Consider the following 72,089-nt stretch of genomic DNA (forward strand, 5'->3'; position numbering starts at 1 on the left):
AATGTGGTGTGCATCACTATGCACAGTACTTTTTCCTTTTTATTAATTTTAATTTCTTCTTATTTTTTAAAAAGTATTTTATTTTTTCATCAATTACATGTCAAGACAATTTTTAGCATTCATTTTTACAAATTTTGAGTTCCAATTTTCTCGCCCTCCTTCTTTCCTTTTCCCTTTTCCTAAAATGTTAGGAAATTTGATATAGTTTATACATATGCTATCATGTAAAATTTATTTCCATATTAGTTCTAGTTGTGAAAAAAGAAACAGATCAACAGAAAAAAAAGAAACATGAAACAGAATAAACTAAGTGAAAAAAAATCTGCTACAATCTGCATTCAGAGTCCATGAGCTATCTGGATGTGGATAGCGTTCTTGTTGGGGGTGTAAGCTCAGTTCCATGTGGACAGTCTCGGGCAGGTAAAGGTGAGAACTTCTAAACCTTAGAGTTCTCATGAGGCCCCCCAGGGAACAGCAGGGAATTGAGGTGTGAGACCGAGCTATCTCGTGCATTTCCGCCTCTTCCCGTGAGAAAAGTGCTGGGAGAGAGCATCCCCACCCTCAAGATTGGCCCAGATCTGAGCACACCTATTGTAATCTAACAGGCACAGTATTCAGGTGCAAACTATGCGGCAGAAGAGCTTAAGTAGGGTCAGGAAAGCCCGAAGGCGCTCTTAGCTCTGAGGGGCCCTTTCAGGACAGAAGGCCCCTTTTCCTCTCTTCGCTCTTCCCTCTCCCCTCTCTCCCCACTTCCACTTCTGCTTTCATTCTCTTACTGTAAGATCTTTGCCTCCTTGGGAGATTTCTCTCTCTCTCCTAAGGAAGAGTTCCCCCTGCACATGTAACCAGGACCCTGAATAAAGCCGAACCCTTGTTCGACTCCGGAAAGTCTCTTCTGTCATACGTTTATCCGGTTTGGCCAGCCGAAGACCTGCGATAGGTAAGGTAAGACTCGGGTAGCCCTCAGGCCTCTAGGCCTGGCACGTTCTCCTTCATGACTCTTTTGTACTTGTTGAATCATTGCGTTGCTAAGAGCTGAGTCATTCATAGTTGACCATTCCACAATGTTGCGGATACTGTCCCCAACATTTTCCCAATTCTGCTCATTTCACTTTGCATCACTTCATACAAGTCTTTCCAGGTTTTCCTGAGACCTGCTTGTTCATCATTTCTTATTGCACATAATATTCCATTACATTTATATATCACAGCTTGTTCAGTCATTTCCTAATTGATGCTGCTGGTTATATGCTGTTTGTTAGTCATATAAAGAAATGCTGATGAGTTATGTGGGTTAATGTTACATTCTACAACTTTGCTTAAGTTGTTCATTGTTTCAGATAGTTTTTAGTTGATTCACTAGGGTCCTCTAGGTATACCATCAAATAATCTGCAAAAAGGGATAGTTTGTTTCCTCATTATCTATTCTAATTCCTTCCATTTCTTTTTCTTCTTTTATTTCTGTAGCTAACATTTCTAGTACAATATTGAATAATGGTAGTGATAATGGGCAGGCATCCTTGCTTCTCTTCTGATCTCATTGGGAAAGCTTCTACCTTATCACCATTATAGATAATGTTTCCTGATAGTTTTAGATAGATATTGCTTATCATTTTAAGAAATAGTCCTATTATTCCTATGTTCTCTAGTTTTTTAATAGGAATGGATACTGTATTTTGTCATAAACTTTTTCAACATCTGTTGAGATAATCATATGATTTCTGTCTGTTTTGTTATTGATATGATCAATTAGCTGATAGTTTTCCTAATTTTGAACCAACCCTGTATCCCTGGTATGAATCCTATCTGGTCATAGTGTATAATCCTTGTGATATATTGCTGTAATAGCCTTGATAGCGTTATGTGCAAAATTTTTGCATCAGTGTTGACTAGGGAAATTGGTCAATAATTTTCTTTCTCTGTTTTGGCTCTCCCTGATTTAGGTATCAATACCATATTTGTGTCATAAAAGGAGTTTGGTAGAATTCCTTGTTTGCCTATTTTCCCAAATATTGTATTGGAATTAATTATTCTTTAAACATTTGGTAAAAATCATTTGTGAACCCATCTGGCCATGCAGATTTTTTCTTAAGGAGCTCATTAAGGGCTTGTTCAGTATCTTTTCCTAAGATGGGGTTATGTAAGTATTCTTTCCAGATCTGTTAATCTAGGTAATTTATATTTTCCTAAATATTCATCATTTTCACTCAGATTGTCAGATTGATTGGAATTTAATTAAGTAAAATATTTCCTAATTATTTCTTTAATTTATTCTTCATTGATGATGATTTCCCCTTTTCATTTTTATTCTAGATATTTAGTTTTCTTATTTCTTTTTTTAAATGAAATAACCAATGGCTAATCTATCTTATTGGTCTTTTCATAAAACCAGCTCCTGGTTTTATTTATTAGTTCAATAGTTTTTTTTTTCAGTAATTTCTCCTGTGATTTTCAGGATTTCCAATTTGGTGCTCCATTTTGGATTCTTAATTTGTTCTTTTCCTAGTTTTTTTAGTTGCATGCCCAATTCATTGATCTGCTCTTTCTCTGTTTTGTTGATGTAAGAATTTAGAGAAATAAACTTTCCCCTAAGTACTGCTTTGGCTGCATCCCATAAATTTTGGTGTGTTGTCTCATTGTTGTCATTTTCTGTAATGAAATTATTGATTGTTTCTGTTATTTGTTCTTTGACCCACTTGTTCTTTAAAATTAGATTATTTAGTTTCCAATTAATTTTTAATCTGTCTTTCCACTGCCCTTTGTTAATTATAGATTTTATTGTATTATGATCCAAAACAGAACACATTTAATAATATGCTTTTCTACATTTGATTTTCAGGTTTTTATGTCCTAAGGCATGGTCAATTTTTGTGTAGGTACCATGTGCTGCTGAGAAGGTATATTCCTTTCTGTTCCCATTCTGTTTTCTCCAAAGATCTGTCATATCTAACTTTTATAATATTCTATTCACCTCATTAGTTTCTTTCTTGTTTCTTTTCTGTTTGAATTTATCAAGTTCTGAGAGGGAATAGTTAAGGTCCCTCACTAATATAGTTTTGTTATCTATTTCTTCCTGTAACTCACTTAACTTCTTCGTTAAGAATGTGGATGCTATACCACTTGGTTCATATATGTTTAGTATTGATATTGCTTTGTTACCTTTGGCACATTTTAGCAAGATTCCCTTCCTTGTCTCTTAATTAGGTATATTTTTGTTTTTACTTTGTCTGAGATCAGGATTGCTACCCTTGCTTTCTTTTACTTATCTGAAGCATAATAGATTCTGCTCCAGTCCCTTACCTTTATCTGTGTGTGTCTTTCTGCTTCAAATGTATTTCTTGTAAACTATACATTGTGGGATTCTGGTTTTTGATCCACTGTGCTATCTATTTCCATTTTATGGAAAAGTTCATCCCATTTACATTCATAGCTATGATTGCCAACTGTGTATCTCCCTTCATCCTATTTTTCCTCTCTCTCCTTGAACCCTGCCCCTCCTCTACAATGTTTTGCTTCTGTCTACCACCTCCCCTAGTCTGTATTTTTCTCTCAGTCCTCCCCCCTGAACCTTTTATTCAATCTTCTCCCCTCCTACTTTCCTGTCTGGTAAGACAGATTTCTATATTCAACTGACTGTGTATATTATTAGCAATTTGAGCTGGAATTGATGAGAGTAAGGCTCAAGCAATGTCCATTACCCTCCCTCTCATCTTCCCCTCCACTGTAATAGGTCTTTCATGCCTCTTCATATGAAATAATTTACCCCATTCTATCTCTCCCTTCCTTGGGCCTGGAGTCAGGAAAGCTAAAATTCAAATCCTGCTTCAGACACTTACTAACTATGTGCTCTTAGGAAGTAACTTAACTCTCAGCTTCAGTATCCTCATAAGTAAAACAGGACACACCTCACAGAGTTGTTGTGAAGATCAAATGAAATAGCCTGTGTAAAGTGTTTTGCAAACCTTAAAGCTCTATATAAATGCTAGATATTATTATAGCTATTACTCATTTGACTAGTTATGGTCCATTTCTCTAACCTGTCTATAATCTTTGGATCCCCATTCTGTAGTCCAAAATGTTAACTATCCCACCGATTTTGTGTCATGAAAATTTTATAAACATGCCACCGAGGCTTCCATTGAAGTCATTGACTTAAAGAAAAAAAGTCCTACAGAATAAGAACAAGAACAAGTCCCTGGGTGCACTATTAGGAACTTACCTCTAAGCTCATATTTATCAACCAGGTAGACATTATCAATCACCACTGTAGCAGGTTGTTAGGGAGAGTCATGCTGCCGCATGTTGCCACTTCAAATAATGAGGTTGACCACATTCACTTGTCTGACTCTTTTCATCCTATGGTTTGACAGCTTCCCTTATCCTTCCTTTTATCCTTTTATCCTTCAGAGTTCTAAAGAGATCCAAGATTGTGTTTTGGATAACAAATGTCATGGATAAAATTACAAACTTCTCATTAACTAATTAACTCAAGACCCTGAGTTCTTTCCAAATAGTACTCATTTTATGTATAAGAAAAAATAAATACCTACATTTCATTAAATAATGAATAATGAATAATAAACAATTACAATATTTTAAGTATGTGAAAGTTCAGAGTTACTTCCATACCTTAATATATAGTAATATATAGTAATAGTTTTCTCTTCCTTTGTTATCAAATACCATCTCACATCATTCAGTTCATTGCAGATACTGATCAAGTTCTTTTAGTAATTATTTTTTCATATTTTCCCTTAATATGAAAGTTAAATCCAAGCTTTTAGGAAATAAACAAAATTAATTTTTCTTTCCTTTGTCTTCTCTTCAATAATCACAGAAAATAGGCTCTCTAGACAACCTGTACTTGCCAGTTTCTCACAAATTCTTCATAGAATTGTCTCTATAAGAATTCTTTATAATACATCACTTATGACAGTTCAGTGAGGAACAAGGTTCACGTCACCTTCCTTCTCTCTGTCCTTTCCACAGAATCCTCATAAATCCTTGTATCACCAATAAAAACATTCACTATCTCACTGACTCTATAGGGAGATGAACATTCACTTCAAGATATTTCTCAACTGTCACTTCAGAACTTTCAGCACAAACTACTTCTCTCAGAATTCCTTTTGGTTCTCAGTAGTCTCCATATATTCTCTATAAGAAAGGTATTCAAATCTACAGTTATGCTACTTTTATAGTTCAGTCATTCAAATATTTTCCAGTCTATATCTCTTTATCATGTTTACAAGGGTGTCATGGCAGGCTTTTTAAAATACTTCCAAAGAGCTGTACTATAGTTTCAGTAATATCTTGATACACCAGGTTAGTAGCCCTATCAAAAAAGGAAATGAGATCAGTCTGGCTTGATTTTTTTTTTTGATGTCATACTGGATCTTAATGATTACTCTTTTATCTTCATAAAGCATGCCTTTAAGAATATATATTCTAAAATTTTGCAAGAATAAAAGTCAAACTCACTGACCTATAGTCTACATTATTCTCCTCCTTAAAGACTAGAACTTTGTCTCCAATCCTATGACACTTCTTCTGTTTACTACAACTTTTCACAGTTCACTGTCAGCCCCTCAACATTCATAGAAGTATTACTTGGTGAGTTCCTCTTCCAGGCCTGGTAATTTGAATTTGTTAAGGGCAGCTAAGTATTCTCATAATATCTCTGTGATTCCTCTCAAATGTAAAATTCTATTCTAATTATCTCCTACACCATCGAGTTCCACTAAAACCTGACTATAATATCTACTTTTCAGGTCTGACTTGAACTATGAGATGAAGAGGCATTTCAGTGTGCAAATTCCTAACAAGAATACTGGAAATGAAATGAAGTAATAGAAGGGATACTATCTTCTGGATTCGATTCTTTCAAGTTATAGATATGGGGTATAGTTATACCAAGAGACATGATTCTCTCCCAGAAGTCCTTCCAAAAGAAAGGCATGGCTATGAGAGTTAAAAGTCCATCGAGTAAGGCTTTGAACCAGACTTTTTGCTCATGATCCACTTGTTGGAAAATCTGTCATGAATATTAAGGACTTTCTCAGTGGCAGGATGGGGCCTACTGAACATATATTTGTCAATATTTTGTTTTACTAGAAATCCAACTCTTCATCTCACCCTTTTATCAGTCACATGAGGATTAAATCTCCAGTGAGGATTAAAGGGCATTAAATTTCTACTCAAATTGTTTTTCAAGGCATGGAGATCACCCTGGATTCTCCAGTAGCTGTGCCAGCCAAATACAGGTTCTGACAAGCCCTGTAACTATGGAAAGGTTCTGAGCATGTGACTAATACCTTCTATTGTTTAAGGGCAGTCCAGATAAATTGGAAGAGGTTTATTACCAGAAAGCTGGCCACTGAGTAATGAATTTCATTGACTATAGCAACTCATAGTTCTTATGTGTGTCCAAGTCTTGTGTCTGATGCTTATCAACTGGGTGGCTTTGGGTAAGTCACTTAACTGCCTGGGCTTCAGTTTCCCCTAATATGAAATGAAGGGTTTAGATTAGATGGCTCTGAGCTCCTTTCTGGCTCTAAATATATGATTGTATCCTCCCATGATCATGAAGCCATCTCCTAAGGCATAGAAATGATGGGATCTTCATCACTGAAGGGACTTGTCATATGATCAAATCATGGATTTTTTTGGCTATAAAAATAAAAGCTTAATATAATCTACAAATGCTTGGATGGAGTACTGTGTAATAATTCAAAGTAATATGGATATGCCAGACAAAATCATAGCTTAAATTTAGAATAAAACTAGGCTCTTTTAATAAAATTCTTAGGGGATATGCTTGCCATTTATCTTGGATTTGCTACCTTATTCTGTGGCAATGATGAATAATAACACCAATCCAGATTCTCAGCCTTGGTAGTGACCTTGAATGGAACATGAGTGGAGGAAGAAAAGATCAGCTCTTAATTCATAAGAAATCTCTGCCCTGATAAAAGACATTTTGACTGTGTGACAAATATAACTTTTAATTAGATTACTAGATGCTGTCATCACAGGAATATTTTATACTCAAACGTAGATATTCAGACTTATTTTGGGTTTAGATAAAACCAGTACTATTAACTTATCTCAGTCACTGTTGCTGATTTTTTTTTAAATTCAGAGTCTAAGATAGACCCAATATTTCAAACTCATTACTATTGGCACCACTTGCAACCCCTCTTTAGTATTCTCCAGTAAGAGTTTTTACGCTAATTGTATGAGAATTTGGGTGAACTTCATAAGATATAGAGTTAGAGACCTTAGAAGCTATCAAGTCCACCCTTCCCTCTCTGCCCCCCCCCCAAATCTACTCCCCACATACTCCTGGCCATGTTTTACAGATAAGAAAACTGAGGCTGAGAAGAGTTAAGTGATTTACCTGGGGTCATACAACTATTAAGAGTCTGAGTTAGGATTTGAACTCAGCAGTTCTGATTCCATGCCCTGCACATTATCCACTGCTCTACCTAGTTGCCTGCTTTCCTTGGAAGCTAAGACTTTTTTCTGTTATTTCTGAAGCAATGTGAAAGTGACTAACTTGATGACCTGGGAAATTTTTTTAGTTTTGAGAAGCAATGTAATTTAACTCCAACATTTCTATGTCTCAAACACCTTCATTTTTTTCTGTGTATATCCTCTGAAGTTATCATGTCCATATCCTTGTATCTTCTCTGGATTCCTGAGTCATTTGAGAGTCACTATTGGGGATACAGAGTAGCTAGATGGTGAAGTGGATAGAGTGCTAGACTTGGAGTCATTAACACTTATCTTTCTGAGTTCAACTTTGGTTTCAGACACTAGCTGTATGACCCTGGGCAAGTCAATTCACCCTGGTTACTCCAGTTTCTTCATCTGTAAAATGAGCTGGGGAAGGAAATAACAAACCACTGCAGGATCTTTGCCAAGAAAACCCCCAAATGGGGTCACAAAGAGTCAGACATGACTGTAAACGACTGAATGTAATTGAGGGAATGCCTCCTTTGCTGAACCTTCGTGATATCGAGCTTAGCACTTAGCACTCAGTGCAACACCAGAATCTCCATTTAGGATCCCATGGTCCCAAAATGATGACTGTGCTTATGGACCCTGGTTGGGACCTGGGATTCTCTTCTTGTTTCCCTATTTAAGCCAAGAGTCTAAGAAGAGCTGCAGAGAAAAACTTTTCTCCCCATGGTGACTTCATAAAACCTACCTTTGTTTCTGTGGAATCAGAAAAAAAAAATGCCTGAAGAGAACATGTTTTTGCTAACATTACAGCATTGTTACCCTAAGCTGTTCTCTTTAAAAATCTGAATTCTCAATGTGTGAGAAGAACAGACTGTGTAACTGACACAAAAAATAGTGGCTTTAGTAACAGGGGAGCTGGGTTCAAATTTTGCCTCTATCACTTGCTTTTCTGGACTTCAGTTTTTTCAACAGTAAAATAAGAGAATTGGATTAGATGGCATCTGAGGTCCCTTATAGATATTAATCTCTACTGAAATCCTATCATCTGATGCATTTACCTGACCTGTCCTGAGATTTTTACTTTTTAGAAGGGGCAGCTAGGTGGTACACTGCATAGAGCAACAGTGCAGGAGTCAGGAGGACCTGAGTTCAAATCTCACCTCAGACACTTGACATTCACAAGCTGTGTGACCTTGGGCAAGTCACTTAACCCCAGTTGCTTCATCCTGGGTCATCTCCAGTCATCCTGATGAATATTTGGTCACTGGATTCAGGTGACTCTGAAGGAGAAGTGAGGCTGGTGACCTGCACAATCCTCCCTCCCTCAAAACAAAATCAAGTGCAAATCATGTCATTATTTCTCTGATGGCATGGTCTTCTTCAGCAAGGAAGGACAAACATACTTTTTAGAATCATTCCTTGGGTTTAGATACAAATCTAATTTAATATAGTGGCTACTATGTGCATTGCACTATACTAGGCAAGGTGGGGGATATCATCTCCCAAAGGCCACTATTTGAATGTGTAGGTGTTTCCCAGAAAGGTAGAAAGTACTTCCACCAAAAAGAGAGCAGAGAATGGAGTCTGGAACAAATAAATACTGCTAAGAGTGCTGGTAGTGGAGACAGACCTTAGGAGGGCAGGCTTAGGAGGGGATTTGCTTTGGGAAGCCAGGAAACCTATCAAGGACTGGGCTGCTTGATGGGATCAAGGTGGGAAGCAACCAGATCCCAGAAGGAAGGGTTCAAAATATCATCTTTGTCTACTTCACCAAACTGCCCAGACTAGCCTCTAGCCTTGTTTATTTGAGACTGTCTGCTTTCAATTAGCTTTCTTTTTAAAATTTTTTTAAACCCACTAACATGTTGTTTCATGTGGTTTATATGATCTCAGCAGAGCTTTTTAAGCACTTGGATAGTTCTTTGATGCCATTTTATTATAAACAGCAAATCCTATTTCATTTACAATGAATGTGGTTTAAATGCGAATTGATTTGACATTTCTTTTCAGAGCTCAGAACCCTAAAGTTTCAGGATGGGGTTTTTAGCTTCATGAAACAGAGCTATGGATATACATGCACACACACACACACACACACACACACACACACACACAGACGTGCTCACGCTTTCCATTTTCTTTGTCATGGACTGGTTTCAACCACTTTGACAGAAGGTGAATGAATGTGGCATTTTTCTACCAGCCTCCTCTGCCAGACTAAGGCATATGGATCTTCAGGCCCATCTCCAGAATACAGTGATTTGGGAGGAGCAATAGCCTCTTGTTAAGACAGAGGACTTTGTATTTGAAGCTAGCAAATTTAGCAGAAACAGGAAGCGGCAAGAATATTAATGTGATTCTATTTCTTTTGACTAGAGATATGAGCAGAATTCTTAATTTGTCATTGTTCCAGAGCCAATCTAGCTAGATGTGTGTATTACCAACGGCTGGAGCCTCACTCTAAATCCTTAATGAAGCCTGACTCCGAATCTTTAAACCACTAGGCTTCTGTGCAGTGCTCATTTTGAATAAAATTGACCTTCTTTCTAAAGCTTGTCTTTGGGCCAAGGCTATGATAATGGGAGGTCAACTCTCTGACATTTGCTAGAAAGAAACATTGACTCCAACAAGGCAGAGGGCCGCTGCCACAGCGGCCATCAACGATCTCTCCAGGATGCTAGATAATCATTGGTTCCTCTGGAGATGCACGGGAAGGCTTGTGTAGATTGGGGATCAGGAGGGTTTACATATTTGGTGTTTCCACATTTAGGGTGACCTGTGTCTTGCAGGTACTTTGAAGCTGGAGTCTGGCATTTCTATGGCTATTTTAGAGGTATCATGATGTAGTTCATTAAGATTTGGCTCAGAATTAAAGAAAACCTGGGTTCAAATTCCTTCCCTAGCATGACCCAAGATCTCAGGAAACTCTCTAAACCTATAGAGTAATTGCTGATGTGGTGAAGGAGTTTTGTCACTAGGAGTTTCTTGAACAAATGAAATCACAAGCCCTGACCACTCAAAAAATTAGGGAAAATATAACCCCAAACTTCCTATTGCAGATGAAAAGACCCATTATACCTGGATATCATTGTAGACAATTCCCATTCATTTAATAATTCATTTCATTTTGGTTGAGGTTATACAGAATATAAATATACTTCTAAATATACTTCTCCCCCATCATTCAAAAAGTCTACTCCCTACATGTTTTGATGACTGGATCTGCTACCTTGATATTCTCTTCTCTCTAGATTTTTGTGACATTTCTCTCTCACCTGTCTTGACTATCCATTCTCAGTCCTCTTTGTTAGATCTTAGTTACACCCTCTAACCATGATTGTCCCCTACGGCACTATCCCGGGCCATCTTCTCTTATCCCTCCCTACTATTTCACCTGGGGATTTCACCAGCACTTATTGGTTCTGATTATGATTTCTATACAGATGACTCTCAGATCTGCTTATCTAGCTTTCACCTCTCTCCCATTTTCCAGTCTTACATCTCTAACTGCCTTTTAGACATTAAATGGATGTCCTGCAGACATCTTAAACTCAACATGTACAAAATGGAAAAGACCATTATCTTTTCTCCTCAAAATGCTCCTCTCTTCTAAACAGGGGACCACCCTCCCTTGTCACCTAGGCTCACAAACTTTTGTCATCTTTGTCTATTCCCCCTCACCCTGTTTCCCACCCTTGCCATATTCAATTAGTGGTCAGGTAAATGCTGTCATTCCCACCTTTACAATGACTCCTGTAAATGCCCCCATCTCTCCTCTGACAATACCCCCACCATGGTACAGTTCTGCATTATCTCATACCTGGACTGTTGCAATCATCTTCTGGTTGCTCTCCCCACCTCAAGTTTTTCTCCATGCCAATTCATCTTCCACTAAGCTATCAAACTGATTTCCTAAAACCTGACCACATCATTATCCTATCCAATAATAAGCTCCAGTGGTTTTCTCCAGGATCAGATATAAAATGTTTCATTTGACTTTTCAAATCCTTCATACCCTGGACTCTTCCTACTTTTCCAGTCTTCTTATAACTTATTCCCCTCCAAATACTATGTGTAATACAGTGACTCTGACTTCTCGCTATTCCATGAGCAAAACAAGGCATCTCCTGCTTCCATACTTTTTCACTGTCTGTACCCCATACTTAGAACACTCTCCCTCCTAATCTCTACTTCCTATCTTCTCTGGCTTCCTTTAAATCTCAGCTGAATTCCCACTTTCTCCAAGGAGCATTTCCTGGTCCTCCTAAAATGTAGCACCTTCCCTCTGAGCTTACCCCCAGTTTCTCTCTCTCTCTCTCTTTCTCTGCGTCTCTCTCTCTGTGTCTCTGTCTCTGTCTCCATCTCTGTCTCCATCTCTCTCTCTCTCTCTCTCTCTCTCTCTCTCTCTCTCTCTCTCTCTCTCTCTCTCTCTCTCTCTCACACACACACACACACACACACACACACACACACACACACACACACACACACATCTTGCTTGTGAGTAGTTATTTGCATATTTTTCCCCCAGGAGACTGAGCTCCTTGAGACAGAGACACTGGGTTTTGTTTTGGTTTTTGTTTTCCTTTGATTTCCCATTACTTAGTACAGTGCCTGACACATAGTAGGCAGTTAACAAATGCTAGTTGACCGACCGCTTCTTTGTTCCTGTTGTCCCTCTCCTAGTCCTAGAGACCCCATCTTTCTCTTTTATAGTGACTCTTTAACCCTAAAGTAGATTCTCTGTTCCCTTCTTCCCTCATAGGGGGTCTTTATTTCACCGATGCCTTTCCTGTTACCAAGATCTACTTTTGAAGCCTTCGTTGACAGTTCTCTTTACCTAGTAGAATTGGTAATACATCAGAATGACTAGTAGAGTCACAGAATCTTCAAGCTGGAAAGGTCTTCTGAGGCTCCCTAATTTAACCACATCCTCAGTGAAAGTATTCTTTCTTCTTCTGCTTACCCACTTTCGGTAACGAAGAGTTCACTACCTAATGAGTAAATCTGAATTATTGACAGTTACTCGTACCGGTGACATAAAGAGCTGTTTAAAATGAATGAAAAATCGTTTATTAAGTACTTATTGTGTGCAGAGTACTATGCTAAACTCCTTGAAACTTCAGATTTACAGAAGTCCCTGACCTAGCCACTCGTGTGAGCGTAGTTGTTAGAGATAATTTGTTAACTCATTAAAAATAGTCAGCATTTTCCAAGTGCATTTGCAGACTCCACCAAATGATACAGCATGTTTTCTCGACAGTGGTTCAGCCATATTTAATTTAGCTGAGTTTTAGGCTCTGGTGACTTTCTAATGTTTATGATTTGTATATTTATTTTGTCGCTGTTTCTTTGTTGCTGTCCTGATATTGAGAACCCAGGTCTTAATTGGATCTGAAAAAGTGCAAGCGGTTTCTGGAGGTAGCCACACGTCGCTGTGATATATTCCTGAAGGCCTGCGGCGGTGCTTGGGAATACATCAATCTTTGTGGTTTGGGATAGGAGCTCCTGGTACAAATCACTGCACTATATCAGGTAGCACTTGAAGGTTTTTCTCTCTCTATTCACTGTATGGTTATTGGGAGGGCAGCAGAACAGCACGTTCCTAATTGTCTCATAAGCCAACATGCTTCTTTTATGTGTCTTCCAGGCCTTATAGTCATATCGTCCTGCCTAAACATTGCATGAAGCTTTTTGAAACTGCCTTTTTTTCTACTGAAGTCCCAAGCAGTTTCCAAGAAACATTGCTTTGATATATGCCAAAGACAGAAATGTTGGGAACTAGAGTGTCTAGCAGTAGGCAGGACTTCTTGATGATCTCTTAATATAATCACTAGCACTCAGGCTTGTGACTCAATAAGGGCCCCTATCCTAATGAAACCATGTACTTGTTGGCAGACAGCACTTCCTTTAGGTTACAGCAATCCCTACCCATTTACATGTGTTTTCTTGTTATGAGGAAGGGAAAGCAGTGGCAGACCATGTGTCTTTTGCTCTTGTCACACCCTTTCCAAAATCTACCTGAAAATAATGACACCTAATATTCTTCCCAGAATGCTGTCTCTCCTTGTCTCCCTCTGCCTCTGACCATTCATAGTCCTAATGAATATTCCATCTCTTTCTCTAGTCTCAGAGATCCCACTTAGGACTTGATTTTGGTTGCTTGTTTTAGATGGGAAAATTGTTTCTAAGACTGAGGTCGTGTGTTTTAGATGGCTGATACTAAGACCGAGGATTTATTGCTATCTTTGATGTTTACAATTGGGGAACAATAGTTGTTTGTCCAAGGTCATGTTCTTAAAAGAACCCACATGGAACTTAGATTGTGAATGATCAGCCTACTGGATAGAGCACTGGGCTTGGAGTCAGGAAGATGTTAATTCAAATTGACCTAAACCATTAACTAGCATGTGACCCTGTGAAAGTTACTTATTTCTATTTGCCTCAGTTTCTTCAAATGCAAAGTAGGAATCAAAATAGCACTACTTCCCAGGATTGTTGAGAAGATCCAATGAGACCAGATTCGTAAAGTTCTTACCATAGTATCTAGTACAAGTAGATGCTTAATAAATGTGTGTTCCTTTCCCCTTTCCCATTTGAACATTTCTGGGAACATTGCTCTCATCCTCCAGGTTGACAAATTTGAGGCACAGAATATTGAAACCCATGTTTACACTGTAGCCATGTCTCCCCATTAAAAAGCAAAAAAAGACAACAATTCCTAGAAATGTACAGCGTCAGCTCCTTGAGGACAGGAAATATTTCATTTTTTACTTTGTATTCTCATCATTTAGCCTGAGTCGCTTATTGATGCAAAATTTCCTGGACATGTTGGTGATATGCTTTTATGTCTATGCCTGGTCATGTCATTAGGTCAATCTCCAAGCTTCCTTCTCCCTGCCCTGACCACCAAACAAGAAGTTATCTTTATACGTATTCACATGGCACAACTTCTTGGCTGTTCCTCCCTTAGGACCAGAAAACATTTGAAAACTCTGTTTACTCTCTGAGCCATCATGGCTGTCCAGATTCCAGTTCAAGATGGTCACCCATTGATAATTTCATGTTTGTGCAACCTGTATGTGCCAGACCAGACCTAAGAAACTGGTAATTTCTTTTACATAGTGTTAAGTAAAGTCATAAAGTATTGGAGCTGTAAGGACACTTAGAGATTATTTACTCCAACCTTCCCATTTTCTGGTTGAAGAGATTGAGGTCAAGGGTAGAAGTTACTTGGGCAAGTAGTGGGAGAATTGGGATTGCTGTTATGGTTTTTCTGTCAATTCTGTACTATTTCTCTTATTCCATACTCACATTCTTATTCTTAGAATCTCTTCTTTCTTTCCTATGCTGTCTGCAGGCAGCTCTAGTATGGGAGAGAATCTAATTCCTCATTAAGGCTATTGGCCGTAAATGCCGCCTTTCTGTCCTCATGGTTTCACTGCTTTGCCACTTCATCATGTTATCATTTTGTTTTCTATTGGCCATTGCACATTTTTACACTTTTAAGTAATCCATACTGATGCCTTGGGAAAACTAATTGCCTTATTTTAGATGAATTTATTTATTCTTTTCCTTGTTTTATCCTGTAATTATCATCAGAAATCTCATGCTGGAAGCTTAAGTAATACAATATGTTTTTAAAACTAACATTTTTATGGGGCACAGAAAGAAGCCGTGAAGTTTTTAGCTTTATTGGTTACCTTTTGTCATGGTCTGTTTTTAATTACTATTAATATGGTATGTGTACCTGCGGGGTATTTGTCAATTTTATTTATTTCCCCCATCATCTGTCACCCAAGTAACTAGGTGCTAGGGACCACTGATTAATCTAGTATAGAAAATCAGGTCTTTGGAGAATCCTAGTTATGAAATTAATTTGGTGAGTGCTCCTAGCCTTGAGACAGTGTCTGCCCCTTTGTGGTTTACATGCACAAGCATGAGGGAAAGATCACTGATCAAATATAGATAAAATTTTTGAAGCTTTTTCTCACCCTCCCTCCCCATGTGATAGAAAAACTGACATTCTGCAGAGGAACTTATATCTCTGATTGTCTTGAGGGTAAATGTTCCTTTTTCTGATGTGAAGCTACAGGTTTCCCTGGGTACCTTAGGTTCCAAATCTTATGGTTTTTTAAGAACTAAGATTTCATGTTTAGCCCTGTGAGAGCAAGTCCAGATGCCTCTAGGAACCTGTAGAAAAACTGTGACATTTAGTTCATTGTTAGTGTGATCTGTCCATCTCCTAAACAGGACGGCTGCTGTAGCAAGCAGGAGTCACATGTTAATCACACATGATTAGCATTCTAAGAAAAGCCATTCAATGGTGACACAAACATATAGAAACAAAGGAAATCCAAGATTCTTCTTCTCTTCCCAGGTCACTGCAGAGAGCGTTTAAGTCCTATTTCCTCCATCTCCCTCTCCAGAGCACCCATGGGTGGGGCCACAGGAACAAACTCTGGACACCTCTCCTGTTGATTTTCTTTGCAGTCTCAGTACTCTCTAAAGTCACTGTTTCACTTTAAGTAGCACTTTTTTTGATTAAATTAAATTGAATTCATCAAACCTTCATTAAAATAATAAAAGGTGGGGAGGAAGATTGGTGTGCGGGAAGCCTACCCAGCTGTATAGAAAGGGACTGGAGCCTGTACGATGTTTTATGTTGGTTAATGAGGTTATTTTAAGACATTATATAAGAACAGAATTTAATCATGTGAATTTAATCATGTCTTCTACACACCCTGCCATCTTTTAGATTTTAGGGTCTGATTTTCAAAAATTATTTTTTAAAAAATCATAGGACGATAGCTGAGAAGAATGTTAGAAGCCGTATAGTCAGATGAAGAACCAGTCAAATTTGCTCACTTGATAAATGTCACACAGGTGGTAAACTGCAAAGTCAGCATTCAAACCAAGGCCCTCTGATTCCAAATCATGTCTTCTTTGCCTGTGTGATACCGCTCCCACATTCCCCTCATCCCTTAGGAGGGAAAACTTTTTATTTTAAATATCAATCTAAATTACTGTTGAATGAATTCCACAAACACTTGTTTTTAGAATGAGTTATTTTAATAGTCAACTTTGATCAAAAATGATCACGCATTTAAAGGTTCTCATCTATTTAAAAGCATAAATTCATAAATTTCATATTTTTAACAATTAACACTGACCTTTCCTAGTATGTAGAGTTTAGTGGCAAGCTAATATTGCTCATTTTCTACTCATTTTTTTTCCTGAATGGAACAGAGGAGCTTGTCAGTTCATAAGGATGATGACATCATAGTCAACTTTGTATGCATGGGAATATCCGTTTGTACAGAGAATCACATCTTGGTGGAAGGCACTCCTTTCTTATCAGAGGAGCCTAAACCTCTGTAGTCTGAGTTACCGTCCAGTAGATAAATCTGTAACCGAGTGTCCCCTTTTGTGCTAAACTATTAAGAGGATCAATCAGTAGGGGGAGTTATATTCTAGAATAAGAGAATTTTGAGCATATTTCCATAATGTTGTTCCTCACACATTGTTTTAAGAGTACATTAAACGAAAGCATCCCAGCAGGGGTTGAATAAAAGGGTTTCTTTATCCTGTGCTTCATAGGTTTGCTAACCATTTTAAAGACGATGTTGTGAATGTTAAGTAGGGAAGGGAAAGAGGGCAAGCTGTTGTGTAGTTACAGAAATCTGTTAACAGCCTTGCACTACTACATATATGATATCTCTAAGATGACAGTTTTGATTTTGGAAAATAGACAAATTCATTAATAATTGCTGAGCTTTATACACACATAAGGGAGATTACAACTATTGTAGACCTGTGAGGGCTTCCTTTTCTCTTGGGGATAAGTGCTAGCCTCCAAGTCTGAAGCAGCCCTGTTGCTGCTGAATTACACTAAAGATGCTGGTGTTGCCCATAACAACAGTTGCTAGGCGACCTTTGCCAGCATGTGGAGGGATTGAAATCACTGCAGATCATGGTACTATTTATCATCATATACCAACAGTCTTGTTTAGGAAAGGCCCGACACATGTATTGAATGTGCACATGATAGAAATGTCATGCATACATTGAAAAAGGAAAGCATTTGGAGAAGGCATGGTAAATCCTAAATTGATGTCATGCTACATGTTATTTCATTGATGCTTTTGTGATTTCTAGTTAAAACTTCTACTAGAATATTGCAGGTGTAAGACAGCATTAGATTAACTGTTTTGACAATCCTACTTCTAATGGGGAAATCCTTGTAGGGGAAGAAAAGATGGGCAAGAGTGGGCAAGAAATAAGGAAGATGTCATTGTTACATTAGTATCACGGTGATGATTACTTGGAACTGAAAATTTCATGTGTTATATTTACATTGTAATATATTTACATGTAACATATTTACAATAAACAATTTAAGTGAAGACTTAATTTAGGGACATTTTCAAGAGAGACAGCAGAGTATGATGGGGTAGAAAACCAGAATCAAGAAGGCAGGTTCAAGTACTGCCTTTGATAGATACTAGGTGTGAGACTCTAGGCAAGTCACTTAAATCCCCAGAGCTCTAGGAAACTGTCTAAGGCTATAAATCTAAGAGACATTGCCAACCAGTGTTGGTTGAAGAGGTTTCTTCATTTGAGAATTCTTTTAACTAATGAAATCACAGGTCCAGAATTTATTCTAATCCCTTTTCTAAATCAAGAGATGGTTTGAGTCAGATATCACCAAACAACTGGTGATGCCATTAATTTATTTCAGATTAATTTATTTCAAAAAAGACTTTTTCCAGTCCTAGTTTGTATGCTAATTACTTTGCTACACATTCTATCATAAACTTCATTGCTGTTAATTGAGCAGATTATCTAGATGTAATTAGAACCCAAAATAAGTGTCTCCACATAGGAACAACCAGTTTGAGCTCAGCAGATGCTGGAATAGGAATCTTCCCTTTCCCGTTATCCTTTCTAGCTGTCTAATCAATAGTGTCTCAGTGGCTGGGTTGAGATTCATGTGGTGTTGTAGAGTGATTGAAGAGATGATCAATAGATATGTGATTGACCCCACCCAACCACCTTTTTTTTTTTTTAACAAAAAAGTCTTAACAAGCTTTATCCACTTAAAATAACATTGATAATAATCAAGGAAGATCTCACAGCTTTCATGACCACAAGAGACCTTCCACTTTAGAACTTCCAAATAGCAAGGTCCGTGTCAGATGTTCCAAACAAATGGGAAGAAAATTAAAATTAATTCCGTGTCATTTTTGTATGGAGAGATTTGATCATTCAGATGGCTGTAGATGTTCCAGGTAAAATGTCATACTTACCTTTCTGTTCCATTAATGTCCGGGTTGTGCTTAGGCAACATTTTATAGGTTATAGGTGAAGTTGAAAATAGATTTAAATCAATGAAAATACTATTGAATCTTTCTTATGAAAAAAGTAATGATAATAAATACATTCAAAAAGATCTTCCTGGGAAGTGATGGGGATTGGCATGGTAGCATGTGTAAAAGCTGGAGTGAATGTTGTTTCTCTGGGAAGGACCACCCTTTACAATGGCCTCAAAGAAAAGCAGCCCTGTTCTGGGCCATAGTGTCAGTAAGGTAAGATAGGCAGAGGAGGAAACAAATGCATTCCAAGTCAGCCCAAAATGGGGACTGAAAGAGTTGTGTCTCTACTCTACTATGAGGTGAATAAATCATAATCTTATCTCCCAATTGCCCCCCTGGTAACCTAGTTTCTGATGTTCATAGAACAAGTCCTGGAAAGGGTCTTGTTAGGCTTTCTAGCCTGTTGCCAGGAAGGTGCTAGAGCCTGTTCCTAACAGTCCAGGAAAGCCAATTGTTAAATTTTACTTTAGGGACAACTAGGCAGCACAGTGGAAAGAGCACCAGCCTGGAGGACCTGAGTTCAAATGTGGCCTCAGTACTTGATATGAGCAGGGTGACCATGGGCAAGTCAAGTAACCCTTATTGCCTTGCCAAGAAAAAAAATTATTGTAAACATTTATAATTCAAATCAGCATATACTACAAATCACTGATTTAGGGTTTGGTTGATTTTCTAGATAAAAGAAATGATGGAGAAATTTTTAATGATGCAGATTAAGCTTCAAAGCATATTGTGGATAATTTTTGAGAGTTGATTGTTAAATATCTATTAGCATTTCCCTACTCTTTACAGGGGACCATTTTCAAACTAATTTCAAAAGATGAAAATTGACTCAACTTTGGGAAAAAACACACATAAAACTCTTCAAAGAATGATCTAGAATCCTTATTGCTTCCGTAACTAGGGAGGACACGGCATTCTATTATCAAAGAAGTGCTATTATTTATATTCAGTAGTATTAAATTTTTGTTTTATTGCTTGTGTTCTTATTGGGGGGAAGGGAGGGGAGAATTTGAAACTCAAAACTTTTTAAAGAATAAATATTAAAAATTGTTTTTACATGTAATTAGAAGAAATGTTTTTAAAAAATATTTTTTTTGCTTTGTAAAATGGATATCAATGTAATGGACAATCAAATAAAGAAGCTATTTACTATGGGGATCCTTAAATGTTGGAATATGTGGCCAGAGGTGCAGCAGGACAGTCTTCATGGGAAGTCATTAAAAGGTTTTCAGAGAAGAATACCCTAGAATGGCAAGTTTTTATTAGGTGCCATTCTTCTTTCCTCATTCTTCATCTGTGGGCTTAAGTCTAGAACTATAGGTCTAGAACTGATAAGACTTTCCAAGTCATCTTGTCCAACCTTACTTTACAAATGAAGGAACTGAGACTGAGAGGGGTTGAATGACGTCGATAGTCAGATAGGTAGGTAAGTGACAAGGGCAGGACTTAGATCAAGTCTGGGAGTTGGTCTGGGGTCCTCTGGGTTCAAATCTAGCATCTCTTTCTTTGAAATACCCTACCTCCTCTCGTGATAATTCTGTCAGGCTTTTCTCCCTGGAGCAATGTCCCTTTGATGCCTTCACACAGAAGCTTAAAAGGCAAATTGTTGGCTTTATCTCACATCTACCATTAATATTCAAATCACAAAAATAAGTCAATGGGTATTGTTAAGTACTTCTTATATACCTGGCATTGAGCTAGGTGAAAAAGGAAGCAGTGCCTATGTACTACATATAAATCAGCAGACCCTACAAATAATTGATTTATGGTTTTATCAACTGTCTAGATTTAAAGTGATAGGGAAAATTTGATGCAGATTAAATTTGAGTGTTGAGTGTAATCTTTTTTTTAATAGAGCTGGTTGTTAAACATTTCCTAGCGCTTCCCTGCTTTTATGAGGTCTCTTTTTCCAAAAGAGATGAAAATTGATCCAACTTTGGAAAAAACAAAACTCTTCAAAGAAGGATCTAGAATCTTAGTGAACCTGAATTCTATAGGGAGTAGGGGGGAATATCAATCATTGCCTGTCTTGCCACAGTCTGTGGTGGTAGCACCTGAGATACCTGTGAAGGCCTTTATCTGAATTAGGCTGAAGCCATTATTTGACTTTTTTTCATTTAGTACAGTATTAGCATTACTTTTTTTTCTTCTTTTTTTGGTGTGGCAATTGGAGCTAACTGACTGTCTGAGGCTGGATTAGAACTCAGGTCTTCTGGATTCCGGGGTTGGTGTTATATCTGACATGGTGCCACCTAGCTGCTCCAGCATTACCTTTTAATGGGAGTGGGAGGGGTCTCTGGACCAGTAACTCCCCATCTTTGCCATTCAGTGAATAGCCATATGCTCTTATTTAAATCATTCTGTAGGGTTCTAAGACACAATCAAAGGGATACAAACTCATAGCTATAGATCTGAAAGGATCATAGAGGTCATATAGTCCAACCTCCTCATTTTATAGATGAGGAAAATGAGACTTAAAAAGGATAAATGACTTGCCCAAAGTAATAACATAGGTAGGAAGGGATAGAGCTGAGATTCTAATTTGGGTCTTGTTATTCCAAGTTCAGCATGCTTTCCACTGATCCATGTTGACTGATGTGAGTCATTTTAGCTTCTGGTAATGAAATATCCCATTTCCTGATGTGCTGGATGAACCAATACTTAGGTGGGATATTTTGGAAGATTATGTTTTACGTGTAGGCATTGTCATTTTTTGCATTCCAGCTTTTTAGTCAGAAAAACAAATTGGCTCTTAATCGAGATGGCATCTGTTCACACTGCTTTATCATTTTTGCTTGATTTAATTAGGTCATTCTACTCTATTGCGTAAATATCACTTATTAAAAATATGTATATATGTAAAACAAATGTCATCGGTTAGGACAATTCATTCTATCCCTTTTATTGGGTAATAAATAACATTTTATATAGTTTCCCACTGTATCTCCTTTCACTAAAATAAGGGTTGTTCTTGATTTCAAAGCATAATAGGCATTTGGAAAATGAAAGCTACTTAGCCATTGAAAGGTCCAATGGGTAAACAATATGTGTCTTATAAGCTTGCTTAAAGTTAGTGTCAAAAATTATTACTATGTTGTACTTGACTTCTTGATCTTTTTATAGGTTTTTCTCCAGAGTAATCCACGCTCAGTGAATTTATAGTCTAATAACAAATCTCTATATTAATCTAATACATGTCTTTCTTGTAGTTTATAACATGTATAACATAATAATGTATGAATATCACTAATGGCTCAATGGTAGTTATTGATTTCTCCTGTAGTATTGAGTAATGCTGTATATGGAAGGCATGATGCCAATTTTTGATGATAGCGATGTCAAAGTGTGATCAATGGGTATCACAAGCATGACTTCTGAAGGCTTGTAAGAGAAAGAAATCCTAAATCTGGCTTAATGGAAGCAGGTTTCTCTCAAGAAAGTTCATTTCCAGTCATGTGGGTCAACATATTCAGTAGATCAGTAAGACATGATAGTTGGTAAAGACATATCTAATATTATATATGCATTATTTTACATACATGTATACATATTTACACATACTTATGTACAGCTATGTAAAATTTGTATGTATATATAAGATAGGTAACTAAAGAGGTAAGTAGATAGGTAGATAGATGATAGATAGATAGATAGATAGATAGATAGATAGATAGATAGATAGATAGATCTGGATCTATGATTTCAATGGTATACAGATCTTCTAGTATGGAAACTTTCTTCATCAAGACAGATCAGCAACTGCTTTCTTAGTTACCTTGACCTTTAGGAGATTGTAAATTACCTAGGGTCATATGGTCAACATATGCCACAGATGGGACTTTAAATAAGGTAAGTCTTCCTAATCCTGAGTCCAAATTTCTATTCACCATATCTTCCTATCTAGGAGTACTTAAAAATATTTCTTGTTCATTAATCCTGATAATGGGAAATACCAGAAAGAAAATAGTTAAGGAAATGTAATCCTTCCATCCTCCACTCCTGGGTGAGAAAAAGTAAGCATAAAACTTTTTAAACTTTGTGGTGCTTTCTCAGTTCCTCTACCAAGAGCATCTCCAATAGACTGTGAGCATGCTGCCCCTGTAGGTAGCAGAGGAGTTTGTAATACCATTGCCTCATGGTCCCATGCTGCTTAGAGTCCTCCTGGTAGGGTTGGTCATAGAGCAATCATCCAGTCAAGGATCGTTTATTAATTGTCTACTCTGTGCCAGGCATTCTAGAAATGCATCTAAAAGACAAAAGGAAGATCCATACTAAACCAAAAATAACTCAACTTCCACACAGTAAAGATGGCTACTTCTTGGAACAGTAGAATATTGATATGCTATGGCCATGAAATCCTTCTTTGACATGATAATTGAAGCTGTCAAGCTTAACTGGGTTACTTATCTAATATTTATAGCGAGTACAACCAGGCTATGTTAGGAAAGGAGTATATCCTTACAGTTGAGAAAGCTGGTTCATTTGAAAATTTTTAAATTATGAATCTGCCATCCACAAACACAAATGTTTCAAGACATAAAGGACAAGAAAAAGAATCGTATGAGCAACATCTTCTGTTAAATACAGATTGTTTTTAAGAAATATGTTTTTATCTAAGTTTAACAATATAGTAACAAGATAATCTATTTGAGTTCTCTACTGAACTTTTTTGTTTCCTTTTTTTACATTTAAAAATGTTTAATTAACGTGACATTATCCTAGACATTATCCTAGTCTAACCTTCCCTCTATCCAAGTAGAAGTTTTCCCTTGTAACAAGTATGTACAAGCAAAACAACTGAACACATGGCCATATCTGAGCATGCATTTCTTGTTCTAAACCTGGAGTTCATTGCATTTTTGCCAAAAGGCAGGAGATATGTTCAATCATTACTTTTTTGAAATAATGATCCGTCACTGCTTGGCTCAGCATTCTGAGGTCCTCCAAGGTTGCTTTTCCTCACATTACTGTTGTGGTCATTGAGTAAATTGTTCTACTCATTTTACTCTGATTTAATTTAAATATCTTTCCATATTTCTTCCCCGCATCTATTACATTTACAATTGCTTAGAATTAGCTAAGTGGCACTGGACTGAGAGTTATAAAGACTCGAGTTCAATTCTGCCTGACATTCAAGAGCTATGTGACCTTGAGTAGATCACTTAACCTCTATCAACCTCAGTTTCTCCCTCTGTAAAATAGTGATACTAATAGCACCTACCTCCAAGGTTTGTTGTGAGACTCAAATGAGATTGGTAAAATGTTTTACAAACTTAAAATGCCATACAAACGCTAGCTATTATTATGACACAATAATACTGAATTATATTCCTATAAAATCATTTGTTCTGCCATGTATCAATTAATGGTCACATCATTTCTTTCTGGGTTTTTTTTTTGCCATGATAGAAAGGGCTGTAAATAAATACTTCTGTACATGCGGGTCCTTTCTCTTTATCCCTGTTCTTATTGAGGTCTGTGCTTAAAAGTTGTTTGTTCTTCGTTCTTGAAGAGGATCATGACATGAGGAAGGTGATGTCATGACTTATAAGTGAATCACAGAGTGACATTCTAGGTCTAGAGGACCTTAAGGTCCTGGAGAAAGATGAAACCCACCAGAAGAAGAAGAGGATTGTGTCAGATATTTGTGGGCTACTTGAAACATTCTTGCATTATCTATGTTTTCTTTAAAGTGGAAAAAAAGATGGCCTGATACTTAATATATTCATTGTTCTCTGGAAGTCCTGTATGAGGGTTGGGGACTGTTTTTATCCACTTCTCAGAACCTAGCATAGTGTGGGGGACAAAGATAATAAATGCCAGTTGATTGCCTTACATGTAAAGACCATTTTTGAGAAACATTCTGAGATTTCCCAGAAACAACTCTAGATAGAGGCAATAGAATCCAAAGATTTCCTAATTTGGGGGAAGGGGCACTCCCAAGACTGTACCCAGATCATGTAAACCCAAAACCTACAGGACTGTACTATACAGGTTATGTCTACATACACTACACTGAATCAACTATGTTTTCTTATTCCTAAATGTGAGATGGTTAGATTTATCAGTTCCTTCTCTGCTGGGGATGGAAGCTCAATTCCAGGTGGACAGTCTCGGGCGGGTAAAGCTGGGAACTTCTAAATCTTAGAGTTCTCACGAGGCCCCCCCAGGAAACAACTGGGAATCGAGGTGAACCGAGCTATCTCGTGTATTTCCGCCTCTTCCCGTGAGAAACGTGATGGGAGAGAGCTCTCCCCGCCCTCGAGATTGTCCCGGATCTGGGCACACTATTGTTATCTAACAGCACGGTATTCAGATGCAAACTATGCTGCTGGAGAGTTTAAGTAGGATCAGGAAAGCCTGAAAGTTCTCTTGGGCGGAGGGGCGTGGAGCGGACAGGACAACAAGGCTCCGCTTTTCCTCTCTCCTCTCTCCCCTCCCCCTCTCTCCCCACTTACACTTCTACTTCCAATCTCTTATTGTAAGATCTTTGCCTCCTTGGGAGATTCTTCGCTCCCTCCTAAGGAAGAATTCCCCTGCACTTGTAACTAGACCCTGAAATAAAGCTCAACCCTTGTTCGACTCTGGAACGTCCTTTCTCTCATACGAGCATCCGGTTTGGCCAACCGAAGACCTCCGATAGAGGTAAGGGAAGACTCGGGTAGCCCACAGGCCTCTAGGCCTGGCACTTCTCTTTTCCTGGGTCCCTTAAATACTGTAGGAAAAAGTGCTGGTACAACTGTCTGCTTCTCATTTTTGATGTTCTCTAAAACCCTGGAACTAGAGACATCGTATGGGAATTTCCTGTGCACAGAAAAAGATTCTCCCTGTGTCCTCTCTCTTTCACATCTGTACCTTGCAGTGCAGAAGTACCTTCTTCCTTTTCTTCCCTTCCTCCATTTAGTTCAATTAAACAAATGTTTATTAATCACTTAATTTATAGAATTTGTAGAATCTGGGCTGAGCTCTGTGGTAACCATAGAAAAATGAAACAATCTCTGACTTCAAGGGTCTCATATTCTATTGTTTCTCTGTATATAATGTGTATCTAAATATATAACTTGAGGAGGGACAGAATACTGACAACTAGGGGTATCAAGAAAGGCTTCATGAAGTAGGTGGCACTCAGTTGAGCTTGGAAGGAATATAAGGATTCTAAGAGGTAGAGTTGAGGGAGGAGTGCATTCCAGGCAAGGAGAATGGCATCTGCATAATGCATGGAGGTGAGAGATGGAATGTTGAGATTTTGGGGGAATGTGGAAGAAAGAGTTCATGAAAGGAGAAATATTGGAAAGATAAATTGGAACCAGGTTTTGGACAGTCTGAAATCAGTTGAGAAGCTTGCATTTTATTTTAAAAGAGTTAGGGAGCCAAAGAAAGTTAAAGGGATTATTTTGACATCTGGGTAGAGAATGGATTGGAGAGAGGAGAAATTAGAAGCAGGGAGACCAATGGGAGGTTATTCTAGTAACGAAAACATTAGGACATACAGGACTTGGCCTAGATTGGTGGATGCCCTGGTGAAAGGAAGAGGAGGGATTTGAGAGAAGTTGTAGAGGCAGAAGTGATGAGATAATTGGCATGTGATTGGCTATCGAAGAGGGATAAGAATAAGGGAGAAAGATGAGTCAAGGGTGATACTGAGGTTACAATTCTACATGACCAGGAAAAAAATGGTATCTTTAGCAGAAACATAGGTAATTGAATCCACAGAGGTGATATGATCACCAGGGGAGACAGTAGAGAGAAAAAAGAAGGCCTACTGGGCCATAATTAGGGAGTGGGGAGGCAAATAATCATCTAGCAAAGGAATCTTAGAAAGAACAATACACAAAATACACAAAATAAAATACATAGAATTACAAAGGAGTACAAAGAGTACAATACAAAGAGTATTGAAATATAGTTACATACAGATGTATGTGTATGTATGCAGTGTGTATATATGTATATACAATATATATGTGTATGCTAGGTGGTGCAGTGGATAGAGCACCAGTGCAGGAGTCAGGAGGACCTAAGTTCAAATCTCACCTCAGACACTTGACACTCACTAACTGTGTGACCTTGGCCAAGTCACTTAACCCCATTGTCTCATCCTGGGTCATCTCCAGGAAACCTGATGAATATCTGGTCACTGGATTCAGATGGCTCTGGAGGAGAAGTGAGACTGGTGACCTGCACAGCCCTCCCTCACTCAAAACAAAATCAAGTGCAAGTCATGTCACCGTTTCTCTGATGGCATGGTCTTCTTCGGCAAAGAAGGATGAGCACACACACATGTGTATGCACAGATATATTGTATATGCACATGTATGTGTGTGTGCCTTGACACAGTTCCAATTCTCACTTCAGTTCCTCAGCCTTAGGTTAAAAACTTAAACATTAAGAAGAGATATTAAAAATGAGATACAGCAAGAAAGAGAGAATGTTCTATGTGGCCAAGTCTTAAAGGAGGGGTGGAAGGAAAGAGAATAAGTATCTGTATAATGCCTACTAAGCATCAGGAACTATATTAGGTGGTTTACAAATACTATGTCATTTGAGTCTCACAACAGCCCTGTGAAGTAGATGTTATTTTCCCCATTTTAAAGGAAATTGAGGTAAACAGAACTTAAGTGACTTGTCCAGGATTACACGGCTAATAAGTATTGGATGCTGGATTTGAACTCAGGTTTTTTTGTCTCAAGTCCCAGCACTCTATCCACTGCACCCCCTAGCTAGCTCTAAGGAGGAGATGGGAGATGGCAGATTGTACCTAAATGTGCAGGAGGTGACCCTGGCATGAAGCAAGGCCACAGCTTAACATACTAATTCAGGGGTGGGGAACCTGTAACCTTGAAGCCACATGTGGCCTTCTAGGTCCTCAAGTGCAGCCCTTCAACTGAATCCAAGTTTAGTTCAAGATTCAGTAAAGGGCCACACTTGAGGACCTAGAGGACACCACAAGGCTGCAGGTTCTCCAACCCCTGTACTAGATCAAAGGGAGAAAGAGTGGATGAAAAAGTAGAAAGGTTTTGAAATATTGGAGGAGGAGAAGGAGGTATGAGAGAAGATATGAATGCCCTCTGCTTTATTAATTAAATTAATTAAATAGGAAGAGAGAAATGGGTGTGTAGATAGCAAGGGAGACTTGAATAGAGAGACATTTTGGAACAACAACTCTGGGGATCTGAAAGAGGGCTCACCTGGCTCATTCTTGCTACAGCAAGAATTCTCTTACAGTATTAGGGTCTCAGTTGAAATGAGATTAAGTGAATCTGTAATGAATACAACTGGCATGGTCATGTGACTAATGTCTTTCTGAAGTGTGGAAATAGTCTGTTTGTATTCTCAGGCCAAGAACCTAGAAGGGAGCCTCGTCAAAGGATCATAGATTTAGAGCTGAAAGGGACTTTAAGTGGCAATATAGTACTGCCTGCCTGTTCAGTCATGTCTGGCTCTTCGTGACCTCATTTGGGGTTTTGTTGGCAAAGATTCTTGAGTGGTTTGCCATTTTCTTCTCCAGCTCATCAGATGAGGAAACTGAGGCAAACAGGGTGTTAGGAGCTCTTCAGCTTTCTTCAGGTTCTCTCTGGATCCGGGAAGATTTTAGAAGAGTGACAGCAGAGACCATAGATAAAGAGGTGTCACAGCAAGGACCCCAACATACACAGGAGAGCCTGCTATGCAGATTCTTTGATCTGCTTTTATGAAAAGGAAAGGAACTTTCAAGGGGTCAACAATCACTTTAATCAAGCACATGTATCATTCACTTAGTTCAGGGGGAAAAGTCAGCACCTTGAACTTCGGAGAAATAAAAATCAACAGACAGATTCAACTGTCTGACCATATATACGTAGTTACCAGAGAGAGAAGCTCCAACATCTGGATTTTCAAAGTTGGGAGGCTCCTTAGCAGCTGCCCAGAGTCTCCTCTGGTCAAACTAACCCTTCCAAAGACTAAGCCCCAAAGTAAAACCTCACCTCAGAGTATTTGTACACTTTTCAGATCCAGAGAGTATCACAACCCTTGAGAGTCAGTGCCTCATTAGAAATTAACAAAAGGTGTGAGCCTTCCTACAGATCTTGCCTAATCAAACTCCCCTTAATGGACAGGTCCTTTAATGGGTGGGGAAGATCCTTAATCTCATTAAGAAGCAAAATCATATTAATAATAAGCAAAAATGCATTATCAATACAACCGGTTACTTTATTCTTGACGAGGTAGAGGGAGGGAGCATCCATCCACGCCTACAGCATCCCCAGCATTTCCCATTCTTCATTCCGCAAACCCAAGCTTGCTGACCAGTGCTTGTTTGATTTATAGAGAAGCAGTCAAAGAGGGCAACATGCTAACGGTAAGCTCTTGAGTTTACATTCACTTTGGTTATTTCATGATACGTCAGTATAGAGTAGGCACAGTGTGGTGTTTATAGGTTAAGCTCCAATGTTTATATTATCTATGGTTTTATAATCATAGTGAGGCTGTTTTTGAGAGATGATCCTGGGAACTTGTATCTTTTAAAAAAACCCAACAGATCCATATCACCTTACACATACAAGGTTAAATGGCTTGCCCAGGGTCACACAGCTGGTAACTGTTTGAGGTCAGATTTGAACTCAGAAAAGTCAGTCTTCCTAACTTCAGATCCAGTACTCTATCCAGTGTGCCACCTAGCTGCCTCATTTGGTGTTATGTCTTTTTATTTGATTAAAAAATTATTTAGCAGATGGAGGTCCAGTATGGTTAAATGGAGCAGAATTTGAACTCAGGTCTTTTGGCACAGAATTCAGTCTTTTTTTTTTTTTTAAAGGCAAGAGACTCTTTATTTCCCTAAGAGGAGTTGGGGGGAGGGGAGGAGGGATCTGGGGCTGATAGCCAAACTCACAGACCTCTAATTACAATTAAGTCTGGATACCAGATGGAAAGAAAAATCTTAAATTAGAAAAGAAGGCACACCTTGAGATATGGCAGTGCAAGCCTCCACCTTCATTGGTACCACCTGGCACCTTATTTTTTCCTCTTGAACTAACCAATAAAGGGAGGTAAAAAATAATTTTTAAAAGCCCTCCTCCCTCAAAAACACAAAACCAAACCAAACGCTGTCCCAAGACTAACCATGTCATCTGAATCCACCCTGTTCCAACCCACACCCAAAACCAGGTTATCCTACACTCTGGGCATAGTTTTAAAAAAATCCACTTTTTCTTGGCTTTGATGTTTTTCTTTTCAGTTGTAAATCTTAGGTCAGTGAGAAGCCCCTCATCAGGGGTGTTTCTAGATTTCAGGTTTTCTCAATAAGTGACATACAGCATTTTTTATGGGGGAATGGGGTGGTATCTGTACTTGTGATTTCATTCATATAGAAGACTCCAGGTTTACAAACTTTCTTTACCTAATCTGTAATCTATAATCATAAGCAGGTGGCTTGGGGTACTGAGAGATTGTTCTTGGGTCAAACACCCTTAAAGGCTAGATTTGAACTTAGGACTTCTTGGCTTTGACCTGGCCTCTTTGCTTTATCCATTATGCCAAAATGCCTCTCATGCTTGACTTAAAGAATACACAATATCAGCTCATTCTTCCCTCCATTCCCCAGGCTTCTCTTTCCATTAATATTGCAGACTACCATGACAGCTTGTTTGTTTGCCAGAGTTCCTGGCAGAACCCAGTGGTGATGGAATGTCCTCGTTCTTAGCCTGCCTCTGTAACTGTCAACAAGCTAGCCACAATCGACCTCTTGCAGTTCTTTTCTCTCTTTGTGTAGCTATGCCATGTGGTTATTAATTTTTTAAAAAATTTGTGATCATATGGTTTCATCTAAAAATCCCAGGGACGTTTTAAATGAGCTAAACCATATTTTCTCAACTTCCTTTCCCCATATCCGCTTCACTACCCTCTTTGGCTGAATTTCTTGTGTTATTGAATATTAAAAATTATATTTTTTTCAAACATGAACTTTCCCTCTTGCTAAACCGAATTGCTGAAGTCTGCTGAGAAGGCAGGATGGGATCCTTCTGATGCAGGGATTCAGTTGGAGGAATATATGAGATTCCTAAAGATCTATTGTGTAGGATAAATTTTATAAATATTATTTTAAATGATTATTGGATGTAATTGGGAATTATTGAAAAAATAAGTAAGCAAAAAGCTGTATCTATATTTTCTTATAAAAAAGTAAGGTCTAGGAGAAAGCCATTGGACTAAGCAAGAAGATCCTTTCCTTAAACTGAAGGTATTATTTAACTATTTTAACCAATAATAAAATTCACATTTATATGGCACTTTAAAGGTAGGAAAGTAGAGAGAGGAAGGTACTCCTTTAGGAAATTCCGAAGTATGTGAAAGTCTTACTATTTAGGGGTTAGAGAGAAAGAAAGGAACACTTTCTGTTATAGTGGAGAGAGATTGACTGTGGAGTTAGAGGATCTAGGTTCCAAACCTGTCTCTTCTACTTACTATCTGTAATGACCTTGATCAATCACTTACCCTCCCTGGGACTCAGTTTCGACTTGTGAGATGGGCCCTGAAGTTTCTCCAGATCTTCTCGTTCTACGATTCTTCCCTTGCCAGTGATTCCTTGTAAGATTTAGAGCAGCTTAGAGCAATGAGGTGGCTCAGTGGATAGAGCACTGGCCCTAGAATCAGGGGGACTTGAGTTCAAATCTGGTCTCAGATGCTTACTAGCTTTGTGATCCTGGGTAAGTCACTTATATTACCTTCCAAAAAAAAATAGAAGATTTAAAGCAACTTAATGTTTTATGTCTTTGCTGTAGTTTCCCCATTTCTAAAGTGGTCAGGCGATCATAGATTTAGAGATGGTATTGATAGAGATGATAATGATATTCAGGGTATTCTAGTACAACTCCATCGTTGTACTTTTAGGGAAACTGAGGCCCAGAAAGGTGATGTACCTTACCCAGAGTCACAGAGGAGCTAAGTGGAAGAACCAGAACTAGAATCCACATCTTCTGGCTCTCCAAGCACACTTTCTACTGTTCCAGGCTGTTATAATGCACTACCTCCCAGGGCTGAGCCTGAATTTACTTCTGACCGGAACATAGCAGTGGGAGATGAGTGTATATGGACATAAACTGTGGCTTTGAACAAAAATTGCCTTACTGTGAGCTCCAACAGGATAGAACCTGCTTTTTTGTGTACTCGGGGAGCACCTAGTAAGTCCAAGAAGGTCTGGCAAAGGTCAGCTTAATTCTCCTGCCTGAAGGTGGGCTGGCAAAAATACTGTTATTTTGCCCCTCCCTCATCGATTCTCTGTTCGTTAAACAGCTGCCAAACGGCACAGCCCTTTCAGGTCCATTCAGAAGGAGCTGAGAAGATGCTCCACACTGGGGAGTGAACTGTAGCTGCTCTCATGATTCCTGAAAGCTTTGGGCATGCTTTGCCTCTCACTGGACCCTGAGTTACAGTTCCTTTTATGATTGTCACATGGGAAATTGGGACATCAGTGAAACCTCATAAAGTGAATTCGGTGGTCCCTTCCAACCCCAGATCTGTGGTTCCTGTATGGAGCTGGTCAACTCATTTGCAGATGAAGAGCTTTCTTTCCTGTCCAATTTCGTGAACACCTAGGCTCATTGGAGTCTATTAAAGGAGACTTATCTCCTCCATTCCTAGGGGGATGGGAGACTAAGGGACAGAGCAGAGTCATTACACATTAAATATCATGAAGAAGTTCCTGAAAGGGAAAAAAGCAAACCAACAAACAAGGGAAAAACAGAGCTGTGTTAAGAACTTTTAATCTAGGTGAGACCTTAGATATGGAGGTTTCAGGTATGTTACTCAGCACTAGCGCCATCTAAATCTAGAAATCCAGCATCAGATACTAATGTAAGGTATTGATTCAATCAGTGCCTGCGGGTTCCCACCCCTTCCCTGAAGTCCTGAAGAATAGGGAATCAATATACTAGACGCTTATCTTCAGAGATGCTGTGTCGAGAGTTCAGACAAGAAAGACACAGTTTATTTATCTGCCTGTCTGCTGCTGGCCGTATCCCCAGTATGGAATGCTGCGCTCAGAGTGCCAGGGGAGGTAAGGCTAGTTAAAATAAGCTAGTTTAGTTTAGTTTTTTTAAAAATACCAACTACATAGAAAAGTTTCATTCTTAGTGTTTTTATTTTTTTTTAGTCTTACTATAAGGCAGCTAGGTGGTGCAGTGGATAGAGCATTAGTGCAGGAGTCAGGAGGACATGAATTTAAATCTCACCTCAGACACTTGACACTTACTAGCTCTGTGACCTTGGGCAAGTCACTTAACCCCAACTGCCTCATCCTGGGTCATCTTCAGTCATCCTGATGAGTATCTGGTCGCTGAATTCAGATGGCTCCGGAGGAGAAGTGAGGCTGGTGAGGGCACAGCCCTCCCTCACTCAAAACAAAGTCAAGTGCAAGTCATGTCATTATTTCTCTGATGGCATGGTCTTCTTCAGCAATGAAGAATGAACAAGCACAATCTTACTATACAGTGCCAAATGTATTTTTGTATTTTTTTTAATGACATAAAATGCTTTCATGACCTTTTCAGTCATATCTGACTATACGTGTCCCCTTTTGGGGATTTTTTTGGCAAAGATACTGGAGTGTTTTGTTGTTTCCTTCTCCAGCTCATTTTACAGATGAGGAAACTGAGGCAAACAGGGTTAAGTGACTTTCCCAGGGTCCCATAGTTAGTAAATGTCTGAAGTCAAATTTGAACTCAGGTCTTCCTGACTCCAGTCCTGACTTCCTGACACTCTGTCCACTGTACTATTTAACTGTTTTCCCCTATGTGAAGTGACTTATTATTTCAGACTCACTTTTAAAAAATAGCATTTCGGCTTCGCTTTTTCTTTCATTTTGTTTTTGCAAAAGCAAATACAGTGTATGAGGGTGCAGTGTAATGCCAGGACCCTTGACTTCTGATAGCTGTCAATTAGGCTGAGTACATTCTTTTTTGAGAGAAGAGGGAGGCTGAGCCAATTTGGTCTTTCTATTATTCTCTTTTCTGGTCTGTTTCTAAACTTGTAGATTGTAACGCACATACAAACCAGAGCAACAGAGCTGAAATGGCTCACGTTTTGGCATCTCAGACATTAACAGTGCACTGGCATTTGGACAAATAGATTTGGACAAATAGTTTTGAAGTAGGTGATATCCATGTTCTACCCTTCCCAGGACAGACCACATCCAAAATACTGCATTCATTTCTGGGTTTATGTTCATCCTTCATTGCTGAAGAAGACCAGGCCATCAGAGAAATGGTGACATGACTTGGCACTTGACTTTTTTTTGAGTGAGGGAGGGCTGTGCAGGTCACCAGCCTCACTTCTCCTCCAGAGCCATCTGAATCCAGTGACCAGATATTCATCAGGATGACTGAAGATAACCCAGGATGCACTTGGGTCCTTTAGGCCAAGGTCTTTGCAGGTACTCACTTAGGGTGAGGCAACCCCCATTCATTGAATACACCTTTTTAAGAGGTAGCTACGGCATGGCCCCTTAAATGAGGTCAAGAAAAAGAAAGACACCATGCTGGGTGGGAAACAGCAACAGTTACTATCGATAATCACTCCTGGGTACCACATTATAGGATGGATGTTAATAAGCTGAAAAATGTCCAAAGACAGACAGTAAAAATGGTGAAGGGTCCCAAGGTCATACTATGTGAGGATCAGTTGAAGTTTAATTGGATATACTTATCCTAGAGAAGAGAAGAGAGGGGAGCACTTGAAAGTGGTCTTCAGGTATGTAAAGGATTGTCAAATGGAGGAGGGATTACATTTGTTACACTTGACTCTCAGAAAACGAAAATGGGAGCCATGGGTGGAGAATGTGAAAAAAGTAAATTTGTGGGGTGGGGGAAGTTTTCTAACAATTAGAGCTGTATGGAAATGAAATGGGTTATGTTAAGAGACAATGGGTCCCTCCTCGTTGTTGTTGTTTTCAAATGTGTCTTACTCTCTATGACCCCATGCGGGCTTTTCTTGCCAAAGATACTGGAGTTGTTTGCCATTTCCCTCTCCAGCTCATTTTACAGAAGAGAAAACCGAGCAAACAAGGTTAAGTGACTCGCCCAGGGTCGCATAGTAAGTGCCTAAAGTCAGATTTGAACTCGTGAAGAAGAGTTTTCCTGATTCCAAGCCCCGTGCCATCTAGCTGCCATGGAGGTTACCACATAGCGCTTAGGACCCCACTTCTGTCAGGCAGGTTGTAGAGGAGATTGACTCCTGGTCAGGTTAGAGTTTTTACTCAGTGGATACTGAGATCTCTAACAATTCTAAAATGGTGTGATCTTGCAGCCTTTTGACTCTTAACTATAATTAGGTAATTGAGGCAGCAATAGGTGATTGGCTTAAGGCCAGAAAAGATTCAAAATCTGGCACTGAATAAAGTAATCTCTTTTTCTTTTGGGTGCAGACTTTAATGCTCTATTTCTCTCAGCCTCTGTTTTTGGCTCTCTCTCCGTTCTCTTTCTCCACACTAGTTTTCATATAGGATAAGATCTGTTTCCAGCATAGCAATATTTCCATTGAAATAAAAGGAAGATACAGCCAGTCACCTGACATTTACTCAAGCACCAACCATATATCAGGCACTGTGGTCAATTCTGGGCAGAGAAAGGCAAAACCCCAGCTCCTGCCTTAGTCGAGGATCCCACTGCGTACTGGGGGAGCTCACCACTGAGCCCTTTTAAAATCAATACAAGCTTAAGTCAAATGTTTATAGTACTCACCCCACTCCTCCAAAACCCCAACCTTTATGTTAAGACTTCATTATATTGTCTCTCCAATACATTTCATTCAGTACTCATTTAAATTTTAAATTCCCCCAAATAATAGAACTTTAGAGCTGGAAAGGACCTGAGAGATAATTCCTTCCAAGCCTCTCATTTTGTGGGTGAAGAAACTTGCAGAAGGTTGAGTGATTTTCCAGAGGGTAATGCAGCTGGTTAATAATGATGAAATTATAATGGAAAAGGGCTTCCCAATAAAACGTTCCAAAAGTCCATTTTCATTATCCAGGCAATTGACAATTGATTCTAGATTGCCTATGCTAATAGAAGACAATGAATGCATAAATAATCTAGAGAAACAGATGTTCCAAAAATCATTTACATTTGGGCTTTAGAGTGTATTTTTGTACTTACATTTGATGTTGTTTGTTTAGAGTGCGCTGGAAATTCATCATTTAGACCAAACAGGAGATACTAGCAACTTGACCAGTTTCCCAACCTACCACTTGACTCAGATGTCTTCCCTGAGTTCTTTTTGCCCTGTGTTTGTGATTTCCCACCTTTCCCTCCGTTGAAGTAGACAATTAAGTGTTTTCCCATAACAAGGTTTTCAAGGTAGTTAGTAATAAATAAGAGACAGTAAATTATGTCAGTTTCTAACTTTATTACCTCTTCTGATTTACTACAAATATTCCAGGCTGCAGGGGCCTATGGATAAACCACATAAATCTAATAAATAATTGACTATAATTATTACTATTTCTTCATTCCCTAACTGAACTACTGTCCACTTTTATTTTCAAATTCAGTTTATCATCTCTCCCCACCCTATTTCCTTGAAAGTACAAATCACAAACACTGTTTTAGTCTTCAGAATCAAACACTCTTAAATTGTTTAGGGGTGAGATTGCCATCGTCATACACAGCAAATGAGTCACAGAAGACCATAACTCATAGTATATGAGGCATATGATTATATATTTAGGATTATGGAAGCGATTTTAGTCGGCATATTCTATTTGCCTCATTTTACAGTTGAGGAAACTGAGGCCCAATGAGTCTCTTCACTGGAGACTTTCCATAGCTATCAACTGCTTTGGATAGGGATTGGAATGGTTGATTGATTTAAATCACTTAATGGAGTCAATTATCTTATTCTTCTCTCTGGTCAAAAAAAGTTCATTCTTCAAAAAGTTCATTAAAACTATGTAGCAATCACAACTGAAAGATAGAAAGAATCATTGATAATAGGAGTAAAAGCGGGGCTAAAAAAGCCTATCTGAGTCATAAATTCCTTTTACAATATCTTTCACTAGAGCTGGGCATGAAGCCCACCTAGCCTGGACTTGAAGACCTCTGGGGATAGGGAATTTATTCCTTATGAGATAGTCCCTCCAATTTTTAACACCTCTAATTGCTATGAAATTCATGCCTGCATTCACAGACCCACTTCAGTCTTTGACACCCTGGTATTAGGAAGGAGAGTATATGACTGGCACACCTTGGGGACATATTAATTGGCAGAACCTTTAACTACATTTACAGCATGGGCGGATTCCCTTTGTGACCTAAGAAGACCAGCTTATACCTTGACTGATTCCCATATTACACATTAGGGCCCCTGTTTCTCCTAATGCTCACATACAGAATCAAGTCCCTCAGCTGGAAGCACTGTGGAAGGAAATCTCAGGGAGTTCTGTCAATTCACAAACATCACAGACAGCCTAAAGATGAATAAAGATGACACTCTGTGATCACTCCTGTTGTAAGAGTTTCTCTGTAGCTGTGAGATCACTCCTCTGCTAAGTCATAAATCTACCATTCTGTCATGGTCTACTTCTTCTAAATTTGTGGTTTTCAAAGTATGGTCTGGGGACCCCTGAGGTCCTTGAGATCCTTTCAGGAGGTCTGTAGGGTCAAAATTATTTTCATAATCATGCTAAGACATTTCAATTTCTAATATGGTAAATATCAAAATAGATACCTCACACGAACAAATGCTCTCTGGGAGGTTCACAATAGTTTTAAGACTAGGGTGAGGGGGGTAGCAAGGTGGTACAGTGGACAGAGCACTGGCTGTGGAATCAGGAGGACCTGGCTTCAATTTAGCTTTAGATACTTACTAGCTGTGTGACTCTGGGCAAGTCACTTAACCCTTATTGCCTGATTGTGTAAAGGGGCCATGAGACCAAAAGGCTTGATAGACAAAACTGATGAAGAGTCTTGTCAACCGTATCAGCCTCAATGCTGATGATGTCCTAAGTCAGTTATCAAACACATAGCTCTCAACATTCCTGTGTGCTGCCTGAGCCAGAATTGTATCCTGTCATTGAGGAATGTTTAACAAAATAAAGAAAAAATGCAATAAAACATACACAACATTGCATTTTTAAACTGTCAATGCACCCACAGGGATTCTGATGTATGGATTCCTATCCCTTGTTTCTGTTTGAGTTTGATACAATTATCTTAAATAGCCCCATCCTGAGAAAAGTTGTAGCATCCTGCCTTTGGACATGTTTTTGACCCTACTGTGTGTGTGTCAAGCTTGTCGCCTATATGATACTATATAAAAACACTTAACACAATGCCTGGCACACAGTAGGTGCTGTAGAAATGTTTATCCCCTTCCTTTCTCCCTTGCACTTTCAGGTTGTATCACCTTTCTATTCTGTTCAATGGAAGAAAATGTCTCCCCCTTGTGGACGTAATTCACATCTTTTCTCTTACCAAAAATATGGTTCCTGGATCTTCTGACATTACCTGTAAGGAGTGTCCTCCTTCCTCTTAGGCTTTGGTGAACAGTGCTTCTCACCACCACAGGCTTTTCCCTCCTGATTCCTGCCAAGTTGTTTCTTTTATTGACTTGAAATTTACCTCCTTCCACTCATAGATTCCAGTTCTGCCATTCAAGTCTAATCTTTCTTCCTCAAGGTGAGTCTTCAAATACCTGAGGACCACAATTATGGTGAAGGATGTTAATCCTTCTCTTGGCAGCTAGGTGGTACAGTGTACAGAGAGCTCGTCTGAGGTCAGGAAGACCTGAGTTCAAATTTAGCCTCAGTCACCTCATAGTTGTGTGACCCTGGACAAGTCACTTAACCCTGTTGGCCTCAGTTTCCTTATCTGTAAAATGACCTGGTGAAGGAAATGGCAAATCACTCCAATAATTTTGAAAAGAGAATCCCAAAGGGGGCAAGAAGAGTTGGACACAACTGAACAACAACAGTATTTCTCTGCTCCAGACCAAAAATCCCCAGTTCCTTCAGCTGCTTCTCATTCTAGTCCCTCTATCATGTTTGCCTTCTTATGAATGCCTTTTAATTCATCAGCATTCCTTCTAAAATCCAAAGCCCCAAACTATAAACAAGCTTTATTCTAAACACTAAAAGTGAAAGTTCACAGGGTCTGGACATGAGCTTAACTCATTATGTAGCAAATCACACAAATATGATCTGTCCATGCAGCATCATAGTACAATTATTATCCTTCTAATTTTTATCTTCTATTAATGGAGATTAAGATCACAGAAGCATTTTTGACTTGTGATGCTATGCTGCTGACTCATAGTGAATGTGCAGTATGTTAAAAATTCCAAATCTCTGTTGTTTCACTTATCTTCTTCTTGTTCAGCTAAGTTTAAAAAAAACAGATTAAATTAAAAAATGTAAATTTATTCCTGTTAATCCTCATTTCTTAGCTTCAGCCCATCATCAACAACCTTTTGAGATCTTCAGAGAACCCCAATTTATCATCCACATATTAACTATCTCCTCAAGCTCTGCACAATCCTATAATTTGAAAAACATAGTATATCAATTCCTTTATATATATATATATACACACATATATATATCAATTCCTTTATATATATATATACATATATATATATATATATCGTTACTTTACTTTCTGTTTACTTTATATATCATTATGTATATTGTTACTGATAATGTTGAACCAAGCCCTTCAGGATTTCACTAGAGAACTTCTATTGTGGCATAGTTCCATTCATCACCGATCTTTGGGTCTAGTCATGCTACGATTTTTCAATTTATCTTTGTTGTAATGGAGGTTGTGTCAGTTGTGTTTGACTCTTTCATGACCCGATTTGGAGCTTTCTTGGCAAAGGTACTAGAGTGGTTTGCCATTTCCTTTTCCAGCTCATTTTACAAGTGAGGAAATTGAGATAAATAGGGTTAAGACTTAAACTGAAGAAGATGTCTTCCTGACTTCAGGTTGGCACTTTATCCACTGTGCCACCTAGTTGCCCTTCAATTAACCTAATATTCATATTATTATACCAAGAGGGCAGGTAGGTGGTACAGCGGATAGAGCACTGGACCTGAAGTCAGGAAGACCTGAGTTCAAATCTGACCTCAGGTACTTATTAGTTGTTTGATTTGGGGCAAATTCCTTAACCCTATTTGCCTCAGTTTCTTATCTGTTAAAAGAGCTGGAGAAGAAATTGCAAACCACCCTAGTATCTTTGCCAAGAAAACCCTAAATGGGGTCATGAAGATTAGAACAGGACTAAAATCACTTAACAACAACAAAATCACCCCAATCATAATTTTGTCCATAAGAATGTTATGTAAAACTTTGCCAGATGCCTCATGGGGTTCCTTTTTCATAATATGTACTCTTTATATATTCAGAACAGTGATTTAGAATATACATATTTTTTAAAACCCTAGGAGAAATTAGCCAAAAGTTTTTCTATTTAATTCTCTTCTTTTTCACCCTGATCTGGCTTCTCTGTCCCTCACTTTCTTTGTGTGAAATATTCTGGCTTGGACTAATCTCCTCTAACATGCCTTCCAGATTGAACATTCTATAATTCTGTGACTACCCAGAGTTTTGTCTTGCACTTGTATGTTCTCAAGCAGTGGAGTTCCACAAGGGTATCAGAACTAGGCTGTCCCCATGGAATTTCTTATTATACAGGCAAGCTTTCCTGGTTTGGATTCAAGATTTCTTGGATGAATTTTTTCTTAATTTTCATAAACTCTAAGAGTAATGGGCTTATAGTCAGGGAGCTTAGGTCTGAAGCCCAACTGTGACGTATAATTATGAACAAGTCACTAAACTCTGAGCCTCAGTTTCCTCATCTATAAATAGGAACAATAACATTTTTAGTACGTACCTAACAGATCTCAACAAAGTACCTTGTAGACCTGGAAAATGTATAAAATTTAAGTTAATAACATCATCAAACTATTCTTTGTCCTTAGCCCCCTTTCCATCTCTTCGGACTTCTGGTCTCCCCAAAGAGTTAGGCAATTCCTCTAGAGGTTCTCCACATTCCCTAAGCTACAACTTGCAATTAAAATAAATTCTCTCCCAACCAAGGATAGATGAGCATCGATCAATCCAACTAAAGGAAATGTCCTTAGAAGGGGGTAACATGGACATTTATCATTTTTCAAGCTATTTGAAAGCAGTTTATTATTGGTCCTGTGCTTGTCCTTAGCATCCAGAAAATTGTGGAGCTTCCTTGTTACTCTTACCAGTAAATCAACATACTTTTTGTTTGCCCTACCCAGGATTTCTTCTATTAACCCATTTCACTAGTTTAAGGATATGTCTGTAGATTCAGACAAAAACTGAGAAACTTAATCAATGATCTGAATATTTGGAAATATACCTTCAGCAGATCCATTTAGAGACCTTGTCTTCTATTTTTTTTAAAAGGGAGATGAAAAGATTTATAAGGAGCAGGTAGACTACATACCTTTCTTTGAGGCCTGTTACTGATTCCCTGCAGGGTCACTGCTTAATTTCTTTGATGCCCCAATCATATGGGCATTTCTTATTTTAAGGTCGGTACAGACAAGCTTTGCCAGGCACACTTTTTTATGTCTGACTGATCCATTCTTTCTTTTCCTTTCTTCCTTCCTTTTTTTTACTCCATAGCTTGTAGTTAATAGTGTCAAAATAATTAAGCTTATTCTCTTTGCTACTAACTAGTCAGCAGTTGTCACTTACTCTAGGGAAATGTCCAGAGATTCTCTGCAAGGCTTTATTATTTGACCTTTTGGCCACTGCAGGATAGTGAGCTCTGTGGTATCCCAGCAGTAATTTATTGGTGTGCCAGGGCCCCAGTACGACCTGGGAAATGATCGAGCTTTGAAGGTAGCTGCTTGCAATGAATAATAACTTATAATGCAATTGATGATGCAAAGAGTTTGCCGGGGCATTGGAGCCTGTTTGCAAAATTTATTGACCGATGTTTTTATTTTAGTTGGAACTGAAATACTCCTTTAGAGTTTCGTTGAATTAATTCTATAATTCTGTGTTGAGAAAGGATAATTAGATTGTTTCAGCTCTGAATTCCTGCACTTTGAAAGATGGGATGAAATCTATTCTGTGTATGCGTGCAGCTCCTTTGGAAGAGACCCTATTGACCAAGGGGCCCTTCTCTGATCACAGGCCATAGGCTTTTGTTGCTTGTGGAACTCAACCTTCTCTAGATTATGGTGAGGAGTAGGGGAGGGCTAGTTACTTTTATTGGAGTACAACATTTCTGTCCACAACGTCGCTTTTTCCTGGGATTTGGGGGTAGGATAGGTCTACTGTGGGAGGTTCTTGGTAGGAATGACTTCTGTGCACAAGGACTAACTTTATAAATAGGTGAAATAGAAAACTGCTTGCATGTTATCTGAAGGAATTCAAAGTTGGAGGGGGGGTTGGGGAGATGCCATGGGTACAGAATACTGGACTTGGAGTCAAGAAAACTTGAGTTTAAACCCTGTGTCAGATGTTTACTAGTTCTATAACCATGAGTAAGTCACTTAACCTTCACCTGCTTCAGTTTCTTCATCTGTAAAATGGACATAATAAAAACTCATCTCACAGTGTTTTTGTGAGAATCAAATGAGATAACATATAAAGTGACTGACAAACCTTAAAGCACTAAATACATGGCAAAGATTAGGATTAGTTATTCCCAAATATTAATCATATTATTTATTCATTCCAGTAATAAAATTTCATTTCACTGGACTTCAGAGTTCTTCAAGGATCCCTTCCTTAAAATACAAATACCTCATTGGGGGTGTTATATTTTCTCAGTTTTATCCTAAATTATCAGGTAATACTGAATCAGAGATAAGTTAGCAGGCAGGTAGGTAAGAGAATAAGATTGTGTTTCAGAATAGCGAACACCAAAAAGGAGAAAAAGGTAGAGAAAGTGGAAGATAGTGTGACATACCTATAAGCTTCATGAGGGCAGGATCTTTATACCTCCCTTAGAATCTGCCCCTGTGCACATGTCCGAAGAGTGAATGCATGAGCAGATGAATGAAACTTACCTATTTCACACTTGCCTAGGACTAAACATGCCTAATGGGTCTAATTTTACACTTTTCTGCAATTCTCTCAGAACCAAAAAGGAAATTGTCTGACCCAAATAACTGTGTGTGCTGCTGGCTATAGGAGGGACATTTTTTTGAGGCTGAACATCATTTTGATTCAATTAAGATATAGGAAAAGGGAAGAAAAAGAAATTTCCTCTGAGGGAACATTTGTTCCTGGGCATGGAGAGAGAAGGGGAAAATGTTCACTTGTCCTTTTCCCCGACAGAGGATGAGTGGGAGAGGTCTGTGATTTCTATGACATGAGAAGTTGTTGCTGAGGGAATTCTCCCCATACGCACCCCCCTCCCCCCAAGCAGATCTCTAATTACTTTGCAACTCATAGTTTTAGAGAATTGTCTGATTGGTTTTAGTATTTTGCCCAAGGTCACAAAACCCTTTTATATCAGTGGCAGGACGGAAGTGAGATCTTCCTGATTCCCAATCTGGTTCTCTATCCACTACTCCATGCTGTCTATCTCTTTCCAGTCAGGAGATGGAAAGAACGTTCATACTCCAAATAAATGAATAATCCACAGTCACTTGATTCCCTGTCCTACTCCAGACAGTAGGAATAAGAAATCAGTTTAGGCTAATGATACAGTTATGTGAGCCACATTTGCTATCTTGGAAAGAACTGACTGACTCTCCTGTGAGTCTCTTACAATACAATACAGTATAATAATATAATATAATGTAATGTAATGTAATATACGACAGGATATGAAGTGATATAATATTCTAAACCATTAATAGGAAGACTTGAAAAGACACAAGTTTCATGCAAAAATATGGTGCATAAAGGCAGCTAGGGGGTACAGGATCACTGACCCTGGAATCAGGAACACCTGAGATCAAATCCAGCTTTAGACACTAACTCATTGTGTGACCCTGGGCAAATCGCTTAACCCTGATTACTTCCAAAATAAAACAAAAGAAGTATTGTGCATATAACCACCAAGCAGTATTTGGAAGCAAGACAGACTGATCTGTCAATCAAGCCCTGGGCAAGCGAATCTCTCTGAGTAGGACTAAATGAGCACTTCCCTCTATCTTAATCAGAGCAGGGGTATGGCTTTCTGTTCATTTCTACTATCCCAAATGGCTGCCTGTGGGGAAAAAGTAAAGAAAAATGCATATTCATCATTCATTCATAGACTGGGAGTATGTTGGAAATTAGCTTCTTTTTTTAAAAAACCTGAATTTTAGAGGGTTTTGCCAGTCATGTAACAGTTTAATACTAGTCTCCTTCCTTCAGTTTCCTTTGCTCTAATGGTTGCCAACAGGTTCAGTCACCCTCACGTCTGAACCAAATTTTACTGTTTTTAAAACAAGGAATGGTCTCTTTCCTTTTCATCTAGTCACATGAGCACTAAATTAGCTGTGACACACATCTTAGACTTTGTACTGACTTGCCAGGACTTTTTATGGTGTACCCATGAGAGCTAACTGAAAATAACAGGTAAGTAACAAACCAGCTTACATCTCCAGCTATTTTGACTAATAACTGGAAAGGGGGTGAGTAGTTTTGCTAGGAAGTAAAAGGAGTCACTGAATCAGTCTGGAGCCTCTAGAACCCTGAGAGTGTGAATCTAGGGATTTGCTTCTCCTGTCCTCATCTCAAATCACAGCACAGGATAAATCCCAACTTTCTGCCAGGTCTTCATGTCTTATTTTTCCTCATTCTGTTTGTCCTTCCTCTGATTTTTCTTCCCATGAGCCTCTTCCCACAGTTAGGTTAGGAGCCAGTCTACCCCCAGGTCAAGTCTGAGGCTCCTTGGAGCTTAGGAAATGCTAGAGGAAAATTGTTGGTCATCACTTAGTCTCTGTGTCCCTTTACCCAGGACCCAGTACCCAAGGTGGGGGCTCAACAGATGAAAATGCTCAACAGTTAGCATTTCCATAATGCTTTAAACTTGGTAAAATATTTTATAAATATTATCTCATTGGATCCTCACAACAACCTAACAATGTAATTTCTATGAAGACCCCTATTTTACAAAGGGGGGAACTGAGTAACGTAAAGGTTAAGTGACTTGCCTAAAATTACACAGCTCATATGTATCTGGGGTTAGATCTGAGCTCAGGTCTTCATGACTTAAAGTCCAGTACTCTATCCACGAGACCATCTAACTGCCTGCATTTTGAGTCATAGGCTTGAGTCATCACTTACTTGAGCATTTGATTTTAAACAGCACTTAACATTTCACAAGATTCTTCCATTTATTATTGTTATTATTCAGTCTTTTTCAGTTGTGTCCAACTCTTGATGAGCCCATTTGGGGTTTTCTTGGCAAAGATGCTGGAGTAGGTTTGCCAGTTCCTTCTCTAGCTCATTTTATAGTTGAGAAACTGAGGCAAAAAGAGTTAAGTGACTTGCCCAGGGTCATATTTGAATCAGGAAAAATAGCCTTCCTGACTTCAAGCCCACCACTCTACCATTGTGCCATCTAGCTGACGCATTTACATTGTCTCTTCCATTTACATTGTCTCAGTTGTTTCTTACAACTCTGTCAGGTAAGCAGAGTAGATATGGTTTTTCCCATTTTAAAACTGAAGAAACAGAGACTCAGAAGAGTAAAGTGATTTTTCCAAGCTGGATCTCACCCCCATTAATTAGGAAATCACAGGATTTCATAGGATGTTACAACTAGAAGTCATTCAAGGAGATTGTCTGGTTCAATCTCTGCTTTCTACAAATGATAAATCGGAGAGCCAGAGTGGTGAAGTCATCATATGGGTTAGAATATCATGGTCAGTCAATCAGTCACCGAGCATTTATTAAGCACCTACTGTATGCCAGGCATTATGCTAAGCACTAGGGATACAAAAAGAGGCCAAAGACAGTCTGTTCTCAAGGAGTTCACAATCTAATAGCAATCTTTCCAATAAAAGCTATTATCACACTTATTGTCAACAACTATTATTATCACTATGTCATTTTTCCTAATTTCCATATCTTGTGCTATGAAAAGGGGATTGTGGTATGTTTTTTTTAAATATCTGAATAATTATAGATTAATTTTTAAAGATATGCACAGCGGTGAACGCAGGCTTAGCCATATACTTCTCATGCGAAGGAGTAAGTCTGACTTTGAAATGCAGAATTATGTTCATATTTAATAATTAAATCTTTTTTATTTTTTTAAACAGGGCTTACTGAGCTGGATTGATAATTAGGCTGCATTGCTGATAAAGAACCCAAACACACAGGAGTTTCAAATGATTTCACAGCTGATTTATATGCACAGAGTATAATTAGCATCATGTAATTTTTCTTGCCAGATTGATTCTCATTTAAATATTGAAAATATGTCATTTAAAAATCATTTCATACTTTGCTGATGAACTGAAATTGAAATATTAGATCCATATGGTTTCTCTGTCCTGAAGAATGAGGAACAATTGTCTTGCCTCCTAGGAGTGTGGGGGTAGTATAACTCACAGAATCTCATAGTTGGAAGGGTCTTCAGAGACCAGCCTGTACCTGACCAAGAATTTGTTTTACAACATTGCTAAAACTTTTGTTTGAACATCTCCAGTGAGGAGGAACTCATTACTTCCCTAGGCACTTCTTTATTTGAGCAGCATCCTGGGTAGTTCTAATAGTCAGGAAGGTTTTTCCTTCATTAAATTGAGATACACTTCTCTGAAACTTCAAGTCATTGTTCCCAGTTCTCCCCCCTGAGATAGTCTGTTTACTTTTTCGTACAACAGCCCATTTTAAAACACTTGAAGACAAACACAATCAAGTCACTGCATCTCCTCATGTCTCTTCCTCCTCATCTCCATCTCTTGGTTTCTTTCAAGTCTCATCTAAAGTCCTACCTTCTGTAACAAACCCTTAAAGTTTTCCCTGTGAGTCTATCCCTAATTTATCTTGTACTTATCTTGTTCTTACATAACTGTCTCTCCCATTAGACTATGAGCTCCGTAACAACAGTTTTTTGGTCTGTTTTTTTATCTTTATTGTGTCCCCCAGCACCTAGCACAGTGCCTGAAACACAATAGGGACTTAATAAATGTTAGTTGATTTACTCTTCAACTTAAATATCCTCAGTTCTTTCAGTCATGTGACATGGTCTCCAGTCTCCTCACTATACTAATCCCCTTTCTCTGGGCACATTCCATATTCTGAAAGCTCATCTTAAAATGTATCACCCAGAAATGACCACAACATGCCGCATGTGCTGTTATTAGTTCAGAATGGTGTCAAAGTGCCACCTCCATGATTCTGAAAGCTGTGTCTCTCTATGAAATCAAACACAACGTTACCTTGCTATGGCTACCATCTCCCAGGGTTGGTAAATTTTGAGTTTTCATTCCACTCACCGTTGCCACCCTCTTCTCCCAGTATTTTCTTTCCTACCCTATTTTAATTTGTGAAGACAGAACTGGAATGTAAAACTTCATATTTATTCATATATAATTTCATCTTATAGATTTGAATATAAACATGGTACACAAACTTGAAAGACTTCAAGTTGTTTCTTGGCTCCAACATAAATTTGTCAATAACTTTAAAATTTGGCCTCCTACTTGGTAAGGACGTTTTAGTTGTGGTCTTGCTTTCACAGAATATATTATTACTATTACATCCCAGGATCCTGAAGTTTAGAATTTAGAATAATGTCCCTCACACAATAGGTGACAAACTCCAATTTCATTGATTGAAACCATGATAAGAGAACTCCTTCAGCTACCCTCCTCCCACCACTTTCTCCTCATTCCAGTTCTTAGTATCATCATTACCTGTCCTTCTTCCTTTCATTTACAGAGAAATATATTTCCCAATTCCTTGATGAGGCCAATTCTACCACCCAGGTCCTTGATTTCACTCCCTTCTGTTCCCTCCAGGATCTTGATCCAATAGTCATACTTCTGTCATGCATCTTCTACTTCTCCCTCTCCCTTGGCTCCTCTCCATTGGCCTCTGTGAACATGTTCTGGTTTCTCCAGTCCCAACAACAAAAACACCACATCCAAACAATCCTTTGATCCCATTCAGTTACCATTCCATGATTCTCCTCTCTTTTACTGCTAAACATCTTGAAAAAGTTATCCTCCTTCCTCTGCTTCCACACAACTAACTCTCTCCTCATCTTATTGGATTTGAGTTTCCATGCTCACTGCCTTCATGACACTGCTCCCACAGCTCATAGGTGGCCTTTCAATAACCAAAAACAATGTCCTGATTGTTTCCTTTCATTTCTCCTGACCATTCTCTGCCATTTGACACCATTCCTTGATATTCTCACCTCCCTTGGATTAAGACACAACAGCAACCCAATTTTCCTCTGTTGATTATCTCCAATTTATCCTTTCTATACTTTGTTTGGATGTAATCGTTTGCATAGTGTCTTTTCTATTAAATTGTGAACTCCTTGAGAGCTAGAAGTGTATTTTGCCTTTTTTTTTGTATCCCCAGCATTTAGCACAGTGCCTGGGATACAGTAGATCCTTAATGAATGCTTTTTGATTGACCAGCTCCTATCCTTAACTCTCCCTTCCATGTTTCCTCTGGCTTTTTCACCATTCTTTGAGCCCTTGAGCTCACTATTCCTTAAGGTCTGTCCTTAGCCCTTTTCTCTTTCTGTCCTTCCTCCCACGTAATTTAATTCACACCCACGACTTCACCATCACCACAATACATATGATTCCCAAATATGGATCTCTAGCCTTGACCTTTGTTTTGAGCTCCAGGCCCACATCTCAGAGTATCTCCAGAATGCTTCATCCTGGATGTCTCACTGTTGAGCTCACATTCAACCCATCCCAAATTTAAGCCTCTCTCTCTCATTCATTCTCTCTCTCTTTCTCTCTCTCTCTCTCTCCCCCTGCTCTTTCTTCTGACTTTACTACCTCTTTCAGTTTTACCAAAATTTTCACATACTCCTATGTTGGGAACCTTTTATTGTTCATAGAATCACAAATTTAAAACTGGAAGGGACATTAATTAATCCCACCTTAATTAATCCCTCATCAAGAGAGGTCAAGTGACTTACCCATGGACCTTCAGGTCTTCCTAACTCTGTTCACCGTACCACATTGTTAGTCACCAAATCCAATAAATTCTACAGTAATACTACAATATTTACATCCGTCTTCTCTATGTTGCCATGGCTGCTACCCTAAATGCAAGCCTTGATTATCTCCTGACTGAACTATTGCAATAGTCTTCTAGAAGATCCTCCCACCTCCATCCTCTCCCCTCTCCAAACCTTCCTTAACACTACTGCAAGACAAATCTTATTATTCCATCTCTCTTCTCTGATTGAAAATCATCAATAGTTTTCTATTAAAGTTTAAATTCCTATGCCTGGCATCGAAGGTTCTCCACAATCAGGTACTACCCCGTTTTCCTGTCTGATCTCACATGACTCCCTACCGCATACACTGTGTTCTAGTTACTTTTGCCTTGAACATGCCCTGTTTCATCCCACTTCATATGTTTGCTCCCACTGTTCCTTTAATGTGAAATGCCCCCTCTTCGTCATCTAGTTCTGTTGAACCCACATTTTAAAACTGACATCCTGGTCTCTCCAGTCAGTGATGGTTTTCCTTTCTTTCCACAACCCAATCTCATATGATAATTTCCTTCCATCTTCTCTAATGTACTTATTATGTATGCATGTATTATTATCAGCTAGGTAGCTTGGTAGATGGAATGATGGATCTGGAATCAGGAAGACCTGAGTTCAAATGCAACCTCAGGCACTTACTAGCTATGTGACCATGGGTGAGTCAGTTAACCTCCATCTACCTTAATCCAAAGGATAAAGAAATGCCAAACCACTCCACTCTCTTTACCAAGAAAACCCCATATTGGCATTCCAAAGAGTTGGACACAACTGAACCACTAAACAACAAAAATATTCCATTATTCATTCATATTAAACTTGTGATAAATTAAAACTTTATTTTGCATGTGAAGTATTATCTGTGTGGCATGGGTCACTTCCTGCTCCATAGAACTGAGTTTTTGTATGTAGACATAGATTGACATTTAGTCATTATATTTTGCACAGTTAGTTGGAGAGGTGAGTACAAGAGTCCATCTCCTCAGTTCCTAGGCTGGCCCTCTGTCTCCTACTTTGCTCATAAGAATCACAAAATCTTCTAGCCAAATGCATGTCTAATTGGAGTAATTTGAGGTAGTATAACAAAGTAAAGAATTTAATGAAGTTAGAGTGGGAAAGAACAGATAGCAAGGCCAGGGTTCTTTACATTTTTTCAAGTAAAGCTCTAACCCCCTTGGATGGTCTTCTGATAGCTATGGACCCTTTCTCAAAGTAACATTTCAAAATACACAATATAAAATACATTAAATCACAAAGGAAACCAATGATTAAAATATAGCTATCAAATTTTTTTTTTAAAAATTCACATTTTAATGAACCCAGGGTTGAGGACTCCTGATCTAGAAATATGCAGTCTTCCTGATTCAGCTTAAGGTAAACATTAAAAGTACTTTGCTCATATTGGTTGTTTTAGTTATATAGGAAAGTAGGCACTTAACCCACTGTACCAACAGGTATATTATTATCATTTCATAGATGGTCTTCTAAATCCAGGACCAGCATTCTTACCACTGTGTTTCACTGTCTCTTTAAAAGAATGTTATATGAGACTGTGTAGCCATATCCTCTGGTTAGCCACAGCGGCTCCTGATTCAGGTCCTGGAGAAAACAGTGAAATTTGGAGAGATTGTCATGTCAGAATGGAAAGAGTCCTGGATTCAGAATTAAAAAACAGGATTTGAATTCTGTGTGATCTTGGACAAGTAACTAAACTTTTCTAGACCCTATTTTCCCTTATCTATATAGTAAAGGCTTAGGAATATTTGATCTTAAAGGCTCTTTCTAGCTCTAAGTCCTATAATCTCAGAGGGTACTTTTGGAAAAATGTTTTGGATTAATGATAATGAACTGTAAAATGAAAATCCCTTTTATTCATTTGGAAGAATTAGAGACAGTGGTTTTTCCAAAGTCTGGTTTTTGTGGTTGCCATGTCCTTTTGGTTTCTCTAAATAAGGATGATAAATTGTGTCTTGTTAATGCTGGACAGTTCCATCCATTAGTAGATCGAAGACTAAAGACCAAATTGATGTGAATTACTGGAACATAAGGTCTGGAACCAAAGCAGAGGGGAGCTGCCATCCAGAATTTTCAGGGTGATGGTTACAGGGCAGTCATGGATGGAAGCCTAGATTGACAGCTGTGCCTTGGATTCCAATTGCAAAGCCTGTCCAGGTGAAAATTCTCATATGGTTCATTTAGTACAAATATTGCTACAATTAGAGTCAAGCTTGTGAGCAGGCAAGGGAAAAGATAGCTTCTGTAGTATCATTTCAGGGAATACAGCATGTCTACTCATCCCCTCCACTACCAGGCCACCTAATCCGTCAAGTCACCAAAACCTGAAATTACACAATGACATCAATTTAATGACCTTCTGGGGCAGCTAGGTGTTGCATTAGATAGAGCACTGAGCTTAGAATCAGAAGACTCATTTGAGTTCAAATCTGGTCTCAGACACTTAATAGCTGTGTGACCCTGGGCAAGTCACTTAACCTTATTTGCTTCAGTTTTGTCATCAATAAAATCAGCTAGAGAAGGAAAATGCAAACCACTCCAGTATCTTTGCCATGAAAACCATGGAGAGTCAGATGTGACTTAAACAACTGAACAACCATGACAGCAGCAGTCCTTTTGTTTGGGATAGGGGTGAAGTAACATCAACTCTTGTTAGTCATCCACACCTTAGTGTGATTGAGTTTGTTAGATGTTTTTCTTGAGAGTAATTTCTTTTGGAGGGGGTGAGCATTGGAGAAAAGTAACTAGCAATTTTGAAGTTTAGGTGAAGTTCCACTAAACGGTCCCTCAAATCAACTTTTTTGAATGTATTGGTCTGGGGAGAGGAGAAAGCCTCAAACACAAATTCTTAGGGGAAAAAACTGTCCCACCCCAAAGATATCATGAGGACATTTATGAGAAGCTGCTACTTGTGGTGGAAAAGGGGCTGGGGACAGGACATGGTCAAAGGAGGAGGAACTTGCCTGGGATGCACAGAATCATATATTTACAGTTAAGAGAGGCCTTGATATCATCTGGTCTCTAATTTTCTATGTGAGGAGACTGAGGCCCAGAGAGTTTAAGTAATTCATCCCATCTCACCCAGGTAGTAACTGGCAGAGCTGGGATTTGAACTCAGGTTTTCTGATTTCACATCCACAGCCACTGAAGGGGTGGGGAGAGGAAGGAGACCCATCATTTGGTCGTTTTCTCATTGAACTAGTTCTTATTGCCAATAGATGCTTAAACTCAATTATTTCTTTACTGCTAAGGTATAAGTGGTGTTTGTCTATTGTATATTTTGGTGCTTTGACACAAACCTAGCAGCTATGTTCTAGTTATAACTCTGCGAGAAAGCACAAAGATCTTAGAATTCAGACCTGAAAGGGACTTTTAGGCTCATCTTGTTTATTCCCCTTACTTTACAGATGAGAAAAATAAAACCTAAAGGGATTTGTACAAAGTAATATGTGAGAGAGACAGGATTTGAACTTGATTCTTCTGAGTCCAAATCCAGAACATATTAACCCTGTGATCCTCCAAATGACCCTATGACATAGGTAGTATTGGGCTATCCAGTAGGTACCCCAAGCCCTTATATGCTTGGTGTCCTGGCAGTCTAAGAATAGGTCATCACAGTCAAGGTGAGGGAAAGATTTTGTTGTTCCTTTCCTACAGTTTCCATGGGGGAGATTTTCAAAAAAAAATTTTGAACTGGGAAGGCAGGCAGAAGATAAAAGGCTACTAAGCACAAAGGAGTTAACTTTTGGGTCAATGCACAGAATCATTACAATAGAGTAAGAGTGAATAAATCTGGAGCATCCCATGACCATACAGAGCTTTTCTTCTTAAGTTTCTCCCCATTCATCCCATCCTCCACCCAGCTGTCAAAGTTATCATCCTAAAATATACATCTGACCACATCACTCCCCTTACACGATAAATTCCAATGGTTTCCTATCAACTCCAAGGACAGATATAAAATCTGTTTGGCATTCAAAGCCTCTCATAATCTATTCTCCCCTCAAGAACCATTCCAGTCTTCTTATATCTTACACTTGCCCTCCACATACTCTGTGATCCAGTGAGAATAGTCTCCTTAGTGCTAAACAAGCCTCTCTATCTCCCAACTTGGGAAATTTTCACTGGCTGTTTCTAATATACAGAATGTTTAATATTAACCAAAATTTGCAGGAGGAATAACCCTGAGTCCCAAATAATAAAAAGGAAATCAAAAATTCCCATAACAATATCTTTAGAAATGATCTCAAGTGGGGACTACCTAGTGAAATCTCTAAGCATATTAAATTTTTCTAGCTAATGAGATGCCAAACTACTTAGAATAAACTACCAGAAGATAGTCTGTATCCATTTGAGTGGGGAAAATAGTGACAGATTCGTTTGTAAGATAATGTATTTAGGGAAAATTAATTCAAACTATTCTTCTAGAAAGACTATTAGGCATAATCCATTATTGGTACCTAGAAGTCATTGTAGATTCTCTCCAGATACTGGATAATGTGCATCTATTATTCACAGTCCTACAAAATGCTGGACACTGTCAGGATAAAAGATATTTGCTTTTAGAGTTTTGCATAGACTTTTTCCTAGTTCCTAGTCAGAGCTTGCTGATCAGTACACAAAGTAAGCTTCTGGGGAAGGATCATCAACTTTAGCAAACATTTATTGAATTTCTGTTGTGCCAAGGGCTAGGGTAAGACTCATTCCCCACCCTTAAGGAAATTAATTCTAGAAATAACAATTCTAGGTGGCTTATACTAATTTCTGTATCCTCAGGGTAGGATTTGGGAGACATCATGGCACAGGGTCAAAAATAGTATTTGGAGATAAAAAACACTACTACTGGCTACCAGAATGATCTTGGTAAGATTATTTAGCTTTCCCAGTTACCAAGGCGGTTGAGGTGAGTGGTTCTCTAAAGGTCAGGAATTCTGATTAGTTGTCTGTACTGTCTGGCACCAATGTGATAAGCAGGGAGGTAGAGAAGAAGACCAGATTGCTTAATAAGGGGTAAATACGAAAAGGTTAGAAACTGAACTGGTTAAAATTCCTGTACTTCTAAATAGTGGGATTAATGGGAGGAAGACCCAGCCACACACACACACACACACACACACACACACACACACACACACACACACACTTATGTAGTAAAAAAAGAAAAAAAAGAAAGTTACTTAAACTCTTTGGGTCTTTCTTTCCTCATCCATAAAATGAGAGAATTAGATGAAGTAAATTTTGTAATCCTATCCAGCTCTAAATCCTGTGATCTTATAAAGGGCACTATTTCTTATAACAGATCCCTGAGAGTTCTAGTATCCTCTGTAGATTCTAAACTGAAAGTTATCTGCCCTTCTTTCTGCATAACAAGAAGCAGCATATATATAGGATGCTTGGCACTCCCCTGAGTGCTTCCACTTTCATTGTCTTGTTCAGGTCTCAGAACAACACAGTAGGTAGAGCAGTATTATTCCCCATTTTACAAATGAGGAAAGTGAGTCTCATAAAGGTTATATGACCAAAAATCAATACAGACACTAAAAGAGGGCCATGGCTTTGAAATGAGATAGGTGGAGTAGAGTGGGGTAGCACATGGCAACCTGATACTGTTAAGGAATCTGAGACTGAATTCTGGCTCTGCTTATTCTGGGCAAATCATTGAACCTACCTGGACCTCATTATTTTTTTTAAAGTGAAGGTTGGACTAGATGATTCTTAAGGATCTTGCCAATCCTAGGTCAGCAAGCCTATGATGAGTCTTTGATTGGCTCACTCTTAAGTTACCTAATACTTTCATTCAATTACAAAGAACATTTATTTCATTCATCTTTGTAGTTATATATGGAACATAAATATAAAAAAAAAATTAGACAGATTATGACTTATCCCTGAACTCTTTCTATCTGGACTCCATCAAGGTGAGAAGAGATAATAACTTACATTACATTACAAAACACTTTCCTCACAATAACACTAGATGAGCAGTGCAATGGGTAGTCAGTTGAAAAAAGACAGCATTCCCATCAACCAAATTCATAAGAAACTGGATTTACAGCCATCTAGATTACCATAGAGATGGAATGGAGAGAGAGAGAGAAAGAGAGAGAGAGAGGAGTGGAGAAATTAAGTTAATAAATTCATTTAAAGAAATACATGTTAATTGATAGATGTTTCAACTTTCATCTACCCACAATTAACCAAGCTATATGGTAAACTATCCATGGTCTTAGAGGTCCTGGTGACTCCAGGAGTCATTAAAGAAGTATTTTCTTAAGTACTTACTGTGTATCATGTTGGGCAGCTAGGTGGATAGAGTGCCTGGCCTGGAGTCAGGAAGACTCATCTTCCTGAGTTCAAATCTGGCCTCAAACTAGTTGTCACACTAGTTGTGTGACCCTGAGCAAGTCACTTAACTTCTGTCTGCCTCAATGTTCTTAACTGTAAATTGGAGATCACAGTGGCACCTACCTAAGTAGAGTTCTGAGTATCAAATGAGATAACATACGTAAAAAGCACTTTGCATAATGCTTAAGAAATTCTTGTTCTGTGCTCCCATTCCCATCCCTCCCTCACTTCCAACTCTGAATTTTACAGATAAAGAAAATGGAGCAAAAAGCAGTGAAATGATCTTTATAATATCACTCAGGAATGAGTGGCCAAGATAAAGTGATAATCTTAGCACGAGGCTCCTGCCAGTATATTGTACTTTGCCTTGAGAAAGATAAGGACTCAAAAAAATGGAAACAAAGTAACCGCATGGTTTAAAAGTATTTATATTCCCTTCATTGTTCCCTGGTGACAAAAAAAAATTTCTAAGTAATAGAAAGCTCACTAGTTTGTACTTGAACATCATGATGAATAGGATATTATTACAAATGGAGAAGCAAATAGAGATACAATAAAAACACATTATCCTAATCTCTAGCAATTTATTTCTATAGCTGGATTATAGCGAGCACAATTAATTGGGTCCTTTAATTTGGCTAGATTTCAGATTGAGATGTATACATAAAAGAGACTAGGAGCTTGACTGCTCCATTGGCCTACAATGGCAGCCAATTAAGTCAGGAAATGATACCTTATCGTCATCCACAGCAATCTGCCTCTTGACATTAATGATACATTTATAGGAAATAAGCCCATTCCAGGGGATCAAAAGTTATTTGAAATTCCATGCATATGCTTAAGGAAGGAAAAAAAAGCAGAGGCCTTCAAATAATTAAAGCCATCAATATGCACCACATAGATTTGAAAGGGTATAATATTTCTCAGCCATAAAAATGAAGATACCCAGTACAATTCGGTTATCTTGGTCTCGTGCTCTCTGAATTGTGGTGTATTGTTATCATTTCAGTTTAACACCAGAGCTTAAATGATTTGGCTTAATAGAGACTACAAGGCAGGGCTCTTGGAATAGCATTGAAAAGCATTTTTCTTTTTGACTCTACAAATAGGGTGCTATTTAGTTTCTAAAATGTATTAGTTTGTAAATAAACATATAAAAATTATATGTACTTCTAAGTATCCCGCTTAAGGGTAAAAAGAGGCATTGGGTAAATGGAGAAATTAGGTAGCTCAATGAACAACCATGAAGAAATCCATTCTTGGCAATGGTGTTCAAGGCAATTAAATCATTATGGAAAACGAAGCTTTAACATAGCCAAGTTTCCTCCATTGACTTAAGAAAAGCTAGTAGTATATTTCTCACTGAACTGGCAAGTTGATATACTTCAGGATTTCAAGGAAGTTTTATTTTGAAAGGTAGAAAGAAACAGTACACCAGAAAATAGTACAACCATGCCTTTCAGAGTCAATATTGCCCAATCAGTCAGTAAATTCAGCTAGATTTACCAAGGAATAGGAAAAGCCTACTGTGAAATTAATCACTTCACACTTATTTTTAAGGCTGGCTTTGAGAGCCTCTGTGGTTATTTTTTCTTATCCACTAGCTGTATCCCTTTGGGGGGAGGGCAGTGTCTGTGATGGGGAGGGAAAGAAAGAACAGGACTGGAAAGCATCAGAAAAGCCCTGAGCACAAAGCTCTGAGCAAACAAATCCAGTTTGCCACTTAAAAGGCTTCATAGCCACATAGTTTTTAAAGTGTTTGTTTTAGGTGCATCTCCTCACTAAAATACAATAGGAAAGATTTGAGTCATTCCATTTCTTAATATTATCTTCATCTGTAAGGTGATAGGCTTAAACTAGCCATCACCTGGCTCTGACAGACAAGGTCACTTCCCACCCTAAATCTGTGATCTTCTGACTGCCCCATTTTCCTGATGAGGGAAAGAAATGAAGTGACTATCAAAAGATTTGTTCTACTGAGTCAGGTCCAGCTAGGTGATGTAGCAGATAGGGAACTGAACTTGGAGTCAGGTAGACCTGACTCCAAACCTTGCCTCTTGACATTTATTAGCTGTGTGACCCTAAACAAGTCTCTTAACTTCTCTCAGCATCAGTTTGCACATCTGTAGAATGAGGATGATAATAATAGCACCTACCTCATAGAGTTGTGAGGATTTTATGAGCTAACACATGTAAAGCATTTTGCAAATATTTAAATACTATATTAATGCTAGCTATCCCCCAAGATGTATAGGCAGAAGGGGCTCTGATAGGCTCTACTTGGGGCAGGTAGGTGGCCCAGTGGATAGAGTACCAGGCCTGGTGTCATGTAGATTCATCTTCCTGAGTTCAAATCTGGCCTCAGACACTTACTAGCTGTGTGATTCTGGGCAAATTATTTATTTTCATTGGCCTCAGTTTCCTTATCTGTAAAATGAGCTGGAGAAGGAAAGGGCAAACTACTCCAATATCTTTGCCAAGAAAACCCCAAATGGGGCCACAAAGAGTTGGATACAGCTGAATAATAACAACAGGTGCTACTTACTAAGTTGAAGAGGAGCTCCCATCCAAACCTTCAACCTTTAAGGATCCTCTCTACCACCCCCCAAAGAATATGGTTTCATGGAAGGACTATTTTGTATCAGTCCTGAGGGGTGATCCAAGTTGATACTCTTCTCAAACACAAATGTGCCAATTCCAGCAGCTCTTTGAAGGGAAGGGAAATAGCATTTATATAATGCCTACTGTGTGCTAGGCACTGTGCTACGTGCTTTACAAATATTTTCTCATTTGATCTGCAGGATAGGTGCTGTTATTATTCCCATTTTAAAATTGAGAAAACTGAGGCAAATCGAGGTTAAGTGACTTGCCCATAGTCATAGATTTAAATCAAAGTCTTCCTGACTCTGGGTCCAATACTCTAACCACTGCACCATCAACTGAATTGTAAAGATTCCCATTTAAAGATCTGATCCACCCAAGTTCTTGTTTTGTTTGCTGCTCTGTCCTGAGAGCACCACAATTCTGAAATTTCATGCTTCTACTTTTTCCTACAAGGCAGCGAAATGAAAGGCCAAAATGAGAGCATTCTATTGTCCCTGTATCTGTCTAATTTCAGGAACAGAATGTGCAACATAAGAATGGATTTACGGTCAAGGACCGTAATACACATTGAAATCAATTAAATTGGTATTAACCACAATTTTGAGATAAAAAAAGAGAACAATTTCAACACAGAAAGAGTTCATTCTCTTGCTGAAGGCAGGAGTTGATGACAAATGTACAGACAGAAACTGAGAACCATCTTTAGCCTAGTCTTGACCTAGCCTCAAGGGACAATCATCTTTTTTAAGGATTAAGACTTTTTTTTTCTTTCTAGCTGAAACTTGGGTAAGTGCCCTTGGTTTTGCAGAACTGAATAGCTGAGCTTGTCAATAGAGACTGGAACATTGTTATTATCAACAATACATATCTGTCTCTCCATTTAAAGGTCAAGAAGAGTTAACAATCTACCTAGAGTACCCAGAAATTTGGAGCATGCTTCTCAGTTTATTTTTTCCAATAAGCTATAGTGACCATTTTCAATCAGGGGTTCTTAAGCTGAGATCTGTGAACTTAAAAACATTTTGATAACTATTTCAATATTATTTGTTTCCTTTGTAATGCTATGCATTTCTTTTATGTATTTAAAAATATTATTCTGAAAAGGGATCCATAAGCTGCCCCAGACCACCAAAGTAGCCTGAGACACATACAAAAAGACTAGGAACCCTTATGTGGAGGCGTATTTGCAATGGTTCTGCTACTTACTAAAGCTCTGAATAGGGAATGTGATAATGCTGATAAAAATTATGTGCAAGTTCATACTTATTAATATTCCCATCCTTCCTAATAGGTTCATTATTAGGGTTGCTGAATGGAGCATCCCTTTTTAATGGAGGAGGCACATTCCAATGGAAAGAACCCTGGATGTGGAGTTAGAGAAACTGAGGTCAACACTAGTTGTATGGCTATAAACATCTCACCTTTCTGCAGATGGGTAATTCCTCATCTGCAAATTAGGAATAATGATGTGTAGTACCTACCTCCCAGGGTTGTAAGGATCAAAGGAGATAAACCTTATCATTTTATGAATTTACTATTGCTATTAATTATTCATTGCATGGATGGTGCTCATTGGATTGTGGATGGCTGGAAAGAGAAGAAAAACTGAAAGTTGTCAATTTGTAGGCACAGCTGTCCACAGGCACTTTTCCTTTTGTACAAATGTAAACCCATTGACTACATGTTCAGGAGTAGAAGGGAATATTGTTTACTATTAAAGCATTATTGTGGAGTCTGTTTCCTTCTTATTATTATTAACACTGAGAAGACAAATAGGAGAGACCTGGCAGGGCACCTAGTCCATTTCCCTCTGCCAAGCAACTATTGTTCCCCTAACGTGTACATTCGGAGATATCAATCTATACCAGATTTCCATGTCTCCAATGATGGGGCTGCCACCACTTCCTCAGGGAAATGAATCCATAATGTCCTATCAAGAGATACCTTTTTCTGTTTCTCATTTTAAATGGTTTTGAGATTTCAGGTTAGATCTTTGGCACTGCCCGTCATCATGCCTTGCTCCATATAATTCATGTCCTGGCATAGATTACCTTCTCTCTGCCATCTTTTCAGCTATCTCTACTGGCTTTTCAAATGGATAGATTTCTCCTGTTAGAGATGCTTCTCTACATCCACACTAGTATTTTTCTTACTTTTCTATGAAGTGCAGAATGATAGCAGAATAGCAGCCTGTCCAGGGATAATGATCTTGAATGTTTTTATAGCTCCTTTACAATTTACAAAGTGATTTCATTTACAGTACATTATTACCTTGACAACAATTTGTTGTTCAGCTGTTTCAGTTGTGTCTGACTCTTCATGATCTTGGCAAAGATATTGAAATGATTTGCCATTTCCTTCTCCAGCTCATTTTACATTTGAAGAAACAAAGGCAAACAGGGTTAAGTGACTTGCCCAGGGTCATACAGCTAGTAAGTGTCTGAGGCAGTGAAATGAATCTTTTCTAACTTGAGGTCCTCTGCTCTATCCACTGCACCCGCTACCTTAGCTGCCCTTGACAATAACACTGTCAGTGCAAAAACACTGTAACGTCTGTTTAAGAAATGAGGAAAGTATAAGTAGGTGCTATAACCAGGATTTAAATCAAAGTAATCTGATTCTTAAGTCCAACGCTCGTTTTGCAATACAAAAATCCCTGAGTGTTTCACATCTGTTTTCTGAGCCCAAGGTCTCATTGGTGTAACTGGATCAGAAGGAAATGCCCATCTAGCCATGCACTCATGCTGACACATTAACACACAAGAAGAAGACACTGATTGCAGCCATCACAAAAGGTCAGTGGTTTGGGAGGACATTGAGTCAAATAGTTAGCTTTCCTCCCTTCCCTTATACCTCTGCAACTTTATCCAGGGACTCACATTCCTTGTGACTTTTGCTGATTTTATTGCTCTACAAGACTGGCGTCACAAATAGTCCAGGGCCACCCAAGTATAGATTAGGATCCCTGTGGCTGTGACTTAGAAAACCACACATCCACATTATCTATGTTCTATTGTATTTTTATTTAGTTTGTTAAATTTTCCCAATTGCATTTTGATCTGATTTGGGATGCACTTGGGAAAATTGTGGGCCTTGTGCTTAACATCTGAAAAACCCAGATTGTCTACCCTGTCATTTATTTATGTACTCACTTGGATCCTGATTCTGAGCCCATCCCTCTCTCTGCAGCAGGTGATTGGTGCCTCTTTCCTCCCAAGCCTACTGACTATCCTAACCACAAGATTCCATGGACTCTCTGTGGAGAACATAACCACATTAAGTAACAAGACTAAATAGATCGTCTTCACCAACAATAGCACCGTCCTTGGCTGGACCAACAAAGGGAAACCCCAGCAGGGGGCTCCAGAGACCTCCAAGCTCTGGCATCAGTTGGTGTAGAGTTGCAGGAGGAACAGGAAGCAAATGCCTTGCTCACACATGAGATGGGGTTATGTGTTCCCTGAAAGCATCCAGAGTCTCCTAGACTCCTCTGGTTTCTCCTCCTACACCAGCTTGGTAGGCAAAGGATCTTCTAGAGTTTCTGGTCTAATGCCAAGGTGATTGACCTAGTATACCACTAGAAAACATGAAGGGATTTCTTTAGCAGCTCAAGAAAACTCCAGTATAACTGAGTGTCCTATAGGCATCTCCAACTCAACACATCCAAAACACAACTTGTTGTCTTTCCCTACAAACCCGCCTATCTTCCAGCCTTCCTAATTTCTGTCAAGGGTAGCACTGTCCTTAGAGTAACCAGATTTGCAACCTCTGACTCATCCTTTACTCTCTCCCAATCATACTCAATTAGTTGCTGTCTTTTTATTTTTTAATTTTTAATCTTTTGATTAATATATTTATGTTAATCAATAGCATTCTCCTTCCACATCTGTCCTACCTAATCACTTTTCTCTACTCACCTCAGTTGAAGTTCTCATTACCTCTCCCAGGAGCTATTGCAATAGCTTCTTAATTAGCTTAGCTGCCTCCCTTTCTGGGTCATGCCCAACACTGTTGCCAAAGAATATTCCAAGAGGAGAGATCTGGCTAATGCTAGGTGTTAGGTTCAAATCCCAACTCCTCCATTTGACATTTAAAGTCCTCCACCTCTTGGTTCCTGCTTATCTTGCTGGATTACTTTCCTTCACACACTCTCTAGTTCAATCAAACTAGCCTTCTTGTTACCCTTCACTATCCAACATTCTACATTCTATCTCTATATGCCTTTGCAGAACTTCTTATAATCTAGCTCTTAGAATTCCTAGCTCCTTTTAAATCTCTGCTCAACCCTCTCCTCTATTTTCCTGATCCCCTACATCTTAGTATTTCCCTGAAAGAGCTTGATGATGTATTGGCTAGAGTGCTGGGCCTGGAGTCAGGAAGACCTGAATGCAAATCCACTCCCAGACTAGCTGTGTGACCCTGGGCAAATCACTGAACCTCTGTCTGCTTCAGTTTTCTCAGCTTTAAAATAGGGATGGTAATAATAGCAACTACCTTCCAGGGCTGTTAATGAGAATTAAATGAGATTTAAAAATCACTTAGCACAGTGCCTGGCACAGAGTAGACATTTAATAAATATATTTTCCTCCCCTTCCCATATTGTTGTTGAGTTGTTTTTCAATTGTGTCCAACTCTTCATGACTCCATTTGGGGTTTTCTTGGCAGATACTGGAGTGATTTGCCATTTCCTTCTCCAGTTCATTTTACAGATGAAGAAACTAGGGCAAGCAGGGTAAAATGACTTACCCAAGGTCACACAGCTAGTAAGTATGTGAGGCTGAATTTGAACTCAGGAAGAAGAGTCTTCCTGACTCCAGGCCTGGCACTCTATTCCACTTAGCTGCTCCAAATGACCTTGCATTGACTTAGTATGCATTTTATATATACTTATAGTTGTAAGTGTTGGTTCCCTCAGTAGCACGTTAAGTCGCTCCTTAGATTTTCTCACATTCCTCTTTGTACATATACCAATCAATCTACCAGAGCTATAAGCCTCTTGAACCTCCCTGGTCCCAGCATTCACCTCTGTAGAACAAGGGGGTTGGACTAGATGACCTCTTGGATCCTTCCCATCTCTAACATTCTGGAATTTCGGGTCATGAGAAGACGCTGGGCCATCTTAGAGGGGTGGAGCAGGTGTGTGTGTAAAAGGTCAGGAACTCCCCTTACATCATAAGCAGGAAGGCTGGGTCTTCTGCATCCCCTGAGGTACCTCTTGCTATTCTCCCTCAGACAGAGGTTATTACATTTACTATGACTCTTCAGGATGTCAGGAATGACTGAAAGAGACCTTTGGCCTTCATGGCAGTGAGCACTGCACAAGTAAAAGGAGAGAGTGTGAGTTAATTTAATGAACCATGTACCTCTGCAGGGGTATACACACAGCATGGTACAGCGGAAAGAGCGCTCGCTTTGTACTTATAGGCTCTGGCTTCAAATTTTACTTGAGCTGTTGCTTTGAAAGGTCATTAAACTTCTCTGCCTCCATTTCCTCAGCTGTAAAATTAAATTCTTTGAGGTCAAGGTCTGTTTTGTCTTATCTTCAGCAACTACCACAATACTTAGCACACACTATATACTTAATATATGCTTCTTTTTTGTATTAAATGATTGATTAAAAATTTTTTTACTAGTTACAAATACTAACAATTTGCAAGTTTTACAAGTAGAACATACATGCTTAATATATGCTTCTTTTTTGATTAACTGGTTTAAAAACATTTTTATGAGTTACCAGTTTTAACAAGTTATAAGTTTTACTACTTCATAGTATATGCTTAATAAGTGATTCTTTTTTCATGAACTGATTGACTAAATTGACTAATGACCAGGTTGGACTAACTGGCCTCCAAAGCTCTTTCCTTAGAGCTCTGAATCAGTATGATCTTACCAGAAGATAATATCATCAGATCCATTTTCCTCCCTTTTTAGAACCTAGCTCCTGTGACCTATTTTGCATTTTGATTAATTATTGATCAGTGCTAAGTATTATAGTGGAGAGAGGTCTGGACTTGGAGTCAGGAAGACCTGAATTTGAATCCTGCCTAAGACATTCACCCTGGGCAAATCACTTAACCAGTCTTGGCCTCAGTTTCTTCTCCTTCTCTTTCTTCTTCTTCTTCTTCTCTTCCTCCTCCTTCTTCTTCTGCTTCTCCTTGTCCTCCTTTTTCTTCTCCTTCTTCTCCTTGTCCTCCTTTTTCTTCTCCTTCTCCTTCTCCTTCTCTTTCTTCTTCTCCTTCTCCATCTTCTCCTTCTCCTCCTCCTACTTCTCCTCTTTCTTCTCCCTTTTCTCATTCTCCTTCTTCTGTTTCTGCTTCTCCTCTTTCTCTTCCTTCTTCTTCTCCTTCTACTTCTCCTCCTCCTCCTTTTTCTTTTCTCCTTCTTCAGCTTCTCCTCCTCCTTCTTTTTCTTTTCTCCTTCTTCTGCTTCTCCTTCTCCTTCTTTTTCTCCTCTTCCTTCTTCTCCATCTTCTTCTCCTCTTCCTCCTCCTCCTTCTTCTCCATCTTCTTCTTCTCCTTCTTCTTCTTCTTCTCCTTCTTCTTCTTCTTCTTCTTCTCCTTCTTCTTCTTCTCCTCCTCCTCCTCCTTCTCCTCCTCCTCCTTTTCTCCTCTTTCTCTCCCCTTCCTCTTCTCCTTCCTACTTCCTTCCCTTTCCCCTAGCCCTTCCCTTTCCTTTTTCCCTTCTCCTTCCCTTTCTCCCTTCTCCTTCCCTTTCTCCCTCCTTTTCCTCCTCTTCCTCCTTTCTCCTTCTTCTTCATGGGAGGTAACAGAAGCATCTAACTCACATGAGGATTGAATGAAGTAATATTTGTAAAGTTCTTTTCAAACTCTACTATGCTATATAAATGTTAGCTATTGTTAGTTTTGAAGACTGAAGAAATTCAAAACATTTGAATCTGCCTGCAAGGAACAGTGAGAAGAAAAGTGGGCAGACTAGGCCAGACGAGAGTAGGTAGTAGATTTAGTTTAGGGCCATAGGAAAAGTATCCAGGTGGTAAGGTTTTGTGTTTCATTTCATTTAAATGTTGGCTATTTGTCACTATGTCATCAGGAACTGAGAGAGAAATGTGAGTCTCCATTGTGGCAGGTTAGTGAGTGAGTGAGTGTGTGTGTGTGTGTGTGTATGTGTGTGTCCAGATGTCTGTTAGTCTTCTGCATCTTTAACTTTGAAAGAACCAATAACCATCGAACACCTGGATTTACTCTTAGCAGCAGCTGGAAGGTGTTGTAAATCTAATGGAAAAGCAGATTGGGTCAATGACAGTAAATAAAAGGAAAACTAAGAGAGCACTGTCTTTTGTCTGTCCCAACATCTCTCTCTGTAATATACTGTAAATCCCAGGCAGAACTGAGTGCCAGAAAGGAACATGTTCTGGACTTAATCATTGTTCACTTTGCAATAAGCCCCTCAGAAGAACCACATTGTCTGGATGGGATTGTCACACATTAAGCTGGGAAATTAGACTGGCAGGAAGGTTAAGGCTATTGCTTATTTATTCTCTTGGTGGATCTTGTCAGAATGTACATACTGCTCCAGTACATGGAGTTAGTTCTTTGTTCTGGCCCAAATTATCTAGAAAGTGCTTTTGTAAGTATCTGGTCCAGAGCTTATCATCTCCTACGAGTTCAAGCTGAAAGAGATCTAACTAGTCATCTACTCTAAAAGCCTCAATTTGCAGATGATGAAAATGAGCTACATCCAAAGTCACATAGGTAATAAGCTACAAAGTAGGATTATAATACCAAGTTCCCTGACTCCAATTCAAGAGCTCTCTCTACTTTACTATACTTTTGCATAGTTCTACTGGAAGATTATGGAGGATAGGGGCTGGAGTCATGGAATTGTACAGTGCCTAACAAAGCACCTTATCTGTACTTAGTAAATGCTTTTTGGTAAGGAGAATGAGCTTCAGAAACTCACTTTAACTGTAAGGAAGGACTTCTACTTAGTTGGGGGAGGGAGCAAATCCCTCCCTGCTTCCAAGTAAGTAGAGGTCTAACTAACCAAATCCAGATTCTGTATACATGCCCAATATTAATCATCATTTGCAGCACATCTAAAACAACATCGCATGGCTCTGTATTCATTTGATGATATAACAACTATTCTTATTTGAAGAATAATAAAAGTTTGTCAGATTCCAATTCGCTATTTTTTTAACCAGACTGGACCTGTTATTTTATGGATAAGAATAATACCTTGGTGAGGAAACTGGCCATACCAGTGTAGGTGGGCACCCGATCTGCTTTTTCCACATAGAGAATTGTCTGGAACGCTGAGACAGCATTACATGAGTTCTGGTTCTGAAGCCAGCTCTCTTTCCACTATGGCAGACTGTATCTCTGACTGACAGCAAAAAGAGAGTTGTATTTTTAAAACCAGAAAAAATCCCAACTCATAATCAAAGCTGAATTTTGAAATTCTTTGGTTGGATTTAAAAATTCAAACTTTCCAGTTAAGTCAAAAGAAATATTGTCAAGCATTTTATTCTAAGCAAGGCAATATATTCAGTCAGATCAACCTGGGTTTTTACCAATTCCTGATTTTTTTCATTGCCTTTAAGAATCCATTTATTAGCCTTTGTCTCAAAGAAAAAGAGAATCAGAGTGACCATAACTTCAGAACTGGGAGTAGGGAGAAGGGCAGGTGATCTGGGAGGAAGAGGTAGTTCTGAATTTGTTTGAAATGCACCATGCAGCTCTCTCTGTGTTTGAGGACACTTATTCCCTTTCTTCCTGGTCCAAGTAGTTATTTTGGTGGGCTGATGCCTTTATGTTCAATAGGCTTGATTTTTCGTACAGCTGGGTTATCTTGGGCTATGAAAGCTCTTTCTCTGCTTAATCTTCTCAATTTCTTTCTGCTCGTTCCAGCTGCACAGATGTGAGCAGTCCCCCTTTCATCTTTTTCTCCAGGCTCTGATTAGATATGACAGCTTCTATGATGTGCCCACCCAGAGAAATAAACAAATTGTAATTTTATAAAGTAAAAAAGGGGGGACCTTGGAAAATAAATATATCTTCCCCACTCCCTTGTGTGGGTTGGTTGCTTCTTTGACAATTTCACAGTTGCTTGCAAGTGAGGGAAATCGACCCTTGCTAATGATGATAATATATTTGAGTTTGAACAGAGAAGTTACTCTGCTACAGGTTTCAATTCATCTACACATCACATCTAGACAATTTATCTTAATCAATAAATGCTTTGGATGGAGCAAGTGATTCTTTTAAATTGGTATGTCTTTTCTTCTTTCTTTTCAATAGCTCTTCAAGGCATAAAGATTCCATTCAGAGAGAAAAGAAGTAGCTAAAGAAAAGAAACTAGCATTCTTACTAGCACAAAAGAACTCTTCTTTATACTTGTCTTTTTTTCTCCCCTGAAAAGTCCTTCATATGTGGGTAAGTGTGTTATAAGTAGTCCCACAGGATCTGCTGCTACCGATCCAGATAAGAACCAGACTGGTTCATAGCTGGCCAAGCAAGACAGCCCAATGCATCATGGTCAAGAGGAGAGGTGACACTGTATGCCATATACTGTGTGCAGATATTTTTGCTTCCGATAAAGATTGTTTGCTTTAACCAGTTGTGGTGCTATTCCACCCAAAAGGAGAGTGAGTGCTTTCTAAGGAAATAGAAATAGAGAGGATATCTCAATGGGAAATGAGAAGACGCTATTCTCATTGCAGAGTTAGAACAGGGTGGTAATATCAACACAACTCTGCACCCAGTATCCATGTTCTTTGTCAAGTGTGATAAAGAGCTGAAATTACTAATGATGACTGGACAGCATCTAATTAGTGATATGACGTCTGAGTAGATTTGGTGGCCTCAGCTGTAAGTTTTGATGATTTGGAAGTCAGATAACCAGGTAAGCCAGAAAATGAATAAAATCCTCAATATTGAAATCTGATAGAGGTAAATGGAACAATTTCATGTCAGTCCACTTGGCATTACTTGTAGATTAATATCACGATCACCTAACTTCTGATATTATAATACATCTGGGATGTCACTGATGTGGGTTTTCCAACTTATGATGCTATGTGTAACCTATTTGTGACTGCCTATCCTGTGTGACTTACATCTATGTTCTCTTTCATAAGTTTGCCATGCCCGTACATTAGAGACCTGGTTGTTCCGCACACTCAATAGTCTAGTGACTTCCTCATGTTCCTTGATTTTATGAGGGTCACTATGGAGTACTAGGCTCACTGCATTGTCCATTGCTCCATTGTGTGACCAGCCAATTCTTTTTGATAATACCTTTCTGTGATGACATCTTTTATACCACTTATTCTAAATATTTTTTTAAATATGTCACATCACATTTAAGCCCACCATGTACCCATCTATTATGCTTTGAGTAATCCTCAGCTTTAACTCTTTGATACTTTGTGGTATCAAAATCAATATCATCAAATATTTATGGAATCTCTGGTGTGTTTTGGCACTTCAAAAAGCAGCCTTCTTTGACTAATGGAACTTTTCAGCCTCACCAGCATTCCTGGCTACTTTTTCTACCTTTTAATAAAACTGTCTCTGAGTGACTGTCTGTATGATACCAAACAGCTGTGTGAAATGAGAAAAATGTATTCTTTTGGGGAGACATAGTTTCTTTATGACATAAAAAATGTCTACTATTTGGTAATATCCATATAATTGACAGAATTCTTCCATTCCCAAATACATATGTGATGTGCTATAGACAAATATATTTATTCCATTTTAACCTGGTAAGTGCAAATTTTTCCCAACCCAAACTTACAAAATTATATGACATTTTTGAAAACCACGATATCTACAAAAAAAATCTAACACCCAAAAAGAGATCTCCCCTAGTTGAGAGATTCCTGGCTATTTGATATGCAGAAATAATATAAGTGTGAATTTTAATAAATTCATTTTACTATTAGTGATCTGTGAATTAAATTGTGGTGCTTGTGAGGCCTTTGTAATGGCCTTGTGTGTGCATGTTGGTTTCATCCAATTCCATGATTCTCAGTTGTGCCCTTAACACTGATCAGTGTCTCACAAAAGCACATTTTTGGTCACAAGGGAACCAGATGAGACAGAATGGATGAATCAGCACAAATTCATCACTGTTACAATAAAAATAACACAGAACACATACTATTAATGCTCTTGTAATATTGTAATAAACATGCATGAAAATGGTATTATCTAGTATTTAAAATATTGTATTGATGCTTAACTTCACAAATGAAAAAGGATGTAGGGAACTTGGAGGGCATTCAGAGAGAATAATGTTTTGGAAAATCAGACCTATTTATTCTGTAGAATGGAAGGTGGATGGAAGATTTAATCAACCAAGTTCCATAAGGTCTGGGGATCTATATGTTGCAGTGGATAGATTATTGAATTTAGAGTCACAAGATTTGGGTTGAAATCCTATTTCAGATACATCCTAGGTATATGACACTGCAAGTCCCATGATCTCCCTTGATTTCAGTTTCCTCCTTTACAAAAAGAGGAGATTGGACTAAATGGCCATTAGGGTCTCTTGTAGCTCTAAATCTGTAATCTTATGATCTTTTAAGGTCTAGCACAATGCCTTAGACAAAGTAAATGGATGCTTAATAAATGTTTGTTGTAGCCTTAGCATTTCAGAACAATGGGAATTTTTGGGGGTAGAGCCAAGATGGCAGAGTAGTGAAAGTACTCAGCTGAGTTTGTCCAACACTGCCCTCCAAAAAACTTTAAAATAGCACCTCAAATTGAATTCTGGAGTGACAAAACCAACAAAAGATCAGACCAAAACATTCTTCCAGCTCAAAACAACTTAGGAGGTCAGAAAAAGGATCTTTGACATGGGAGTAGAGGCTTCCTGGAGCTCAGGTTGATAAAACACCAGTAGTGGGACTAGGCCGTGACTACAGACAAAAAAAATTTCAGAAACTCTTAAGTCATAAACCTGGCAACTGGTCACAGAGAGATGACAGGGGAACCCTATGCTAGTAGTGGACAGAGGACCAGACTCTGACAAATCCATTGCCTATAACAATTTCTGAGTCATAGTTCAACATCAGAGAGTAGTACTTTCAGTCAAGAAGGAGCAGCAACCCTAAGGAACGGTATCACTTCAGCCCCCAAGGGAGCAGGCCTCCTGAAGAGCAGTGCTGACTGTAATCCCAAGGGATCAGGGGCCTTCCTGGGTAAGGACTAGAGTGCAGACCTGGAGAGCAGTGGTAATAACTTTCCCCAGATCACATCATGTTGGAAATATCAAAAACTTGCAGAATCCCAGAACTAACTCTGAAAACAGCAGAGCAAAAGAGCGTGAAGCTTGAGACAGAGTCTCTCTACCTGCACACCAGGAACAGAGCCCAACTTTAACAAAAAGTTCAAAATTAATGAATAGAGTAGAAAAATGAGCAAACAACAACCAAAAGAACCTGACCATAAAAATATATTTTTATAACATGGAACATCAAGACACAAACTCAGAAGAAGAAAATAAAGTCAAAGCAGCTACAAGCAAAACCTCAAAGAAAAAATGCAAATTGGACACAAACCCAAGAAGAATTCCTAGGAGAACTAAAAAGTGATTTTCAAAAAAAAAAAGGGTAGAGAGAAAATCAGTCAAAGAAATGACAGCAAAGGAAAGAAAATTATGAAAAGACAACTAATAGCTTGGTAAAAGAGACCCAAAAAATACTGAAGAAAGCACCTCAAAAACCCAGAACTGGCCAAATGGAAAGACAAATATAAAAACTCACTGAAGAAAATAATTCCTTAAAAATTAGAATTGGACAAGTGGAAGCTAATGACTCTATGAGACATTAAAAAACAATAAGGCAAAGTCAAATGACTAGGGGTAAAAGAAGAAAACATAACATGCCTCATGAGAAGAAACAACTGACCTGGAAAATAGATTGAAAAGAGATGATTTAAGAATTATTGGATCACCTGAAAGTCACAATCAAAATAGAACCTTCAAGAGAAATGGATATTTAATGAAGTAGAAGACTTTCAAGAATTCCTGATGAAAAGACCAGAACTAAATAAAAAATCTGACTTTTAAATACAAGTCTCAAGAGAAGGATGAAAAAGATAATATGAAAGAGAAACCATGGGGAACTCAACAAATTTAAACTGTTTACCTTTCTGTATGGAAAGATGATACATGTAATATCTAAGGACATTATCACTATTAGGGAAGTTTGTAAAAAATCTATTATGCTATAGCTGAAGTAAAAAAGGCAGGAGTAGCTTTACAAAACTAAAGCAAAAATAGACCTAATTATAAGATATAATCAGGAAAGTTACATCTTGCGAAAATGAATCCTAGGCAATGAAGTAATATCAATACTAAACACATATGCACCAAATGGCATAGCATCCAAATTCTTAAAGGAAAAGTTAAATAAATTATAAGAGGATATAGACAGTTAAACTATGCTAGTGAGGGACCTCAACTTCCCCATTGTCAGAGCTAGATAAATCTAACCATAAAATAAATAAGAAAGAAGTTAAGAAGCCGAATAAAATCTTATAAAAGTTAGATATGATAGATCTCTTGAGGAAACTGAATGGGAACAGAAAAGCATGTAATTTTTGTCCACTATAGATGACACTCACAAAAATTGTATTATGGTGTAAAAATTGTATCAGAGTATGTACCAAAAGCAGAAAAGTAGAAATATTAAGTTCACCCTTTTCAGAACATAATGCAATAAAAATTGCATTCAACAAAGGATGTGAAAGCATATATTAAAAATAAATTGGAAACTAAATAATCTAATACTAAAGAATTAGTGGGTCAAAGAATGTATCATAGAAACAATCAATAATTTTATTAAGAGAATGACAATAATGAGACAAAATTCCAAATATTGGGGATGAATCCAAAGCAGTATTTAGGGGAAAAATTATATCTCTAAACATGTACATCAATGAAAGTAGATCAATGAACTAGCATTAAATGAAAAACATTAATAAAAGAACAAATTTAAAATCCTTAATTAAACACCAGACTGGAAATCCTGAAAATCAAAGGAGAGATTAATAAAATTGAAAGCAAAAAAAAGCAAAAATAACTAAAGCATTGAACTAATAAATAAAACTAGGAGCTGATCTTATGCAAAAACCAGGAAAGTAGATAAACCACAGTTTGATC

Source organism: Notamacropus eugenii, chromosome 3 (genome assembly GCF_028372415.1).
Source record: "Notamacropus eugenii isolate mMacEug1 chromosome 3, mMacEug1.pri_v2, whole genome shotgun sequence".
Lineage (NCBI taxonomy): Eukaryota > Metazoa > Chordata > Mammalia > Diprotodontia > Macropodidae > Notamacropus > Notamacropus eugenii.